This window comes from Coffea eugenioides, chromosome 3 (assembly GCF_003713205.1).
Source record: "Coffea eugenioides isolate CCC68of chromosome 3, Ceug_1.0, whole genome shotgun sequence".
In the NCBI taxonomy this organism is placed as follows: Eukaryota; Viridiplantae; Streptophyta; class Magnoliopsida; order Gentianales; family Rubiaceae; genus Coffea; species Coffea eugenioides.
The window spans coordinates 19,292,949-19,365,037 of record NC_040037.1 but is presented as its reverse complement, the minus strand read 5'-3'; the positions used below and the strand labels follow the sequence as shown (position 1 = coordinate 19,365,037).

Sequence of the window (72,089 nt, the reverse complement as noted above, 5' to 3'; positions counted from 1 at the left end):
TATGGTGGTATTTTTTGTTGCAGGTACAAAGTATATGGAAAATGAAAGGATGTTTAGGCTAAGCATTGTTTAATTCTAGTTTGAAATCTGAAATTATTAGTGCAATTTCTTGTTTCATTTTGATGTCACTATTACATGAACTCCAATCCTATCTCGAAGACAAACCAATTATTAGGTAATAGGTTTGATTTCAATGGATGGCATGAAATTACACAACTTAGTTAATGAAAAAGTTTATCACATTCCAAACCAACTATTTGGCAAACCTAATAGTTAATCTTTAACCAATGAAAATATTTCAAATAAGATCTATGTAACCTACTAATTCCACATTAAATGAAATCCAAATAAAACTTGAGATCCATATTTGTCCAATTGATGATATTTCATTGATCAAAAACCAATTGCTAGATTTGCTAAGCAATTGATATGAACCGTGATAAATTTCTCTCAATCATTAAAGTTCTGTAATATAAATCAACTTGCAAACTTAAAACTGAATGGGAAAAATTTTTCATTAATGAAGTTCTATTTATAGCTTCACCTAATTGTACATTGAAATCCATACGTGCATTTGCAAACCAAGCAATTACAGATGGATGTGCTTATGTCAAACTTGACCAATGTGCCAAAAGCCGCGCCTGAAACATGTCTTTCCTCCAGAATGGAGACCAGGGAAGCATATTCCATACTACAAAGACATGCAAATCAAATAATTACAAATAAATTATACTAAGCAGTGGAAATTTAAATGATTTACCTCCAGTCATTATTGTTGAACAGAGTTTAATCCTTACAACTCCCTTGACTTCTTGCCTTATTCTTGTCTATGTGGACAAAGAAACAATGTAGATGTGTAGAAGAAGAGAAAAGTAGAAAGAGAATTTAGAGTAAGGATCTTCTAATTAATACCTAACCAAAAAGTGTACAACTGATGAAATGCCACAGGTTTTTTGTAGGTTAGGTTAGGGACCCTTATTGGTAAATACAAAAATCCCTAGGATTTCCTTCCATCAAGGAAATCTTGTCAAAATTTATAACTGAAATAATATTTTCTGACTAATTGATTAATTTGATTGATTAATAGATTGAATAAGACATCAATTAACAGTAGATATCAATCAATCATTAACAAATGAAAGATACTAATTAATTATTGACAAAATGTCAATCAATTAATTAGAATATCAATCACCAATCATTATTTAATGAGAGATACTAATTAATTATTAACAAAATATCAATCAATTAATTAAAATATCAACACTTTAAAATCAATCATGTGGGTCATAATTACCAAAGGAGGCAAGTCTTACAAAACATTCCAACCATTGACCTTGAGGAAGTTGCAGGCTTGAACAAGCTGAAGTCATTGAGCAGTTATGAAAGCAAGCCAAGAATTTGGATTCTTTCAGGTTCATAGTACTAGTTATGTTTGAACTGAAAAACTAAACATAATCCTTGATGATGATTGTCTAAGACCATTATTTGGAACGCATTATCAATCTTGCTACTCATAAGTAAATGCTGTCAGTTCAGGTCATTAATCATGGAGTTTCTGAAGGCTTAATGGAGGAGACAATGAATGTTATCCAGGAGTTCTTTAGGCTGCTAGGCTTTTACTCCAACGACAGCGACATCAGCCAAATCTGTAGAATCTTCTCAAGCACTTTAAATTATCACAAAGAAGATTTTTACTACTGGAGTGATAACGTCACACACAGTTGCCATCCTGTGGAGGATAGTATTCAATCTTTGCCCGAAAAGCCTACCAGATACCGGTAAAGCCTCTACATATGACCCAACTTATTTAAATAAGAATAAAGTTAGGAATTCCGTTACAATGATTAGCACCACAATTCATACAACCTTTTTTTAGGGATGTCATAAGTACATAATGTGTTGAAGCACGGAAGTTTCTCTTGAGGATTTTGGATCTGATTTGTGGAGGATTGGGAGTTTGGGACTCATAGGCTACTTTGAAGATGAGCTAATCAAAGTTCAGCTGTTCTTAGACTGGGAATGCCAAAACACTATGATCTTAATCTCATAACTATGCTTCATCAGGCACAATACTTGGACTTCAGTTCTTCAGGGAAGAAAACAGTGGGGTTGGTGTTGAACTTTTGCTTGATGCATTAATCATCATTTGTGGTCTCCTATTAAATGTACGTATTATCCTGAAGCTCATTGAACTATAATTCTTGCCAACAATCATGTATACCCCTTGTTAGGTATCCATCTTTTTCGTAAATGATACGAGTAATTAGTAATGATTTGTTCATTAGTCCTAAACATCGAGTGGTAACAAACACAAAAGCTTGAACAACCATCGCAATGTTCTTGGCTCCATCTAATGATGTCGCAATAGAACCTGCAACGGCTTTGACTGACAAAGGAAATCCTCCTATTTATACTTTATGGAGCTTTCACATACAAAGAGTTCCGTAGCTCCTAGCTACCTTGGGCAAGATATTAGGAATGCTCTAAATGCTCTAGGATGCTTAAGAATGCAGTGGAATGATCATGGTGTTTGTATGTCATTTGTCTCGAAATAAAATACAATAGGAGTAACTCTGATGTGAAATATGCATGTTTTTCAATTAAATGTTCTAAAGATCAACCTTGCTCTGTTAATTTTCTCGGTACCAATGTTGAATAAGTCATAAAGTTAACTTGGATCAACATTTTTTTCTAAATACCTTCCTACTCCTTCCCATGCCCTTTCAATCTCAATTGTTGTGTACAAAATTTAAATCTTGAATCTGATAGCGAAGAGAATTCAATGAGCCTTCCCCTAATCACTAGGCAGACGCCAATGATAACTTGGATCAATGCATTACTATGAGAATGGTAAATTTATATCACTATATAAGAACGGTAAATATATGATCTCCTAAAGGTGCAAGGAAATCTGTCTTTCAAAGATGTTATTGACAATGGTGAGTGGAATATAATCTTGTTGGGTCAACTGCTGCCAGTGGAGGTTGTTCAAGAAATTGCGGGTATGGCTGTTCCTTCAAGGGATGTTCCAGATGCCATGACTTGGGTTGTATCTACATCGGGCAGGTTCTCTTTATTCTCTGCTTTCCGGGAGATACGGGATGCTTTGTATTCTTCATTCATGTCTAAACAATGTTGGCATACGCAGGTGCCATTGAAAATTTCATTTTTTATGTTGCGATTGATCAGGGGTGGGTTGCATTTGGATGATGTGCTGACTAAGTTTTAGTTTCATATGCCATCCAAATGTTTTTGCTGCGTGGACTCTGAAGCTGAAACGGTACAACAATTGTTTTTGGAAGGGGAGCTGGTGATGGTCATGTGGAAGTTTTTTGGATCGCCTTGTGGAATTCGTTATGCTGGAGATCATTTGCGTGTGGTCTTGGCTAATTCACTACAAGAAAAAAGGTCATTAGTGACAACATTTCCTAGTGACAACAAAAAGTCGTCACAAAATGAGGTTGTTTAGTCACGACATTGAAGGTTGTCACAATTGACTCAAAGCAGCTAACTTTTCAGTGACAACCATTAATTGTCATCACAAAACGACTTCGCGCCATGGGACTTGGAAGGCGCGAGTTTTGCGATAGTGACAACTTGATAAAAGTTGTCAGTAATTCTACCTATTTCTTTGACAACTTTTCATTGTTGTCACTATTTATATTTATTGATGACCAATTTTTGTCAGTAAAACTATAACGTAATTAGTGACAACATAGTATCATCACTAACTTGAACATCTCCAATGCATTTATTTAATTGTGAGCATCAATATTTATTTAATTTTTTAAAATTTAATGATTTATTAAACTAGTCATAGTTACTCAAATATTAATTTAATTTTTTAAAAATTTGATGATTTATTAAACTAGTCATAGTTACTCAATAGGTTTTTAATTGGAAAAAATTAATGAAAGTTTTTAGTTAGAACAACTATATAAACTGTTACAACTTGAGAAAATGTACATTTACCAGTTCTTTGAATTTAGCAAAAATTTTTCATCCATTATGATTTTTTGATAAATATGTTAAGAAGTGGTGATTAGAAATACATTAGTAAATTTAAATAAAAATTGAAGCTAAAAATTGACTTGGATTGTCTTGAGGCTAAAAAATCCAATGTAATATGAAGGAAAAAAAAGGATTTAAATTTTAAACTAAAATATTTATGAATTACTTGAAATCCTAAGGAAACTAACTTGAGAATTTTCATTGTTAAAGAAAATTTTAACCAAATTAGGAAAGGAAATAGAGAGTATTAGGTGCAATTCCACTTTCACTTCTTCTTCACTCTCGGTCGCTACCCAAGCTACTTTCTCTCAGTCCCAAACTCTTTTCTAGGGTTTTTGGCATTTTTCCAATGCCCTTTTTTTTACCCGCACAATGCAACGTCCATCGTCTGTTTCGTCTTGTGGGCACCGGTGTTACCCGCCGGCGAGTTATGACCTCTGTGGCCAAGTTCCGTTCAACCATCACCAAGTCCGGCAGCCATGGAAGCCTCAATTGTCCCTGAATTACCGCCGCGATCGCCCTCTCGGACCTCCGATAGTGCCTTCCTTCCGCCGGCGCCACAACTTCGTCATCCAACTCAGGTTGAAATCGACCGAAAAATGCCCAGAAAAGCTCGAAACTGAGGGCTTGGTTTCGAAATTGACCTGCAAACCCTAATAAGGAATACCATCACCTTTGAGGTGGAGTTTTCTGACACCATCGATAATGTCAAGGCCAAAATCCAGGACAAGGAGGGCATCGTCCTAGACCAGCAGTGCCTCATCTTCACCGACAAGTAGCTGGAGGATGGCTGCACCCTAGCCGACTAGAGCATCCAGAAGGAGTCCACCCTCCACCTCATCCTCTGCCTCCATGGTGGCGCCAAGAAGAGCAAGAAGAAGACCTACACCAAGCCCAAGAAGATCAAGCACAAGAAGAAGAAGGTCAGGCTTGCCGTCCTCCAGTTCTACAAGGTCAATGCTTAGGTAGGTCCTCTCATGTCTCTACTTGTTTCCCTAATTTTCCCCCAATTAATTTCCCTAATTTTTCCCCAATTAATTTGCACATTTTGCCACCATTAATCTGTTGTTCTGTTTTGGACATAATTTACTCTCTTCATTTATTTTCAGAACTAGTGAAATATGCTATATTTATTGCTTGATTTTTATTCAGAAAATTGTAGGTTTTAAAATCCTTCTGTTGTATGTCTTGATCCCACAAAAAAGTTGCAGGGGAAGGGGTTGGTTGCTGCCAATCCTATTGCTATGTTGTTATGCCAAGATTGGCTAACGGTTAGTTGAGGAATTAAAGAAATAGGGAGCAGAATGTGGGTGGAGTAACAGACTAAAAGTTGGTAGTAGTGTTACTTTGAAGGGTATGATTAATGTATGAATCTTAAACCTGGACCTAGCAAAGAGATAATGCATTAAAGTTTAATCTTTGAAATTCCCAGAAAGGTTCAAACTTTGCTTGAAACCAAGCTAAACTAGAACAACCATTAAAGCTCCTACAAAAACGATTCTTGAAAGGGGTTCTTCGAAATTATTTTGATTTTTATCAAAAATCAAAGCAAGAATTAACTATTGGCTCTCAGTTAACGAGCTTTATTAATTAGTAATAGTACTAATAATAGTATTTACATATATGGTATACATGCTATTACAATTATTTAATAAAATGACTTAGAAAAGATTTGAGAGGTGGGAGGTGTGATTGGATGAATTGTGTGGTCTGTTTGAAGCTTTGGTCTTTGCTAGTAGACCAAATATATAGGCTGAAGATATCTATAATTACAGCCCTAATACACATAGGAAAAGAAATGTAAAATTAACAATGGATGTAAAACAATCCTACTCAATTGTAAAACAAGTACAGATCAGTATCAAAATTAAAAGAAGGAAACACATGTTTTATTTGCAAACATTTTTCTTATAAGAACTACACCTACCATTTTATCCATTGTCTTCAAGCTTATAATGCATAGTATCGTTTTATTGGGACTTCATTGGTTTGTTATTGTCTTGCAGCTTATTATGCTGATGCTATTGGTCCTTGCTATGGAATTTCCAATTATGTGATGGTTTTTGGGTAAATATATGCTCTTTGCCATCTATGTTATACTTGTTTCAAACACCAGGGCCTTGTTAACAAAGTTTTTGTAAAAGTGATGATAGGTTGCAATTTTATCATTTAGTTTATTATTAATTTTCCCTATTACTTAACCCAATGTGAATTAATTATTAGATTCTACTCACTTTTAGTATTTTACATATATTTCAGCGAGTAGAACGAAAATACCATAATAAGTGCCGATTTGACAGTTATCAGGAAAGAGTTCAAGTAGCAGGCATCCAGGGCATTTTTGGAACAAGGAGATACAAGTCCTTTTTGGTAATTCGCAGAGCGCAGCATTAAAAGGAGGAACGAAGGGCTGAAGTAGGGAGTCTTCTTCCCCCCTGGGAGGAACCGCCGCACAGCAGAGGGCTGTCTGGTCCTCTTAGTTTTTCCGTTTCTTTAGTTTTAGCTTAGGATTTTGACTTTTCTTCTCGTAGGAATTTTGGGTAGCCTTTAGCTTAGCAACTTTTGTTGACCCTTTTTTTGGCCTTTTAGCTAGTTTGTTCTTACGCATGGAAGATGGCTGAATAGCTGAGGCTTGTTCTTTGTTTTTCTTTGACTTTTCCTTTTGGTTTGCTTCCTGCGGACGCCCAGACCGAAGGAAAACTATGAAGTCCCTTTTGTAGCTTTCTCTCTTTATTAAATAGACGAATTGAATTCCCTCAACTTGCGAATTGATGGCCGCAGCTTTTGCTTCAATTTCTCGTGGGTTTAGTTCATTAATTATGAACTAATTCTACAATTCTAGTCAAGGGGACAACTGACGATTTGGTTCGACAATTACTGTGAGATCGAATCTTTTTTTTAATTATTTTCTTCATTTATTGGTATTTATATGTTCCTTGATTTTAATTGCTATGGCCTTGTGTATGATTGATTAGTGCGTAATAATTAATTATTCATATAGACTATTTTTGCTAAATAGGGGTAATTGAATCCGTAATTGTTCGTTATCTCTACCTCAGTAGCAACTGGCGTAATTGGGTTTATGTCAGGGGAGCATATGATCTAGCTTAAACAAACCCTCGTAGCGTGTTTGTTGGTTAGGATTGGGCCTTTCTAATTATTAATGCAATCTAGAAATTAAATCTTACGGTCGTACCTAGGGTTGTTTTTGGGTTAGAGAAATAGCTAACGGTCGTACCTTAGCTATCGATAAATTAAGGAAGGGTTGGTTGTTTATCGCGTGCATGACAACTATAACCAATCTATTAATAAATGTTGGGATTATTTTTGCATCAATGATCAGTGCATGAACCATTTCTGAAGTATACCCTTGGCTAGAGTTTCTCTTAGTTATTTCTTTTAATTAATTATTTTCTGCAGTTAATTTATTTAGTTAGCATTTAATCCAAAACCCCCCATACTTTGGACTCTAGAAGAAACGAATTATCCCCAGTCCCTGTGGATTCGACCCTGCTCACCGCTATATACAAAATCTGTATTTTTCTCGAGTAGGTAATTATTATTGCACAGGTTCGGCACCTGTCAATTTTTGGCGCCGTTGCCGGGGACTGGCGCTAGTTATTTGTTTCTTTTTCAATTCATCTTGTTTACATTTTTTATTTAGTTTATGGCTTCTTACACTCCGTATTTTGGTGATATACTGGATTTTATTTCCTGGGAAGGCAATGAGGCTAGTTTTTTTGTGAGGTCTGCATATGCAGAGGCACTAAACTCTGTTAGAGAAAGAATGGCTGCTGCAACCTGTGAAATTTGTTATGCCAGGGATCATTCAACCGGTATGTGCCCCGAATATCAAGACTACCTGAGTGACTATCTCAAAAAAAAATTTGGAGATTCTTCACCTCGATCTCAAACGTGGTATGACCCTTATTCAAACCGGTATGATCAAGGATGGTGGGATAACTCTAACGTTAATTATGAAGAGGGGTCAATGAGTTTTCAGCTGCAAGAGTCTCAACAATCGTCATTCATGTCAGACTTGCCCTCACAGACCATCAATGACTCTAAGAAAGGTGAGAGTGCAATTATCCTGACAAGTGATATGGAACTGCAAGAGTCTCAAGAAGGAGGATCCAAAGATACAGTTGAAAAGGAAGTTGAAGCGGAAGACATGAGACTCCAACATCAAAGTATTCAAGTGAATGAATCCAGTGAACAATTTCCAAATGCGGTGACATCTTCTCCACTCCTTAATCAATATTTTCCTAATTCCTCTTCTTCAATTCCTGTTACTGAAATTGATTTTATTATACCAGAAAATTTGAAATTTCATGACAGGAATAAGTTAAGAGTGGCAATGGAAAAATATCTTGAACCGATGAATGCGTGTGGTGGAGGAGTGAGTGGAGAATGCAGATCATTGTTGACTTGTTTAGCGCCATTTACTAGTCCATGGAAGCCCGTAACTCGTGTGCCCAAGAATTACTCCATCTATGAGGGTTACCAGGATCACGTTGAAGATGAAGCATTGAAGCGAGCCACAAGATTTTATCCTCCATGAGCAAAACATGATAATGTCTAGCCAAAGACATTAAAGAAAGGCGCTCATTGGGAGGCAACCCAATTTCTTTTAGTTGTTTGTTTGATTTTATTTGTTAGTTTAAATCTGTCTTCCTTGAATTTGACTGATTTTGGGTGTTAATTTTCGTTTTTGCTGATTTGTAGGTGACCTTCAGTCATGACGCGCCCGCGTGGTGACGTGCAGGAAGCTCGCGATCAGAAACTTCTGGGAGCTCTCTTACCCTCATGACGTGCCCGCGTCAAGTCACCTGGAGAGTTCCAGATTCCGTGCCTTCATGGCGTGCCCACGTCACGTTCGCGGGAGAGATAAGTATTTTAAAAAATTCAAGAGCGGTTGTTGATTGTTGGTTATCTCTGCTTTTGAATCTCGAAAATGAAATTTGCCAATGAAAAAAAAAATTAAAAAAAAAAAAAAAAATTTTTAAAAAAAAAATTTAATAAAAAAAAAAATATAAAAAAAAAGAATATTTAAATTTTTGTTTCACCGTAGCTTAGATTTTCAAAGTATAATAAAAAAAAAACAGTTTTTTCTTTTCTTTCTTTCCTTTCTTTTTCTTTCTTTCTTCTCCTCTGTTTTGCTCTGCCCGCCGCCACAGCTCTCCCTTCCTCTCTTCCGCACGCACCCAGCCTGCCACGGACGCTGCTCAGCCCGTCGTCCTCTGTGCCTGCCGCCATCTCGAGCGCGGCTCGCCGCATCCCAGCTCTCTGCTGTCGGCCGCAGCTCACAGCAGTCCACGGCTGAAGCTCCCTCGCCCATCGCACAACCGCTCCAGTCCAACTTCACGCCTACCTCTCCTTCCACCTCGCGCCACCTGAAGCCCACCAGGCAGCTCCATCGCCACCTCGCCGAGCTTCCCTCCAGCTCCAGCTCTCCCAAGGTCGCACGCCGCCAGGAGTTCCATCGCGCGACCTTCTCCTTGCGCAAGCTCCACCTGACGGACCACCACCAACTTTCCTGCGCACGCTGGCCGCCGCCGCTGCTTTCCACCATCCCCTTGCCGCGCGCCGCCAGTTCCCTGCCCCCAACTCCACCGGCTCTTCACTCTCCCTCCATCTCCTTCGCAAGCTATCAGCCGCTGTCCACCACTGCTGCTTAGCTCACCTCGCACCACCGCACGCCGCGAGCCACGGCGGCCTGTCCCTCACGCGCGACTTCAGCTTCAACTCCCCCAGCTTCAACTCCCTCTCGCCCACCGCACTTGCCCAACCTCCCTGGTGCCAGGTTTTTCTTACTAATTTTGTGGTCTACGATTCCAATTTCTTGATGATGGGATTTTGATGATTACGATTTCATTGAGTAAATTTGATTGGCTTGCATCTGTGTTACTGGAGCCCGTGGGTTGGGTTATGACCTGCAACTGATTTGCCTAGTCTAATATAATTGTCATTTGTTTGGGCTCTTGAAGTACTGTCTAGTGTTGTTTGTATTTCTTAGTGAATTGAGTTTGCCGTTTGATTTCATTCTTCCCTGTGCGTACACCAGTGGTACTGGTTGTGGTAGTTGCCTAACATTTATTCATTTTCATTGGTGTGGCTGTTGGGATTGAAAGCTCAGAACTTGTGACTAAGTTGTTATTGCCTAAATGCTGACCTGCTATTACTAGACTTGCTGATTTCTTGGGAGCATTTGTTGGGATTTTGGGTGGATATTAGCAAGTGGTATATTGCTTGATTTTCTTTACCTGTGCCTTGCTTGGAGTTTCTAGTGCATGTTTGGGGCTGCCTTGGGAGTTATTTGCCACAATTGATTGCCGTTTTGGTTTCTTCTGTTTCTGGTACTGCTTGTGCTGATGGATTTATCAGTGTTTTGGGCGGCTTATTTGAATTGCTTCTTCCCTGTGTGTTTGGTCAGCTGTTTGCTTGAAAACCCAAACCCTTGTGCTTATATTTGCTCCCAGTTGAGTTATGTGTTGGACTTTCCAATTGGTGACAACTTTTGGGCTTTAGGCACCAGTTCATTTTGTCATTATTTGCTACCTTGTTGGGGTCATTTTTGGTTTCACCTGAGTCTATTGTCCTGCCTTCTGTTTTGAGTCCATTGGAGTGACGTGAGTTGAGTAATTTCTGCTTTTGTTTGTTGATTTGGAAGGCTACTGTGCCACTTTCATTGCTTATTGCTTAGTGATTATGTCTAATTAACAATGTGCATAGCATGGCGCAGAATTTGGCAGCATTCATGTAGCATGCGGGTCTTATACCTCAATTGGGTACCTCTATTTGGTTGGCTGCGTTCTTATTGTCCAATATCTATGCTGTTTTCAATGGAATTGCTGATCTTGGGTTAAGACTTTAGCTGGCCAACTGGAGCCATTTGTTGAGATTTTGGGTGAACTGCAATACTGCACTCGTTTGTTCAATTGGGAGGTTTCTTTTGGTATTCTGGTTGAGTTATTTCTAAAGTTGCCTGATGAATTGAGAGACATAGATGGCTATTGCTCTGCCCTGATATTGCTTGGTTGCCAGTGCGCATTCTCTACGCCAAGTGGCAAGGATGTCTCAGAACTCGGCTTTCCTCCACTGTTCCCTCCTATCCCTTAGCTGTTCAGCAGGGAAGTCTCGTTATCCTCTTCGCTTTAATTATTTTATTACCTCCATTGAGGACAATGTAGGATTTAGGTGTGGGGGGAGCAGTTATGGTGCTAGTGTCTTTCATTTATTTTTTTTGTTTCTTTTTAGTGATTGGCTCGTAAGTGCATGCCAAGCTTTGATGTTGGATTATTGCCTCTATTTCTACTATTGCCAATTTTAATAATAAAAGGGTATCAAGTTAATGTGGTTGAATTCAAGAACATCTCTTTGGTGAATATCGATAATTGTTTTACTCTTATAATTTTTGGTTAACTTTCCTAAGCATAGGGAATGATTATTGGCATTTTCATGTGAATTGGTCCGGTTATTAACCTCAATTCTCCATGTTTGAAAAAGAGGCTAGCTGATGCAAATTTTCTTTTAGTTTTTGAGTTATATTGAGTTTTTGTGTTATTAGCTGTGAATAAAACTTGACTGTACTCCGCTAGTCTTTACTACTGAGTAACCGGGGATCTGCACCTAAAAGTGTTGATTCTCGCGTCAAAAGGTAATAATTGCTATGAGTACGTGGTCACGTGGCGATAGAAGCTGAGTAACCGGGCTCCTTCATCTGGCCAATGTTGGAATTCGCGTCAAAAGGCTCTAATGGCTAGCGACTAAGTCTTTTGTTACTATTGAAAAAAAACGAGAAAGAAGAAGAAAAAAAAAAAGAAAAAAAAAGAGAAAAGTAGAAAAATGTGAAAGAAAAAGTGAATGCTGTGTTAGTGTATAATAAAAGTCAGCTTGCCGATTTATGGATTTAATGTTGAGATTTTGGTTAATAGTTGGACCATTTGCTGATAACTGTTATGCGTCATTCCTTTTTCTTAGATTGGTTAACATGAAATTAGAGGAATTTATGGTTTAGAAGCTAACCGGAGTGATGTTTCTTGGACTAGACCATTGATGCTTGATTATTATATTTTCTTGGTATCTTGGCAATATGGTAGATGGAGTAATAGCCATTGGCAAGTGTTGGTGTTTATTTGCTGTTCTCATGCTTGAGGACAAGCATGGTTTAGGTGTGGGGGGAATTGATAGGTTGCAATTTTATCATTTAGTTTATTATTAATTTTCCCTATTACTTAACCCAATGTGAATTAATTATTAGATTCTACTCACTTTTAGTATTTTACATATATTTCAGCGAGTAGAACGAAAATACCATAATAAGTGCCGATTTGACAGTTATCAGGAAAGAGTTCAAGTAGCAGGCATCCAGGGCATTTTTGGAACAAGGAGATACAAGTCCTTTTTGGTAATTCGCAGAGCGCAGCATTAAAAGGAGGAACGAAGGGCTGAAGTAGGGAGTCTTCTTCCCCCCTGGGAGGAACCGCCGCACAGCAGAGGGCTGTCTGGTCCTCTTAGTTTTTCCGTTTCTTTAGTTTTAGCTTAGGATTTTGACTTTTCTTCTCGTAGGAATTTTGGGTAGCCTTTAGCTTAGCAACTTTTGTTGACCCTTTTTTTGGCCTTTTAGCTAGTTTGTTCTTACGCATGGAAGATGGCTGAATAGCTGAGGCTTGTTCTTTGTTTTTCTTTGACTTTTCCTTTTGGTTTGCTTCCTGCGGACGCCCAGACCGAAGGAAAACTATGAAGTCCCTTTTGTAGCTTTCTCTCTTTATTAAATAGACGAATTGAATTCCCTCAACTTGCGAATTGATGGCCGCAGCTTTTGCTTCAATTTCTCGTGGGTTTAGTTCATTAATTATGAACTAATTCTACAATTCTAGTCAAGGGGACAACTGACGATTTGGTTCGACAATTACTGTGAGATCGAATCTTTTTTTTAATTATTTTCTTCATTTATTGGTATTTATATGTTCCTTGATTTTAATTGCTATGGCCTTGTGTATGATTGATTAGTGCGTAATAATTAATTATTCATATAGACTATTTTTGCTAAATAGGGGTAATTGAATCCGTAATTGTTCGTTATCTCTACCTCAGTAGCAACTGGCGTAATTGGGTTTATGTCAGGGGAGCATATGATCTAGCTTAAACAAACCCTCGTAGCGTGTTTGTTGGTTAGGATTGGGCCTTTCTAATTATTAATGCAATCTAGAAATTAAATCTTACGGTCGTACCTAGGGTTGTTTTTGGGTTAGAGAAATAGCTAACGGTCGTACCTTAACTATCGATAAATTAAGGAAGGGTTGGTTGTTTATCGCGTGCATGACAACTATAACCAATCTATTAATAAATGTTGGGATTATTTTTGCATCAATGATCAGTGCATGAACCATTTCTGAAGTATACCCTTGGCTAGAGTTTCTCTTAGTTATTTCTTTTAATTAATTATTTTCTGCAGTTAATTTATTTAGTTAGCATTTAATCCAAAACCCCCCATACTTTGGACTCTAGAAGAAACGAATTATCCCCAGTCCCTGTGGATTCGACCCTACTCACCGCTATATACAAAATCTGTATTTTTCTCGAGTAGGTAATTATTATTGCACAGGTTCGGCACCTGTCAATTTTCACTTTTATCTAGGAGACATTGCATATAAACAAGTTGTAGGCGGTCTCTAAGCTAACTAATTCCTGTGATTTTTGGGTCAAATTATCGTATCTGTTCTTACCTTAATTATCTTTTATTTCTCCATGCAATTCAGTTTTGGTTACTTAAGTATGGTGAAGTAGTTTATACTTAGGAGTAGTTTGTGATTTGAAGTGTAATTTGCAATGGTTTTCAGAGTATTCTACCTTAGGGCATAAAATAGGATATGGTGAAGAGGACAGGGTGCTTGTTTTTCTTTCTTGAAAAATAAATGTACCTGATTGATGACGAGTAAAATGGTGGACAGGGTGCTCATCTTATTATTTACTTGAATTGATGATGAGTATTTACTTTGTTAGATTTTAAGCAATACTGAATTCTTGAAGCTAGGAGGGAGTGTTAAAGATAGAGTGGAAACGAAGATTATCGAAGAGGTGACTTAATTGTTTTTCTTTAATTTGCTGCTTTTAAAGTTCTCTTATTTGACTTTGAAAGTTTTGAACTTTGGATCTTTCATTACAGAAATTTGTGCTCTCTAAGCTTAGCATATGTTGTTTTGAAATATTGAAGTGATTTGAGTTTTTGTATGATATGATGGTGTTTATTGAGGTAATGTGTTTGAGCACAAGCTAGGATAGTGATGAGTTCTGACCTTGGATGGTAGCTATTAAGTCTTGCAATTTACAGTATTTACTGCTTTAACAAGCATTTACACGGCAATGCCAATGCTTTTCAGTAGCTTTTAGTCGTTATTGTGATTGGAGTAATTTGGGCATATGGATTTTGATAATGTTAATATTGTTTATGCAGTACCAGTCCATGTATTCATCCTCTAGTGGTTTGGAGAAATGCGTTGTAAAAATTGAGCAACCCATAGACATCTTTCTCACGATACGCATTGCATCAGTTTCTCTTATATAAATGAGGTACACATTGCCTCAGTTTCTCCGATATGAATGGGTAGCTTGACACCTTGTATCGTGATTGACATTATTTCAGTTCAGTTTAGTTTATTTGAATGTTTAGCTAAGCAAGCGAATCAAAGTTGCTTTTCTTTTAGTGTTGTGCTTGTAGTCTTATCAACTGGTTATATTGTTCATAGCAGTACTTATAGCAGTGCTTGTTGCCTTATCAACTTGTTATATTTCCTTTGAAGCTGAAGTTTAATAGCAGTACTTATTTCTTGAGCTGATTTTGTGCAATAGTTCGGGGCTGATTTTGATTTTCTGGAACTGATTTTGGTTTTTTTTTTTGGGCTGATTTTTAATGTACAGCTTTAATTATTGAGGTTCTTATTGGATTGCATATTTTAGCCAAGCAACCTAAGTATTGTTACTTCTCCTTCAGTGTTTTAATCCTCCTCTTATCTACTTGTTTTACTACTTTATTACAGATAAATGCTATTTAAACAAAATTTTGGGAGCTGTCTATAGCAAAGACTGAAGGACGTTAAAGACAAAGTCGCAATTTGCTCATGCAAGGGTTCGCTTGGATATTCTTTGGTTTCTTGAACTTAATTCCTTTTGTAAACGTACCTTATGAATATGTGATATTTGGGCACAGTGTTACTTTTGTAGACCTTTGTTGGGTAATGTGCACCTCAATATGACATTTGAGTACTTAATATGCTATATTGGCATGTAGCCTAATGCAACAACTACTTTTGATTATCAATTGTTTAAGTTACTTCTTTCTATTTATTTTAGATAAATAATTTACCATGCTAAATTGTGAGTTTATTGAAATGGAGCTGACAATGTTGAAGATCACTAATGACAAAAAAAAGCTGTTGCAGAACAAGAATCAAAAACTCTTTGTGACAACAAACCATGTCACTAACTCCAAACTTCAATTGTGACAACAAATGTTGTCAATAAGTATATCATATAAGTGACACCTTGTGACACTTTTCAGTGACAACCCTAATCAATACATCTCTGACAACACGCTAAGTCGTCAATAAAACTCTTTCACATTGTTGTCACTAATGACAACCATTCACTGACGACTTTTTGTGTTGTCACTATATACTTTTACCGACGGAGGTATAGTGACGACTCTGTGACGATTCAAAAGTCGTCAATAAAAGTCATTAGTGACGACATTTCTAGGTCTTGTGATGACATGTTGTTGTCACTGATGACCAAATTTCTTGTAGTGATTGGTGGTATAAACCAGCCAAGTCCAAAAGATTAAAATTTATCTTTCGTCTTTTGCCTATTTTTGTCTGCTGGAATTTATGGAAGGCAAGGAATATAGCTTTCTACCAAGGAATTCTTGTGGATTTTCATTCGGTGTGTCGAGCGATTTTTAGTGATTTGAGGTCTGCGTATTGGATTAAGTTCAGGGAATTTCACAATATTATGTCTTGGCATTGTTTTTTGGAACTAGTTGAGCAATGATTGGATCATTTAACATCAGGATTTTTTTTGGCAATCCCGCAGTGGGGGGTGTTGAAACTCAATATTGATGGATGGTCGAAAGGAAATATTGAGTATGCAAGGTAGGGAGAAAACAAATGGCAAAAGACTAGGGTTTCAAATTTTGATCTAGAGTTTGAGTTAATTAACCAGTTAATTTCTTAATATGGCAAGAATGTATCACATGCAAGTACCTTAAATTATGTATCAATACATCTAAGTTTTGCCTATTAAATCTCACATCTCTCTCGATATCATGTGTATTTAATTAAACTCTTTAAGATCTTAGGTGATATAGTTACATCATACAAACTCTAATCTAGTGTCATGATTAGGTTAAGTAAGTTTATTTATGTAGTGCATGGTTGTACATCGCTTTTCAATTCAATACACTCCAAAAAAGATGTCCATGGTGGCCAATCACAAATATATAATTAAATCAAAATAAATAAATCAAGGCAAAAGTTAAGAAATTAACTAAGATAAATAATCAAAACTCCATCATAAAACCCTAATGCTAAATATAAATTAGTTCATCATACCTATAAGAGTAAACAATACTTCAATATTGAAAAATAAAAGACTTAGAATAAAAAGCATATAGAACTTCCTAGTTGAAGATATCCTTATTTAACTCGAACTAGAAAATCTCCGTGCGTGATAAATTTCTGAGTCTTCTGGACTTGAAAGTAATTTTTGAAAAATCACCTCTTTTATCACTTTTTGCTCCACTTTCCTACAATTAGCACCAAATACAAAACATAACTAGAATCAATCAATTAATACAATATTTAGCTAAATCAAGGGGACAATAATTATAAATTGAATAACAGTTTTGCACCTTATCAATTCCCCTCACACCTAGATCATGCTTGTCCTCAAATTTGAAAAACAACAAATCAAACAAACAAGTTCAAATAATGGTTATCACTCAAATTACCCATTGCCAAGATACAATTAAAACACATGTCAAGCACTAGTGGTTAGTCTCCAAGATATCTCTTTGGTTAGCTTTTATAACCAAAAGACTCTCCCAATTTCTGACTAACCAATCTAAGGATATAAAATATTCAACTAGAATTTGTTAGCAAATGGTTCGACTATTAAACAAAATACACTTTCACATTTTTCACTATTAGCACATTTTTTTCTTTTCTAAAATATCTCCACACTTGAGTTTTTTTTTTTAATTCGAGAGAAAAAACTTAGTCCTTAGCCATTCAAACCTTTTGACGCAAACTCCGACATCTACTAAATGAAGGAGCCTGGTTACTCAACTCTCATCGCTTAATGACCACATACTCATAACTATCACCACTTTTTGACGCGAAAGTCGACACTTTTGGTGAAAACCACCAATTAATAGGCAACGATAACCAGCGGAGTATGACCAAATATGATTCACAGATTAGCGACAAAATAAAATTAAAGATCACAAGTCCGCTTCATCTCCCAAACATGGAGAACTAAGATTAATAGTTGAACCAATTTACATGAAAAATGACAGACAAATATTTACAATACCTAGAAAAGTTAATCAAAAATGGTAAAAGTCACAAATCTCAAATATTCACCAGAGAGACATGCTTAGACTTAACCATGCCATACTTGATACATTACCACATAAAACCTTAGTAATAGAAAATTTTGAAATATCTAGCCATTGTTAATCAGGAATAACCACAAAAATATGCAAGAAATGGCAAAAATTGGATAAAATTCGACAAAGTTGAACAAAAATTCCAACAAAAATGCCTACACTTATACTTTTCTAATATACTATCATATACTACCCCCCACACATACATCTTACATTGTTCCTAATGTAAGAAATAAAAAAATAAAAGTAGAGGAAAGGAGCAATGAAACTTTCCTGATCATTAGGGGGTGTTGTAGCATAGCTATAGGTGAGAGCCAAAAGACATGTGAAGCTCGACATTGGCCAACCGACCATCCATTTGATGGACTTGTACATGCAAGTGAGAAATCTCCTTTAGTGGTGCACCAATTCGGCCGACAAATTTTAGGGGCTACAATTGCTGACGGTGAAGCAAATTGGAGGGGGATGAAATTGCTCCAATAGCAACGGTGACCTTTCTTGGGACATAATAGTCGATGGTGAAGAAAGATGGACAGCTATGGCAAAGAAAATGGAAAGGGAAGAAAGATAGAAAGAAAGAAGAGAGGAAAAAAAAGAAGAGAGAAAGAAAGGAAAGAGAAAAGGAAAAAGAAAAGGAAAGAAAGAAAGAAAAAAAAATGTTTTTGTCTCTCTGTTTTTTTTTACTTCCCCCTTGTTGGAACAAGACGTGGGCATGTTTTATTGGTTGAAACTCTTCTGATGATAAAGTTGACTAATTACAAGTTACAACGTGCCCTCTAGGCGCGTGCGTGTCATGTTGCCTTGTCGGCCTTCAAACTCGAAACGTGAGCTCTCCAGGCGAGTAGCCGTGGGCACGACATAATGGTGTAAACGTTTTTGATGGTGGAGCGGATTATTATCGCATTACCATGAGCCCTCTACGCACGGGCACGTCCTGTCGGGAGGAAGTCTTCTAACCATTGAAACATCAAAAATGAAAATTAAACACACCAAATATGAAAAACATAAGATAAATATAATGAAACTAATAATAAAAATAAACTAAAAATTGAATTGGGTTGCCTCCCAATAAGCGCCTTTCTTTAATGTCTTTGGCTAGATATTGCTATGCTTGTTCACGAAGGATAAAATCTTATAGCTCGTTTCAATGTTTCATCCTCTATGTAATCCTGATAACCCTCGTAAATAGAATGATCTTTAAGCATACTAGTTGCTTTCTTCCATTGACTAGTAGCTAGCACCAAATAGTTAAACAGTGACCTTAACTCTTCACTTGCTTCTCCATCACGAGCACTTATCAGTTCAAGATATTTGACCATATCAACTCCTAACTTATTCCTGCCATGAAACTCAAAAAATTCTGATATAACAAAATTTATCACACTAGCAGAAATTATAGAATAAAAGACAGGGTAATGTTGGCTAGAGAATGGAGAAGATGTCACCATATTTGAGAATTGTTTACTGAATTCATCCACTCGAACAATTAGAGATTGGGGTTTTATTTTTTCATTCTCAACTTCCTTTTCAACTACATCTGTAGATCCTTCTCCTAGGGACTCTTGCAGCTCCTCATCACATGTTAGAATAATTGCACTCTTATCTTTCTCAAGATCGATAATAGTATGTGAGGACAATTCTTCACACATTTGAGAAGCCAATCGCATTATTCTTGATGTCAATAAACACACTCGATCCACCAGGTTGTGAATGTTCATTTGTGTCTTTTGATGAAATCGACATGTGTTAGTAGCTAGTGATTCAATCATTTCTTCAAGAGACATACCTGGCGTAGATGATGGTTCTTGAGACTCTTGCTGTTGAAAATCCATTGGCCTTGTCGCATAATTAAAATTGGAATTATCTTGCCATCCTTGATCATATTCATTTGAATAAGGGTCATACAACGTTTGAAATCGGGGTGAAAAATCTCCAAAAGTATCAATTAGGGCATTTAGGCCATCTTGAAATATGGGGCACCTATCAATTGAATGATTTGAGGCATAACAGAATCCACAAGTTGCAACAGCCAATCTTTCTCCAAAAAAGGTCAGTGTATCTAAATATTGATTATTAGAAAATACTGGAGTCTCATTACTCCTTCTAAGAATAAAATCCAATCTATCACAAAAATATTAAATGTTAGCAGTCATAAACTAGTAAAAAAAAATAATAATAAGAGAAAAACAAAAATAAAAATAAGATGAACTCCAAAAGAAACAAATTAATTACGTACCAGATCCCGGCAACAGCGCCAAAAATTGACGGGTATCGATCTTATGCAATAATAATTACCTACACAAGATAAATACAAATTTTTATATATAACAGTGAGTAGGCTCGAATCCACAGGGATTGGGGATAATTTGTTTCTTCTAAAGTCCCGAATAGGGGGAATTTTAGAAAATATAAAAATAACTTAATTAACCGCCTAATATAACAACTAACGGAAATAAATAGGAGTTAATCAACAGTAGATACGATTCTAGTTAAAGGTGCAACTTTTCAGACATAATCCATTCAACTGATCATCGATGGAAAGATAATTCAATTACTCATTAATAGATTGGTTATAGCTATCAACAAACTCTGACAACCAACTTTTCCTTACTTTGTTGATAGGCAAGGTACAACCATTGACTCTTTCTCTAACTAAGAAACAATTCTAGGTACGACCGTAGGATTTAATTCCTTGATTGCATTAAGAATTAGAAAACCCAACCCTGACCAACAAACACGCTACTTAAGTTAGATCATATGTTTTCCTAACATAGGACCAATCATGCAAATCGCCACTGGAATAATTACGGATTCCACCCGTTAATCTAATAGTAGATTATTAGGTTAATTCGAATGTCGGACCCTTAACATTCAAATAACACAACAATCATAAGAAGTTAAATCAGAAAAAGTACGAATACCAATGAATAAAAGAAATAAGTAAAATAATTCGATCTCACAGATGTTTGGAACCGAGTCTCCAAGTTGACTTTCGACTAGAAAAAGAAATTTAGCTACTCTCTATTGAGAACAACCCAAGCGGCCGTTCTTCTCCTCTCTAGCAAAAGAGTCATGACCCTTTTTTTTATTGTTTCTACCCTACGAAGTACCAATCAAACGGGAATTGGGCTTCCCTTATTCTTTGTTTCCTACTTCACGTCTACTACTCATAATAAAGGCCTATTGCCTAATTAGAAAAAAAGAAATAAAAACAATAATAACTCATGTTTCCTAATTCAACTCTACAACTAAAAAAGATAATTAAAGTCTTCCAAATTCCACCAAAGATGTCCATATTTAACTCAAACTAGGAAATCTCCGTGCGCGATAAATTCCCGAGTCTTCTAGACTCGAAAGTAATTTTTCAAAAATCACATCTTTTATCACTTTTTGTTCCACCTCCCTACAATTAGCACCAAATACCAAATATAAGTAGAATCAATCAATTAATACAATATTTAGCTAAAATCAAGGGAAAAATAATTATAAATTGAATAACAATTTTGCACCCTATCAACATTCCAACCATTGACCTTGAGGAAGCTGCAGGCTTAAACAAGCTGAAGTCATTGAGCCGATTATGAAAGCAAGCCAAGAATTTGGATTCTTTCAGGTTCATAGTACTGATTATGTTTGAACTGAAAAATTAAACATAATCCTTGATGATGATTGTCTAAGACCATCATTTGGAACGCATTATCAATCTTGCTACTCATAAGTAAATGCTATTAGTTCAGGTCATTAATCATGGAGTTTCTGAAGGCTTAATGGAGGAGACAATGAATGTTATCCAGGAATTCTTTAGGCTGCCAGGCTTTTACTCCATCGACAGCGACATCAGCCAAATCTGCAGAATCTTCTCAAGCACTCTAAATTATCACAAAGAAGATTTTCACTACTGGAGTGATAACGTCACACACAGTTGCCATCCTATGGAGGATCATATTCAATCTTTGTCCGAAATGCCTACCAGATATCGGTAAAGCCTCTACGCATGACCTAACTTAGTTAAATAAGAATGAAGTCAGGAATTCCCTTACAATGATTAGCACCACAATTCATACAACCTTTTTTGAAGCACGGAAGTTTCTCTTGAGGGTTTTGGATCTGATTTGTGAAGGATTGGGACTCATAGGCTACTTTGAAGGTGAGCTAACCAAAGTTCAGCTGTTCTTAGACTGGGAATGCCAGAACAATATGATCTTAATCTCATAACTATGCACAAGACCTGGACTTCAGTTCTTCAAGGAAGAAAATAGTGGGTTGGTGTTGAACCTTTGCCTGATGCATTAATCGTCATTTGTGGTCTCCTATTAAATGTACGTATTATCCTGAAGCTCATTGAACTGTAATTCTTGCCAATAATCATGTATATCCCCCAGCTAGGTGTCCATCTTTTTCGTAAATGGTATGGGTAATCAGTAATGATTTGTTCATAAGTCCTAAACATCGAGTGGTAACAAACACAAAGCTTGAACAACCATCGCAACGTTCTTGGCTCCATCTAATGATGTTGCAATAGAACCAGCAGCGGCTTTAACTTGGATTAACATTTTTTTTAACTTGGATTAACATTTTTTTTTTAAAATACCTTCTTACTCCTTCCCATGCCCTTTCAATCTCAATTGTTACGCACAAAATTTAAGTCTTAAATCTGATAGCGAAGAGAATTCAAAGAGCCATCCCGTAATCACTAGGCCGACGCCAATGGTAACTTAGATCAATGCATTACTATAAGAATGGTAAATTTATATCACTATATAATAACGATAAATATATGGCTGAACCCATGATAATCACACCAAAAAGAGGGACTAAGCCACTGCGAAATTCCAACATTGTCAGTAAATTGTATATAACTTAACTAGCATTATTAACTATAGTTACATCTTGCAAACAAGATAACGCCACCCCTTATTCCGTATCCTCAGGGCATAGTGTACAATAACCCATCACTATAGTTACATCATAAACAAAGACATTAGGAAGAATATGGTGTGGCAATGGCATGCAGAGGAAATTTTCTGTGGACTGTGATACCAAATGATTCGGTCATGTCCAACTCGTTTGGATTGATTCCATCAGGTGATGTAAAGTTAAATGTGTTGACCAGTTTTGCCAATGCAAGTTCAGTTACTGACATGGCGAAGTTGACACCCGGGCAAACTCTTCGTCCAGCACCAAACGGAATTAACTCAAAGTTCAAACCATGAAAATCTACACTCGAACCCAAAAACCTCTCAGGTCGAAATTCCTCCGGGTTCTCCCATAACAACGGATCTCTTGCAATTGCCCAAGCATTCACAAGTACCTGCGTGTTCTTTGGTACATCATACCCCATTACTTTGACGTCTTGATTCGATTCTTTAGGACCCAGTAATGGAACTGGAGTATGAAGTCGCAGAGTTTCTTTAATCACTGCTTTTAAGTACTGCATTTTCTCCATATCAGCTCGAGTTATTTCTGGCTTTCCTTGAGTCACATCTCTTACCTCAGCCTGCAATTTGTGCAAGACTTTGGGGTTCTTTAGAAGTTCTGACATTCCCCAATCCATAACTGAATGTGTTGTATCAGATCCAGCACCAAAGACATCCTAAATAATGGAATCAACGAAAGTGTTGCATTAGAACATGTTTCGATTATACAATGACAATAAGCCTTTATTTCTATTATGTACCAATCCAACTTTATTCAAAACCATGTAGTAATCAAACATTATCACTGAAATGATTTTAAAAATCAATAAATATCAGCTAGCTTGGGCTGGCTCATAGTCCAATAAAGAGCCTAAGGTTTGTGAGCTTTTATGGTTCTAATGTATATATAAATATTTAAATGGATTGAGTTTAGGTTTGCCAAATCTCAACTGACAAAAGCCAATATTGCTCCATTCACAACCTTCAGAACTCTTGAAGGTTATGAGTCTTATGACTAGGGGTATCAATTGGCCTTTATTAATCCAGGCTTCATAAGGCTTAACTCAACACACTTAAATATTTATATGTTTGAGTGGTTAAAACAGGTAAAAGATTTAGAATTTGACACAAGTTCGATTGTGATTTATATGTTGTACAACTATTGATTTCTTAGGTAATTTGATTTATACTAATATAACTTATATAAATATCACTTGCGTACGCCAATTTAGTGAGATATAAGTGTATACCAAATTTAAAAAGTAAGAATAAAACGACCGTATGCAACTACACCAAAATCAACCATTGCCTCAATCCCAAAGATTTACTACCAATACAAAGAGATGGAGAGAGAAATTTACCAGGATGATAGCTTTCATAGCATCTCGTTCAAGAGCAAAGCCCATAGTCTTTTCCTCATTAATCTCAATCAAGATATCTACAAAGTCTTGGCATCTTGCCTCAGCAGTAGAGTCACTTTCAGCCTTTCCTTTCCTCTTATTCATGTGCTCTTCTATCACACCCTCAAGAAATCCGTCAATCTGTTTAACTGTTTTCTTCACTTTAGAATCTAAACCATTGAAGCGATTAACCCATGCAAGCGAAGGAATATAGTTTCCTACATCAAAAATACCCAGTAACTCACCAAACACCTTCAAATTCTCCATACTTTTCCTCCCATTTTCTTCCTCGCTATACTTCCTCCCCAAGGCAACCCTACAGATTATATCATTTGTGAGAATTAAAAACATGTCACTTAAGTTTACAGCTGAGGAAGAACACATTCGGCTGATCTTCTCGATCATGAGTGACGTCTCTTCTTCTCTGACATGTTGAAAAGACTGAATCCTTTTGTTACTCAAAAGATGAAGCATAGAAATGCTTTTTAGTTGTCTCCAATACTCACCATATGGTGCAAAAGCTATGTCTTTGCTTCCGTAAAAGAGTTTATCTGGGATGCCCGATTTAGGCCTGCTTGCAAAGGATAAATCATGGGTTTTCAAGATCTGGCAAGCTGCATTAGAGGAAGAGACAACCAGCATTGGCTTGCTTCCCAGTTCAAGCAGCATGAGTGGACCATATTTTCTTGACAGTGATTGGAGGGAGCGATGTGGAAACTGGCCAAGCTGGTGAAGATTGCCAATAATTGGGAGCTTTGGTGGAGATGGTGGTAACTTTTTCTGGGGTTTAGAAGCAGCATGGAACCATTTGAGAAGGGATAGAAGTAATATGAGCGAGGAAAAAATTGAGAAAAATGAAAGATCAAGATTGATCAAAGCCATGTGGTATGTGAGCATGCATTTGGCTGTGATGGTGTTCTGCTTTTATACTAGTTTTTCAAGCTCTTTTACCGTAGAAAATCCAATAAATCAGGACCAGAGGGGACGATCAAGTCAATACATCATTTAGGGCACCGTTGTACGAGTACGACCATTGACGGTCCTCGGGTGGTTCATTTTTTGAGCAGTGATATTTGAATCTTCTATATATTTATATCTGTACAAATAAATTTTTACAAAGTAATATGTTTATGCGAATAGTTTTATTTTCACAAGTAGATCAACGCAATTAAAAATCAAACTTATCTACGAACATTTTGTTATTAAATTTGAACAAAATATTTGGACAGCACAAAATAGGTCAAAATAACGATAAAAGTTTTAAAGTTTGATCTAATGGTAAAATTTAATCAATTTAATTTTTATTTTTGCATATACATTAAAATCCTTTTCAGTTAATGGAGAGGAGCTTAATTCTTTGTATATGAGAAAGGTTTCTTTGATCATGTGGTTTATTTAAGAGTTTGATAGTCTTTTTCATACCATTTTATCTTGCTCCTCGTGACTTAAATTGATTTGGCTTAAATTGCTGCATAACTTTTTGGCTATTATTATTTGAGTTATGGGTGAAATCACAATCTGGGAATTCAATTGAAACTTATTACAACGTTTTTTTTTTTTTTTGGTGTTCGGCAAAGAAACATGGATCACGAGAAAGAAAGAAGAAAAGTAAGCAACTCCAGACAGTTGAACATCGAATTAAAAATTCCAAGTCCAAGTCATCTAGATGGCCAGGACTATCAGAATTTTTTTTTGTTATAATTTGGATGTACCGTATATGGACTGGAGGCTGTCAGAATCTTCTCGTTACCGAGTCAGGTTTTACAAAAACAGATTGAAAGTGAGTTTAAGATTAAAAATGTTTTCTAACTAAAAAGAATGAGTGCTCGCATTCATGAGGATGTTTTTTGTTGTATGAGAATGAGTGCTCAGTTCTAATTGTGATATAAAAGATAGAATGCTATTTTTCTGTCTAGCTCTTTCTTTGGTCATAGTTGTTCGACAACTCTGTCCTCTGGCAGTCAAATACAATTATACTAAAAGCTATGCCATAATTGATAACCCTGTACGTAGAGCAGAATGAAGAGGAAAGATTTTTCTTCAATTGAGGCTTGTGGGCAAATTGTTTCCTTTATTTTACTCTTACCTATATTACATCACGTTCGTTTGATTCGTGTAACATATGGGCGTCTTATTAATCTTTATTAATATTTTTTCCGCTTTCGTTTGCTTGATTTCTTTGACTTGTAAGGTTCTGTCACATCGGACCGGGACTTGTAAGATTCTTAGGTACTTCAAACATTTTGAAAGTTCTTGTGGAAAAAGCAGCCTTTACTTCTCATAAACTGATAGCATCCTACACCCAAGTGGATAGTATTATATTTCAACAGGAAATTAAGGACATATGTAGACAAATTGTCTTAAAGGCAAATTAGATAAATCAAAAAAGTAAAAAAAAAAAAAAAAAAAAAAAAAAAAAAAAAAAAAAAAAAAAAAACTTGGCATTCCTACCAGGATATTGTCCACCTTCCAATCGAGCTGCAGTTTTCACTTTTGGATACATTAATTGCTCTCTATTTGCTTCTCCCTTCACATTTTTTTTGTTTCGTGCTTCAACTTCTAATTTCAGATAGTGATGGATATCTGTTTCGGTCAAGATGCACTACAACAAAAATGGTCTTTCCTGACATATCTATAAGGACACTTGCTGGTTTGTGCCATTATAAAACTTCTATCATGACACTAGTTATCAACTCAATAATATATACTCTAATTTTTTTTATTTTATTTGATATAAAAATAATAATGTACCTTTAGACTCCCTATTATGACACTTACGAAAATGTGAGATACACCAAAAAAAATTAAAACACAAAACGACGTCGTTGGATTTTGGCGGAAGATTCCTTTGCCAAAACAAGTGAAGTCTCGAAACTTCATTTTGCCTCCCAGTGAAATTTTGCTTCTTCTTTATCTCTCGCACAAAGTCTTTCTCTCGGCAAACTGTCTCTCAAAACTCTTGGCCAAAATTTTGCTTTCCCACAAAGTTTTTCCTGTTGAATCTCTCCGCAATCAAACTATCCTTGCTTTCCCATTGAAGGGATGTAATTCCATGATAAATTTTTGCCCTAAATTGATTTCTCTCGGTTGCCTAAATTTTTGCCCTCTGCCTCTCTCGGCCACTTTCCTCTCCTCTGCTCCCTACCTCTGCCGTCCCGTCGCCCCTACTCTTTCCCTCTCATCATCAGGTTTAGGTTCGTCAAAACCAGAAAATGGAACAACATGACATTGAAAAGGACGAGTTTGAATTCTCCAAAAACAACGAAGCCCTAATTTTTGGTCCCGCTTCTCAAATCTCGCGGTTTCGCAATGTCGTCGACATCGGCTGCTGCAGCTTCTTCTTCATCCTCAACGGCGTCGTCTCAATTCACCTACACTACCGGCACGTACTTTCCGACTCCGTTTCACCTACAACAGCCGCAAACCTATGTGGCTGCTGCCGCTGCCGCTTCAATTCTGCAATTTCCTGCTCCTCCTCCTGCGGTTCCCCACGTTTATCCTGCTCCCGCTACAATCCCTACCGTGTACTCCCTCCCTCAGTATCAACAGGTACGAACTTTTCTATATCCAATCATTAAGCCACGTTGTTTTTTTTATATGAATTTTGGATGGAATATTTTTGGAGAGATTTAGGGCAATGATTTCGGCTCTTTTTCCTCTTCCCCTGACATTTGAATTCCCTTGTCAGCAGCTATGATGAGAAACTATTGATCTTTTTAATTATTGGTAGGAGTCGAGATATGTATACCATTGTTGTCTATGTGAGTGGAGGAACCAGGAAGTCCAATTTTTCGGTAAAATACCCGGTCTGTTCATTTATATATATGGCTTAATTCATTTAGGAAGAACTTCCTAAATTGATTTAGGAAGTTGAATTTAGGCATTAGAAGAACTTTAGGTTAATGTTTTTCTTCTAAAATTATTGACCTTCTTTATTGTTGAGGTGTGATTATTTACTTAAGTTGATATGATAGTGGTGGAGATTTTAGTTTTTAGAAAAGAGGGAGGGGGGCAATGTAGAAGGTGAAGGGGATTTCACAAATTTTAGGGTGCAAAGGTGGGCCAAATAAAATATTGGGGAAACTTGTCGCGTGCACCCAGGGGTTTTGTATGTGTGGGCAGAATTGCAGACTTGCTGAGTATTCATTTTGCTAGCTTCTGATGGGCTTCGTTTCTTTATGAACTAGTAGAGTGGGAACTGAAGTGTGGAAGTAGTATACTCTCACAGCTTCACAGTAGAATGTCTTGTCCTTCAATTTCTATACACCATCGCCTAAGAGAAACGGAAGCAAATGATTTTGAAACTTTCAATGTGTATAAGAGCTAATTATGAGCAGCAGACTTGAGAGTTACTGCAGAAATGAAATGAAATGAAATGAAGGAGTTCTCCTTCATGTTTGTTCTTGGATTACTGGCCAACACATTACTTGAGTAGCTATTGCATGACTACATTTCTGTATCCTAACTGCAGTTTCTTTTTTTCTTTTTTTTTTTTATTCAGACTTTGCATGGGGAGAAGCTGTACCTTAGATTATGCTGCTTTAGGAGGCCCTGAAATCTAAACCAGATATATAGAAAAATTATTGGGACTTTGGGAAGTGTTATATTATCTTGTTCTAACCTTATAACAAGAAGCTGATGCTGCTGCTTGCACGCAAGGAAATTTGCCCGGTGACAACACTGAGGTAGACGTGCTCATTTCAATCCAAAAGGTGGAGTCTAATCATTCGACAGATTTTAGTTGCTACAGCCACTATTCTTTTCCCAAGTTACTAAGTTGATTGCTTCAATTAATTAATTTGTTAGGCATACTAGACTCGTCAGTGAATGTGTCTTCATACTTGAAACATGTTGTCAAAATTTGCTGCTCTAAAACAGTTTACTGCAGTACTTGATCAGCAAAACATCCCATCAAACCAGAAATGAAAGTAAATTTTGGTCCCAGGATCTTGAACTGATTCTTTGTAATGAAGAAGACAAACCATACCGGCCCATTGTTGGGATATCAATCTGCCAATTATCTTCAATTTCAGCATTGAAACAAGAACAAAAAACTAGAAATTCATAAAGGTACGACATGAATTGGAAAAAGGTAATCGAAAAATTGGTCTTTCAATGTCGGATTTCCATTATCTGAGAATACAGAACTATAGTACATTACATTCTACTAAAAGTTACTGAAATTTTGCAGCCAATTTTACAGGGCACATGCTTATTACTTGCAATGATTTTATAAATACAGAGTTTTCATATTCAAACCTACTTTAAGTTAAGCGATATCTAATACTGAAAAAAATGTTAATGTTGATCAAATAGATAATCTTGGATAGCTTATCCAGACGCAGTGGTGTATTAGTATTTTTTTTGGGGCTGACTGTCGCAGTGGTGATATTATTGTGGAAGTTTGGTGACCCAGGGGTTTTGTATGTGTGGGCAAGAGTTCTTTTTTTTTGGGAGGGGGGGTTTATATTTGCATCTTAATTTAGGTATAAGTATAGTTTGAGGAAGAGGAATGATGGCAATATTTAAAGTTAAACCAGTCAGTTCTTAATATCTGAAGTTTTGGTGGACAGGCCCAGCAATTATTTCAGAGGGATGCACAAACAATAACACTTGAAGCGCTAGAGAGTGTGAAAGCTGCGCTTGCAAGTAGTGAGATTGAGCACAAGGCCGAGACTAAGAAGAAAGCAGTACCTCGTAAGGCAGCAGGGCAGGCATGGGAGGATCCTACACTTGCAGATTGGCCAGAGAGTGAGTTTCATGTACTCTACTCCTTGTGTGGTTGCATTCATCATTTTTTATGACAATTTTCGCCTGTCTTAATTCCTTCACTGATCTTGTTTTTGCTAGTATTAATGCCTTCAGTATTACTGTTTGTGTTGTGCAGATGATTCTCGTTTGTTCTGTGGTGATCTTGGTAATGAGGTGAATGATGATGTTCTATCCAAAGCATTTTCAAGATTTCCATCTTTTAACATGGCCAGGGTGAGTTATTTGAACTCGTCCACTTTTTATATGTCTCAACCTTCTCTTGTTCGAATTATCGAAACTTTAATTTGTCTCCTTGTCGTGGTTGCCTTTGGTGAGGTTCTGACCTGATTTTGCATGATCCCTTAATCTGATTTCGAAGAAGTGCTTTGATCTGATGTACGAGTTTAAAACTTTGAACTTGGACAACATCTATGGTTATGTTTGTGTGAAATAAGATTAAATTTTGCTAGCATATGATTCTTTAGCTTAAGGGATGCTTGGTATCGAACACTGTTCTGGCTGATCATACTGGTGCTTCTACCATCATTTTTATAAAAGAGAGAAATTTAAGAATCTCTCATGCCTCTGAGCTCTTGAATCTGTGCACTTTTGTGTCTGCATCCACACTCGTCCCTTTTGTCGTGACAAATGCCCCTTGTAGTTAGTCAAACATAATATATATTATCTGATGTTTAAAGGAGAATGATTAATCTGCTTAGTCATACTGTCTTTTGTTCAGTGCATTACTTGACAGTGTTGGTACTGTGATCACTACTGTATGTAATGTTGCCTGGACGACGAGCTTTAGTTTCAGCTTGTTGACAATGTTGGCTGTTCAGGCACCAGTTAGTGATTGGGAGTACAATGCTACGCTCCCCAAAACTGCTTCAATGATTGATTTGGCTTCAAAAATAATGATGACTTGTTTAGCACTGACTTAAGTGAGGACCAGCTGAGGCAGAGACTTGGACACATGTCCCACACACCTTGTCAAGTAGGAAATTGCAGTACATAGTTATGTCCAATATCTATAATTTTTTCCATCGCATTTGATAGACCAAAGGCTATATTTCTAGCATGACATGATTTCTAGTAGGTTGAATTGCTTGAACGCAAACTATTTCCTGGGGTGTTATTATATTATTATTGTTGCAATTTTTTTCCTATCATTTTCCAATCTCAAATGCTCAAGAATTGGAAAAAAAATTTCTGTTTCCCCAGATCACTGTATACACTTTTCTTCATCCCTTCAATTTCTCGGCTGTTTTCTCTTCTTCTGAAGGATTGGCACTAACCTCTACTAAAGCATAGCCGGACTGCTCCACCTAGAGATGGCTGAAGGAAGTGGAAATGAGGAGACAACTCTTGAGCATACATCAACATGGGCAGTGGTAGTTGTTTGTTTCATCTTGATGAGCCCAAACAATGTACTATATATATACTATACCTCTCGCGGATCGTTGCTAATATTGTACAATTACGTTACCTGACTTTTAGCATTTCTTTCAACTTGTTAGGGATGAGAGTCTTTTTGTTTGTGCACAAGAAAGTCTTTCAAGTTATTGTAAATGAGAATCTTTCGGTACTTTATTGGGATTTTAGTACTTGCTTTGAGCACTTGTTTGCGATTTTAGTACTTGCTATGTTTGTACTTGTTATCGACTTTTAATTCAATGAATTATATTTGAGTATCGACTTCTTCTTTTAAATTGCTATATGCATTCTGCTCTTTGAGATAATTTTACAAGTCCCTTGGGATTCTGGTTGATGGAATGTACAGCAGGGAGGACTAATTGCAGGTTGCTTCCATATAAAAAAAAAACAGGGAAAAAACTCTTGGCAATTAAAAGTGTCAGCATAGCTTAACTTCGAAAAACACTAATGACAAATGGGCATGTCGTCCAAAGCAGTGTAAATTCACATGGCTACGTGTCCTTAAAGTCATATATTAAGACAACTAAAGATGCCTTCATAAATTGGATATACTACTGATCCGCTACTGATGTTCTAATGCTATACGGACACTTTCGATTATCACAAAAAAAAGTTTTTGTTGGCAGAGGGAATGCTATAGCAGCATGGTTTTCCTGACACGTTTGAATGTTGCTAAAGATTTGAGGCTATCCCCACATTGGAAGGGACAACACTCGCCCTAGGTGTGAGGATAGATAAAATGTCAGGTTAAATTGTCTATACTGACACTTTTAAATGCCGCTAAAGGCCATTTTTGTTGTAGTGATGTACAATTTAGGGTCATTGCATGCATAGTTATTAAATCCGATCCGATCTAGCAATCGAACTAGTCAATCTGGTGAACCGATCATTGGATCAGACTGGGTTTCTAATTAGATTATTTAAACATAGAGATCATTGATTGGTCAATGATCCCGTATTAAACCGGAAATCTGATTGATTTTGTCCATGAACTAGGTTTTGTGGAAAAAAATTTAGTTAGCTTTGTTAAGATTCAAACTTCAGAACTTTGGTATATGCTATAGTATACTTACCACTAGGTCACTTTGCCATATGTTAATAGAATAGCTTTCTTATAGTATATAAACATTTTGTCAATTCTATCTTTTTTTAAATATCTCTAAAATAAATTTATTTGGAATCTTTTAATAAAAATTTATGATCACCCAAACTCTATAAGTTATCAAATGGATTTAAAAAATAACATGTTACATAATTCATTTTAAAGATAAATATTATTTTTAATATTTTTTACACTTAAAATTCCTAAATAAGCTAGATAATTACACCATTTTTTTTTTGTTGATACGATAAACTATTCTACACTAGAGGGAGGGGGACCTGAAAGGACCCAAGGGTAACCTAGAGGGGATTGAACCACCACCGGACCAGATAGGTACACTATGCATCCGTATGAATTTTTTAAATAAACTCACATAATGTGGCAATTGGTGGGAGGTAAGGTTTGTACCCTTGACCTCCTATCCCACCAATCCTTAATGCTTTGGTGGTGGTCACCAATCAAAAGACTCGTGGTTAGATAATTATACTAAACATAGATAAAATTTTACACTTGAAATTTGGTGAATTACTAAATAAATTTATTTTTTATTGATTCTTATATGAATTAATTGTTCTATAGCAAATTAAATTAACTGAGTATTTGCTACGGCATTGTTTATTACAATTTATATCATATATCTTACATCAAAAAAATATGAAACATAATATTTAAATATATTTAACAATCCACTGGTTTAATTAGTGGCCTGTTGATCCATCTCCTTCGCCGTTCCTTCCCAGTCCGGTTTTAATAACCGTGATTGCATGACTCGCTTAAAAACTTAAAGAAGTCATCCTGCATGGGTCATGACTTCCAACTCATCCTGCATAACAGAGGTGGCACAATGGAGTCCATACAAAGCAAGTTTAAATGGATTTGTATGAAGGGTAATGACTTTAGATTGATAACGATTTCAACCCAATTGAATTGATGGATTTGCATGAATTATTCACATGATCCATATAAATCCATTTAGGAAAATAGATTGCTATGGGAACGAGGACCAACACTCGTCTCACGCCCACCACCAACTCTACAAACAGTTTGCATGCAAGCCTAGTCAGCATCTGCAACTTCTTCTTTCCAGATTGGTGTTCTTGAAGTCCACAATACTAGAGAACGTCATAGTTGAACGTTTGAATAATTGACAAAAAACAAGTGGAGCTAGAAACAAATACTCAAAATATTGATAGCTAACCTCTCCAAGATATTTAAATTTGACAAGAATCTTTTTTGTTATTGTCTTCTACTTCCTTTGTATATTTCCCAATTTTTGTAGATTTTTTTCCCTTAGTTGCTTAATGACCAAATGTTCTTTGTAGATTTTTTTTGTAGATTTTGTTAGATTTTTCCCCTTAAAAAAGCACCAAATTTTGATATTTTGCTAAAAGTACTTTTAACACCAAAAGCCCTACTTCTATTTTTATGAGATAATGTTTACAAAATACCTTAATAGTACTTTTAGCACATAAAAATGTATTTTTTAACCAAAAGTACTGCAACCTCAAATAGGGTCTAAATCTATGCCAAGTACTAAATTCATCATTATCAAATGTTTAAACTCAAGTTGCCTTTTTTTAAAAAAAAAAATTCAGTAGAAAAAGGGTGAAATTGGCTCGACTATTTTGCCTCATTTCTCAAGGAGGCTTGGTTAATGAATAATCCGCCAATTTTGGTCGTGGTAGATCATTAAAAGGTGGCTTAATAGCCAAAGCCACATATTCTAATGATAAGAGAGATGGAAGTAGTTTACCTATCTCAAGTGATTCATAGATATTACCTTGAATGTGTATCACTTGAGAACTCACCAAAGGAACGTCTGCTTGACTTTCTTGGGTAATAATACCTTTAAAACCTATACTATCAATACATTCCTCAAGAGTGGTGAAAAATGAGTTGCTAAGACTCATCTCTTGAGGTTCAAGATTAGCTCCAAAGGTACTATCATGTGAAATGGACATTTTGTTATTGAATCACAATTGAGATTTATCATTGTCATCAAAATGCAATCCACGTTCACATGCAACATCTCACCATTCATGCTAGGGTCAATTTGCATATCATTAGAGGAAATAACTTCACACAAAACATGTAATTGTTCTTGTATTCTACCAAAGTGAGAAGTTAATTTATCTAACTTTTCCTCAACCCTATCAAAACGGTCGGAGGTTGCATTTGCTAGCTTTTCTAAAGCTGACTCCCAAGATGGCTTAGAATCATTAGCTAATGGTTCACTTTCTAATTCCGACGGTGAAGGTGCATTAACTAACCTTCCTATTGCTAATTCCCAAGATGATTTTGATTCATATTGGACACATTCGGGTGGATAATCAAAAAAACATGAAGAATCACTATTAGTATATTGATTATCCCAACCGTAAATAGAAGAATTATCCCAATTAGCACCATATTGATCTAAACAAGGATTGTAATGCCCAAATTCACCATAATAATCCACATTTTGTACTTGTCTACATGTATGAATAGCATGAAATCCTCCACACAAGTCACAAATCACATGATTAGAATTAAAAGTATTAACATTACTCTTTTGCTCGAGCATATTCATAATGGTGTCCATTTGAACTTTTAACATTATAATATCAAGTTTAGCCTATAAACACTTTAAACCATCTTTAAATGACATACCTTTGGTAATTTCTTGGTCACCTCTATTCATGGAGCTTTGCACGTAGTAACCATCGATTGCCGATCTTTCACTTTTCATGTATTGTCCGCCCATATTTTCTACTCTTCTTGAGTCCCTAAACATGTTCTTAAAGTAACTTATGTTTAGTCAAGAAGAATAGATGACTCTAAAAAAATAAAAATATACAATAAAGACTCAACAAGACACTAAATATAACAATTAATACACTAGACACAACAAAAACAAGAAAAACAAGTAAAAATGTCTAAATTAATAAAGTTGTTCTTAGCACCGATATTGCCCAATCTTTCCCGGCAATAGTCCCAAGAACTTGTTGTGCGCGGGGTATACGTACATAATTAACTCATCCACAATCAAGTTTTACATTTATAATTCCTAAATACCCCACACGTGATTTATCGCAAGTATACGAATCGTGAGCGAGTATAAGGTATTAAGGGTTGATCTCACAGAGAAGATTTTCAATTACCGATGGTTTTTCGAACTCCTTTATTATCTAGACTACCATAAATATAAAAGTAATGAAAATAACACTAGAAAACTCCTAGAGGTATGGAATTCCTTACTACTCTTGCAAATGAGATTACCGGTTAAATGAATGCTATTATCTTGGCTAATTATGGCGTAATTTCCAATGTATGTGAAACCTACTCTCGTAGTGAATCAACTATGCTTGTAACTAAATCATACCTACTCTCGTGGTTATGAATTAACTACAAGTTCATTTCTTCTATGAAATTACATGAAACAAGTCACTAAAACCACATAGGTGCACCTCTAATCTCGTGAGTGTATGATAAGAGTTTATTTTACGTATTTTTAAGTGCATTTTATTAGTTAATTTTGAGTTGATTATTTAGTTTTATAAATAAAATAAAGAGGTTTTTGGTAAAATTATATATTTTTGGTAAAAGTGGATAATATTGCATTTCTATTGATTTTAATGGTAAAAACTTCATTTTTATGCAGGAATGATGATTCAATCACCAAAGGATGTCAAATGAGGTAAAAAATAGAGATTTGGTGATGAATTCAAGTGGCAACAAGAAGAATGAAGTGAAAAACGTTCAAGTGAGGAAATGCAATACAAGTCAGTTTTGACACTCTTCAGTATTTTGACCATATCTGGAGCTACACTTATCGGATTGAGGTGATCTTTATACCATTTTAAAGCTAAGAAAGAGACCTACAATTCGTATGAAGACATCGAAATCCATTTCTGCCATCTTCATGGGCAAAACGTTGGAATACAGAAGCTGCATTCTGTGGTCGGAAGTTAAAACAGAGGTTTGAACAGGTGACAGTATTTTGATCATATCTCAGGCTACAAAGCTCCTATTTGGATGATTCTTGAAGCATTGGAAAGCTAACTCAAAGGGCTACAACTTTTGTGTTTTGCACAAAAGCTAGTTCGGCCTTCATCATGGAGAAAATTGCAGTTGAAATAAGGCCAGAGTGAAAACGCGAGTAGACAAAACGTGAGTTATGCCGCGTTTTGTGTAGGCGCGTTTTATAGCCGAAATTCTGCAATTTGACTCAGTCAATTCTCTTGTGTTCATACCACTTTCCAGCTATAAGATGCAAGGGAATTCGGTGCACATGCTTCTGCAATAAAAGAGAAGACCAAATGAGTGTGGACAAAAAGGAAACATCATATCTTTGACTTCTTTTTACAAAATCTGAGTGGAGGAAATTATGAAGTGAGAGGAATGGAATTTCTACCACCTTTTATGCAGAAACACAGGGGAAAAGCCTGGCATCACCATACGTAGCTAGTTTTCCTTCTTGCAACAAGTTTTCTCTCTAGTTAAGAGTTCTTAGAGAAGCATTTGGTTTTTCACTTGTAATCATATTGTGCAAGAACATAGCAGGAATTGGAGAGCTTCACCTTCAATTGGCTAAGCTTTCTTTTATCTTTCTTATACTTGTACTTTATGATGTTTTGCATTAATAAACTTGTGAGTTTGATTGTTAAATCATTCATGAGTAGCTAAACTCCTTCATCTAGGGAGTAGATGAAACTTATGGCTAAATAATACTAATTGAATGTGATTTACACTTGTTATATCTTGTATTAACTTGTCTACTTGTGTAGCTGTTCTTACTTGTTATTGATTGATCACCAATAGCATGTTTATAGTGTTATTATTCAATGAGAATTGGTAATAACAATTGAAACACATGAGTAGAGCTTGAGTTGTATGTTCATGAAAATAGAGATACACTTAGGTGGATTATTGAGCATTTCATGAAATAAAACGGAGTAGTAGTAGTATTTCACCATGAAAATAGGAAAATCTATATTGCTCTAAGCCATTTCATCATGAAAATGAGACTTGGTAATCTTGGAAATAAATCTCTGGTTAAGCAAGAACAATAGCAAGAAGTAAATCCATTCATTTGTGTAGTTTATGCCATAAGTGGAATCTACATCCCTAGAATCTTCCTTAAGTGAAATTTCTCTATTTGCATTCAGCATTTGTTAAACTAGATTTGTATATCAGAGTTGTAGATTACAGCATTAGACTTTCTCTGCTCAAATTAATTGTAAGTCTAAATAATAGAGAGAACAAGGATCTAATAATTGTTTAAATTGCTCCTCGTGGGATCGACCCGATACACATCTCGTACTACAATTGCGACCTGTATACTTGCAGTCCAACGGGTGTAAAATCGGAATTAAACTTGCACTTAAAGTAAAAACCCGTCAAGTTTTTGGCGCCGTTGCCGGGGAGCGGCAATATTAGAGCCTAATCATCTTTATTAATTTAGACAGCTTTATTTTTTAGATTATATTTAATCTTATATTGTAATCAATTTTTTTTTACCATTGAAGTTGCATAATATCCCTTATTTCTGTTTGTAGTGTATGCACCGGGAGTCTCGAGAAGTCGCACCTTTCGATCCAGAAATTGAGAGGACACTACGTAGACAAAGGAGGCACACACAACAGCAAGAGGAACAAGAGATTTGGCAACCGATAGAGGAAATTTTGATAGAACTACCATTTGAAGAAGAAATGGCTGAAAATGAAGCAAATAGGCGAGTTCTACGAGATTTTGCTCTACCGGGAACACAAGGATCTCAAACGAGCATAGCAAGGCCTACGGTAAATGCTAACAACTTTGAGATTAAACCATCACTTATCCAAATGGTTCAACAATCTCAATTTGGAGGTAATGCTGTAGAAGATCCTAATACACACTTAGCTACATTCTTGGAAATTTGTGATACAATTAAAATGAATGGAGTTAGTGATGATGCTATAAGGTTAAGATTGTTCCCATTTTCATTGAGAGATAAGGCCAAACTTTGGCTACACTCTCATGCTCCTAATACTTTCACCGGATGGGATGATTTATCAAGAGCATTCTTAAATAAGTATTTTCCACCAGGAAAGACTGCTAAGCTTAGAATGGATATCACTAGTTTTAGTCAATTGGAGGGAGAATCATTATATGAGGCATGGGAAAGGTTTAGAGATTTGCTTCGGAAATGTCCACATCATGGACTGCCGGAATGGTTAATCATACAAACCTTTTATAATGGTTTATCTTTCTCCACTAAAACTATTATTGATGCAGCCGCAGGTGGAGCTTTAATGGGTAAATCACCCCAAGAAGCTCAAAATTTGATAGAAGAAATGGCCGCAAATAACTACCAATGGGCCAATGAAAGAGGTAATACGAGACGTCACGCAGGTATGATCGAAATGGACACTCTCAATATGTTGAGTGCCCAAATGAATAACGTGATGAAATTGCTAAGTAGACAAGGTGGAGTTGGTCCAAGTTCATCTAATGCACACGTAGTTTGTTGCTCTTTCTGTGGAGGTGAACATGATATTAATGAGTGTGTTGATTCTGAGCAGGTACAATTTGTCAATAATTACAACCGAAATGCTCCAAATAATCCCTATTCGAATACTTACAATCCGGGGTGGAGAAATCATCCAAACTTTGGATGGAAAGATCAAGGCAATCAACAAAGGCCAACCAATCCGCCGGGATTTCAACCAAGGCAACCACAGGCTGAAACTAAACCAAGTTGGGAGATCGCGGTGGAAAAACTTGCTAAGGTGACTTCGGATAGATTCGAGCGAGTTGAGGGGCGGTTGGACCAATTAGCTGGGATGTACAGAAACTTGGAGGTTCAAATTGGTCAAATTGCCAATGTGATCAACAATAGAAACCCTGGTGAATTACCAAGTAAAACCGAAGTGAATCCGAGAGAGCATGTCAATGCAATCATTCTTAGAAGCGGTAAAACGGTTGAGGGATTCGATTTTGAAAATTCAGGTGGTGAAAAAGACAAGAAGCAAGCAATTGAAGGGGAGCAAGAAAGTCAAAATGATCATGTTATCATTGATATTGATGCACTTCATCCCAAATTAAATTCTAATGTGATACCTTTTCCTCACAGATTGAAGAAAGATGGACATGATCGGGAGTTTGAAAAGTTCTTCAAAATGTTTAAACAATTGCACATTAACATTCCTTTCATTGATGCTATAACACAGATTCCCTCTTATGCACGTTTCTTGAAAGACATCATGTCAAAGAAGAGGAAAATTGTAGATAATGAGATGATAGCATTAACGGAAGAGTGTAGTGCATTGATTAAGAATAAACTCCCTCCTAAATTGAAAGATCCGGGAAGTTTTTCTATTCCTTGCACTATTGGTCAATTGCATTTTTCTAATGCTTTATGTGATTTAGGTGCAAGTGTGTCACTTATGCCGTTATCGGTTGCCCGGAGATTGGGACTTCAAGAGCTAAAAGCTACCAATATTACATTGCAATTAGCGGATCGGTCAATCACACGTCCCATGGGTATTTTGGAAAATGTGCTCATAAAGGTAAGACAATCTATAATACCTGTGTGTGACGGCCCCACCTCCCCCTAGGGCGTACCCCAGGGTTCGGCGGGTCGCCTGCCCAGCTCTCGCCAGGACTCAGTCACTCGTATCACGTGCGTACATCCATAGACAATAAGTAACCCATCCACTTCAACTTAATATATACATAGATGCTCAAGTAAAAGATAAGAAACTTCTACTCACCAGAAGTCTTCAAAGTTTTTACCATTCAAGTACAACCATCGAATATACAAGGGTTCTCATTCCTCATACAACCAGCCCGTGCCAAGCACTAGGGCGAGAACCATTACAAGGCCAAAGAACTAGATCAACTAGACTATACAGAACTCTCGTCCTTGCTCGCCTTCCCCTGCTAAGGAAAACAATTGACGTGGTATGAGCTAAAAAGCCCAGTGAGGTTCTATATACATAAACAAGTAATTAAACAAGGAACATTAGTCATGTAATAACAATTAATCCAGAAAACCTTATGTATAGTTCATGAGTGGTTGGGACTTATTACAGGTATGGAGCATATCACAGGTATAACACATGATTTCATGTTGGCATTTTAGCATGGAACAATTATCGTGATACACGGTAACCATATACTGAAGGATACGGTGTTCCGGTGGAACTTTGTCGGTCCTCTGCACCTTATAACTTCCGAATCCCCACGGTTGACTGGCCATCACCTTATCCCTCCAGTGGTAATACTCGAGTATACCGACGGTTGTCCAGGGTTCCAACCTACCCGACCGAGCCCAGTCCTGGCTCGAGTAGGTCGGTAACCGAGGCGGGGCCCAAGTTCAGCTTAGAACTTACAACATGCACAACTAACCAAGTAAATCGGTAAACGGTAAATGGTAAAATTCATCAATTGAATAGGTCGAATGAGGTAAAGTACACACTCGCCTAACAATGATGGACAACTTCATATAGCATGTGATTCATGATAATTAAGTAATCAAGTGGACACTTAGCACGTAAGCAATACAAATTGATTTCATGGGAGCATGTAATTCACGGATATCACGTAATCACATAAATTGGAAATCGAGTAAACAGATAGTCAAGTAATCAGGTAGTCACAGAAAACAATGGGTATATAGAACACTCACCTATTTACGCACAACAACGTGCAAAATATCCTTCCGGATATTATCTTTAGTCACCGAGAAAACCTAAGATTAAATGAAAAGAATATTACCACTCATTTGTCACAACCAATTAGGTGCAATCAAAGAGACTCGTCGCATGATGAGTAGAACGTATAAAAAGACTTTAAAGTAGAACGTGGACATTTGGACTCGTGGATAAAAATAACTAGGGTTTCATAGACCACACATAAAACCAACTCAAAAGGGTTATAAAATTTTCTAATGGAAACACTTGAACTAAAGACAAATCAAAATCCAACTAGATAGACTAGGAAATACCGTTTTCGGAATCGTTTATGTGGTTGAAACTTATCTTATATTCAAGTAGATATTATAGACTAATTGTCTTAATGAAATTCATGAAAAAGAGAGGACAAAATACTCAAGAAAATCCTAAACTACTCCTCTTTATTTGGTAAGAGTAAGTAAACATTTGGAGTTTCCAATTGAAGAAGGATCATGTTTTTAAGATGGAAAAACGGTCATAGTATTTTACAAGTTCAAATAAACCTTAGCTTTCGGGCGAAAATTTGGGCAGCATGCCCTTTGTTTTTACCTAATTTTCCAGCCATTTTGGCTTCATTATTTTTCCTCAATCACAACCCAACATCACACATAAGCAATTCAAGTCAAGAGCCGTTCCATAGGCTCACAATATCATAAGAATAAGAAATACAGAAATAACAAGTGCAGAAATTCAATTTAGCAAAAGACAGATTTGACGTATGAAAGCGGAAATAACTTATCCGAGGCTACGCTTATCGGATTAAGATGCAACTTATGCCGTTTCGAAGCTAAGACACAGGGCTAAAATGTTCATGAAGGTCACTTAGTCCAGTTTCTAATGTAACTTGGTCAAATTCTCAAATTACTAAACCAGAAATCAATTCGTCGGCTGTTTAAATACATTACACTGTAATGGACATATCTCAGAGTACATAAGTCCGAATCAGGTTTTCTTAGAGGCATTTGAAAGATAATTCAGAATACTACAACTTTCATGTTTTGGCAAAAAGCTAAATCAGAATGAATACTAGTCAAAAAACGTGATAAACTGGACTTAACTGATGAAACGGACTGCTGGGAAATTTTTAAAACAGTGAGGGTATTTTGGACTTTTCACAACCTACGTTGCTCCGATTGAGCTGAAATTTTGTGGGCAACTATAAAATATCATTCTCTACAACTTTCATGTTTTATTCCAAGCCAAAATCGGCCTCTAACTAGGTGATATAGAAACGGGCAGAACTGAATTTTCAAGTCCCTGAAATCTGGAAATTCTTGAAATCAAATGCTAATTTCTTTATTTTTGGCTTGCTTCACCATCTTAACTTCCCATATTAAACTTTAAACATCAAAGCCCCAAATTTTAAGCACTAGAAAAATCATAGGAAAGCTGAAAAATATTCCAATAAAATGGAAAATCATGACCCAAGCCTCTATTTCACCACATACCTCAATAATACAACCATATGTGACATATTTAGCGACTAATCGTGAATTTAATCGGAGAGTCAAGGTTCCAGCATGTATACCTTTCCAAGGAGACTAGAAACAAGTGTTCAAGGCCTTTGTTCCTCAAGAAAATTACACCGGTAGGTAGCCTTTGTGCTAGATAACAACTTAATCGGAGTAGATTTGCGCGAATAGAAGAAACTTTTCAAGATTTGGAGAAGAAATGAAGGAGAATGAGATGAACTCTCTTTGTCTCTCTCTCTCTCTCTCTTATTTCGGCCAAGATGCAGAATTAATGGAGGGAATTAAGCTAAGCTTGTGTTATAAGAAGGTTGGAAAGCTAAGGATTAATTCTAGCCACAAGTTTGGCTAACACTTGGACTAATCTTGACCACAAATTTTTCTCTCTCTTGTTGCATTTCTAATCTCTAATTTTCGGCCAATAGGAGGGCTAAGAGGGGGAAGATATTTTGCTCCATTAATGATAAACTTGTATGGCAAGAAAGTGGTGATCAAGTGGTGGTTCAATCGGTAGTACGCGGTACACGTCGGTGTGACGCGTTTTCTCTTAAATCGCGCGTACCAGGGTTTTTTACTTTCAACTCACTAACTTTTTATCATTGCTCCTAATCACATATTATTTCTCACTTAAAAGTCACTTTTAATCATCAAATTGATCCTCGGCCAGTACCGAAAATTCATCCGGCGGAAAAATCGAAAAACCCTAATTTTGCTCAAGTCATGAAACCGAAGCGGAAAACCCTATTTTCTAGGTTCATCTGCACTTATAGTTGAACAATTAGATAGTAGAGCTTTAATAAATAATAATTTTCAAATAAAAGGCATTTTTGAGGAAAAATGTAGAAAATTTGCGGGTCCTCACACTGTGGATTTTGTTGTCTTAGATATTGAAGAAGATGTGAGAATGCCAATTATTCTAGGACGACCGTTTTTAGCCACTGCACGAACTATAATTGATGTAGAAAAAGGTAAGCTTATATTACGGGTTAATGGTGAGGAATTGGAATTCAATTTGGATAATAAAGAAGGGAGTATAGAGCCTACTGCTCTTGTGTCTAATATGCCATATGATGAAAAGGTTAACCAAGAAAGGACCGAAGAAGTTAAATTTATAAATGTCCTTGGTACTAACTTTCATGGTGTAGGAACAAAGGAGGAGAAGATAAGGATGGAAGTTGGCTTAATAAATTCGCCATTCCATGAAGAAAATGGTGAAAATTTGAGCCAATTCAGAAAAGACAAGCAAAATCCACTCCAAGGTGAAGTTGAGCCTCTCTATGACAAGTCTAATATTCCTCCTTGGCATTTGAGGAAATTGGACTATGAAGATCAATGCATGGTTCACCACATGGTGGATTGGCTCGGGAGTTTCGACCCATGGGGAGAAAATCTCTCTAATGCTCTAAAGTGATTCAACTCTTTCAGTCGAGCCAACGACTATAAACAAAAGCGCTAATTGGGAGGCAACCCAATGTTTATGTTATTTGTGTTAATTTTTTGTGATTTTTAGACTTAAATAAGTGTTTTAGTTAATTTGTTGTTTTTGTGTTATAGGGTTGGCAAATGGAAGCAAGAATGACCATTTGAGGTGAAAAGGGCAAACTTTGATCAAGCAACTCAACCCTCGATTTGCGTTAAAGGTGTTTTTGATTCATTATAAAGGGGTAAAATGCATGTTTTTAATGTTTTACATTTGTTCCAGTCATTAAAATTGGCAAACAAATGATCTATGATGCATTTTGAGTCATTGGGGTACCTTTTGTAATTTTTCAAAAGTTGAAATTCTGCTAAAAATCGAAGCAGAAAACGCGTTTTCCAAGAAAACGCGACTACAAGTCGCGTTTCTCAGAATCGCGTTTTCAATTCTGCGCCTGCAGAACAGAAAACGCGCCTTTAAAACGCGACTTGAAGTCGCGTTTTGGAGGAAGTCGCGTTTTCTCGCCTGAGCAAAACTGGAAAACGCGACACAGATAAACGCGACTTTAAGTCGCGTTTTCATACGTAACCGCGTTTTCAATTCTGCGAGATTTGTGCAGAAAACGCGGCTTTAAAAACGCGCGTTGAAGGCGCGTTTTTAGTCGCGTTTTCGGTTCACTTTTCTGCTTCAAAAACGCGATTTCCAGAACATTTCTTCACTTTTCCATTTTTCCAGCCGCGTTTTTCTTCTTCTCTTCTACCCAACTCACAAATCTTCATTTTTACTCCATAATCGTCTAAGCCGAATTGAAGATCATTTGGGCATTCATCCACCGCCCAATCGTGATGCAGAGGATGACGATGATGCCGAGGGGGATGACTGACTTGGCACACTGCAGAAGCTATCTTTAGTTGATGAACTTGCTTGCCTAATTATCTTAACTTGTGGAACTTAAGATGTTTAACTTCATTTTATTTTTCTGTTTTCTATGTGGTAGGTACTTGTATTTTGACAGTGGTTCGTGATTAGTGGCTGATAAGGATCTCAGCCATTGACTTGGGGAGTACTTCTTTCTTTTCTTTTCTACTTTTGTTTATTTCCTTCCCTACACATTGAGGACAATGTGTAATTTAAGTGTGGGGGGGAGAAATATGTGTGGTACTTGTGGTTTTAGTTGTGTTTGATATAATTCTTGTGCTTAAATTATGTTTCTTGTGGTTGCTGGCAGGGAGTTTTAGTCCACTTTTAAGGGGAGACTCTGTCAAAATTTTTCCAAAACCTTATACATATATATGTTATTAACTATAACAAATAAATAAAATTTTGTCACTTATCCTTTTGAAATAAATATATGCGGTTTTGATACTTCTTTTCTCATGAAATTTGGAAATGATTTTTATGTGATTATAATTTTTACATCTATAGGAAAGTATATCTAGTAAAGTGGAGAAAATTATGCCTACATTTTGTATATTTGATGAAAATTCTTCTTTTTATCTAATTTTATAAGATAAGAAATTAATATGGTTAATAAGTGTCATACTTTTCTCATGATTACTCTTAGAGGGAATTTTATTATATATATATATATTGAAAAATAAAAAAAAATAAAAAATAAAAATAAAAAAAAGGGGTTATTCTACTCCAATGATTCTCATACCGAGTAACCGGGGGTTGGTATCTACAAATGTCGACATTCGCGTAAAAAGGTACTTGAATTAAGAGTATGCAAAGCAACTTGAGTATGTGAAATGTTGAGTAACCGGGGATCTGCATCTAAAAATGTTGATTTTCGCGTCAAAAGGCATTTTTCACAACTTAAGTAATATTTATCCCTTAAAATATAAAAAAAATAATAATAAAATAAATAAATAAAAAGTAAATCAAATCCCTCTTTAAGAAAAATAAGAAGTTGATCATGAGATTAGTTAGCATCTTTATTGACTATAGGAGTTGCTTGCTTGCGAAATTTGATAAAAATAAGAAGTTGAGTTGAATTGGTAAAATTATGGTATACTTGGCTCTTCTTTGCTTGATATTATGAGTACTTGAACTTAATGGAAAGATCACATAAGGGTTATTTACCTTGATTCAAGGAAATGGAGTTGAAATACTACATATGTTTATTTTCAATTTTTTTGGATCGTTGATGGTTAGAATTTTATATTGCTTGAGGACAAGCAGTGTACTCCCTAGGTTTATTACTTCCTTGAATTAGTGTTAAATTCCAATTCTCATTGCAAACTTAACACCTTTAGATAATCACAATTAATGGCCAGTTAATCATGATTAGAAAAACAAAGTGATAAATAACTTGCTCGAAATAATATCATCAAATAGCCAAGTAAACATCACAAACAAGATATAGAAAGTTCATCCATAACTCTAGGCATAAATTTTAACTAAACATGATAAACACACAAATCCAAACTTGTATTATAACTAAACATAAAATCAAATACAAAAGAAAAAGTAGCAGAAGAGATATCACCCTTATCACATGAGATCAACCTCTCCATCTTTGCTCCTCAATCTTCATCCAAATCTAGCTATAAATACAAGAGGATAAACTACACTACTTATAGTATACTACTCTAACTAATGAACTAAGGAAATTCTAGTGAAGTCTACATTTTTGGTGAGTTTCTCTAGCCTTCTAAAGTTATGAAAATGTTCTCCAAAGTTATCTATTTATAGAGGAATTCAAGGTCAAGAAGAGTTGTTAAAGTTGTCATTTTTTTACTCTTGAACTCCTATGAGTTGTCTCTCCAACTTTCCACCCTTTTCTTGGTCAGATACAGCCGAAATTGCTAGCTAGAATTGAGCTGGAAAGTTGTATAAAAGTAAGGTAAGTTGATGAGCAAGTTGCAGAAATCAGGCAAAAATACGCGACTTGAGCCATGTATTCATGAGTCGCGTATTCACTTCTGTGAATTTGGTACCAATTCAGCTGCTGTTTTCATGATGATGGAGGCCGAACTAACTCTTGTGAAAAACAAGAAAGTTGTATTATCTCTGCAATGCCTCAAGAATCATCCAATTTGGAGCTCTGTGGACCGAGATATGATCAGAATACCAAAGACTGGTCAGAGCTCTATTTCAGCTTTCGACAACAGAGTTGAACTTCTGTATTTCGACTTTTTGACAAGGAAAACAACTGAACTGGACTTCAATGTCTACATACGAAATATATATCTAACTCTTAGCATCAAAATGATTTAAGAATCAGCTCAATTCAATGCTTGTAGCTCAAGATATTGTCAAAATACCACAAGGTGTCAAAGCTGTGAAACTTGCTTCCTTTTGTTCTTGATTGCATTTCCTCTTTTGCACTTCATATTCTCTTTTATCACTTTAAACCATCATCAATCATCCAATTATCTTCTCAATTCATACCATTTGATGATTGAATCATTGAACCTATAAAAACATGAAGTTTTCACCATTAAAATCCACAGAAATGCAATTTTCACCAATTAAATCACAAAATGCATATTTTCACAAGATTCCTAGTTAATTAGCTATAAAACTAAGTAAAATACACCAAAACTAACCAATAAAACACGTAAAATATCTACTTGTCAGGTTCATAGGGCGTTCTCTTGTAAGTTGTAGTGGAATTTTAGGAGTGGTTCTTCCTTGTGGGCAAAATTTATGCACGACAAGTACTGTTTTGGAATTCTTCCATGTCAAGCCCCCATTTCTTCAACAAGCTCGCCTACATGGAGAAGGAAGTTGGACATTAGGGGGTATTTATAGTCTAGCAACTTCACAGTAGAAGTTGTAACTTTTGGTACGACAACTGGGTAGGATCAGGAGCTCTGTCTCTTAAAGCTGAGGTGCAAGGAAATCTGTTTTTCAAAGATGTTATTGACAATGGTGAGTGGAATATTATCTTGTTGGGTCAACTGCTGCCAGTGGAGGTTGTTCAAGAAATTGCGGGTATGGTTATTCTTTCTAGGGATGTTCCAAATGCCATGACTTGGGTTGTATCTACATCGGGCAGGTTCTCTTTGTTCTTTGCATTCCAGGAGATACGGGATGCTAGGGATTCTTGATTCATGTCTAAACAATGTTGGCATACACAAGTGCCATTGAAAATTTCATTTTTTAGTTTCATATGTTGTCCAAATGCTTTTGTTGTGTGGATTCTCAAGCTAAAACGGTAAAACATTTGTTCTTGCAAGGGGAGCTGGCGATGGCCGTGTGGAAGTTTTTTGGATCGCCTTGTGGAATTCATTATGCTGGAGATCATTTGCATGCGGTCTTGGCTCATTGGTGGTATAAACCAGCCAAGTCCGAAAGATTAAAGTTTATCTTTCGCCTATGGAAGGCAAGGAATATAGCTTTCTACCAAGGAGTTTTTGTGGATTTTCATTCGGTGTGCGGAGCTATCTTTAGTGATTTGAGGTCTGTGTATTGGATTAAGTTCAGGGAATTTCACAATATTATGTCTTGGCATCCTTTTTTGGAACTAGTTGAGTGACGATTGGATGATTTTAATGTCAGGATTGTTTTTTGGCAACCTCCGTAGAGGGGGGTGTTGAAACTCAATATTGATGGATGCTCGAAAGGAAATCCAGGTGTGTGTGGTGGAGGGGGGATATATACTCTGGAATTGGACGGGGCGCTTACATTTTGCCTTCTCCTCTTTCTTCGATGAGGGTACTAGTATATAAGTGGAAGCTAAGCTTTATTATTAGGGAAGAAATTGTGTGTTCAAAGAGGATTTATGCAGGTTATTGTTGAATCAGATTCAATGGTATTAGTACGGATTCTGAAGGATTATTATCGGTGCCTGTGATCTATTCGTAGTGAGGTGAAGCAGGTTTTTGAGTTGCCTAGAAGTGGTTTCCAACTCCAGCATTGTTATAGGGAGGCTAATAAGATGGCAGATTTGTTGTTGAACGAAAGTTGTTCTATTTTGGAAATCAGGGTTTGTTAGTATGAACGAGTAGCTGACTTACCGATGACGGCGAGGGGAGAGTGTAGAATGGACAATTTAGCTTTCCCGTCTTTTCGTAGATGTAGGATTGCTTATCAATATCCTTAATTGGTCATTTTATCATGTAGTATGTGAGGTTTTATCGTGTATTATATGAGGTAAGGTTGATGTCCCCCTCGTATTTGGTTTGTTTCTAATAAAATTTGGGCTGGCATTAAAAAAAAAACCCCATCATAAGCACACCAAAAAGAGGGACTAAACCACTACGAAATTCCAACATTATCAGTGTGAATTATTAACTATAGTTACATCAGGTATACAATAACCCATCACTATAGTCACTAGAAATGAAACAAAACAAATAAAGCTGAAACATCATAAACAAAGACATTAGCAAGAATATGGTGTGGCAATGGCATGCAGAGGAAATTTTCTGTGGACTGTGATACCAAATGATTCGGTCATGTCCAACTCGTTTGGATTGATTCCATCGGGTGATGTAAAGTTAAATTTGTTGACCAGTTTTGCCAATGCAAGTTCAGTTACTGACATGGCGAAGTTGATACCCGGGCAAACTCTTCGTCCGGCACCAAACGGAATTAACTCAAAGTTCAAACCATGAAAATCTACACTCGAACCCAAAAACCTCTCAGGTCGAAATTCTTCAGGGTTCTCCCACAACAATGGATCTCTTGCAATTGCCCAAGCATTCACAAGTACCTGTGTGCTCTTTGGTACATCATACCCCATTACTTTGACGTCTTGATTCGATTCTTTAGGACCCAGTAATGGAACTGGAGTATGAAGTCTCATAGTTTCTTTAATCACTGCTTTTAAGTAGTGCATTTTCTCCATATCAGCTCTAGTTATTTCTGGCTTTCCTTGAGTCACATCTCTTACCTCAGCCTGCAATTTATGCAAGACTTTGGGGTTCTTTAGAAGTTCTGACATTCCCCAATCCATAACTGAATGTGTTGTATCAGATCCAGCACCAAAGACATCCTAAATAATGGAATCAAAGAAAGTGTTGCATTAGAACATGTTTGGATTATATAATGGCAATAACCTTTATTTCTATTGTGTACCAATCCAACTTTATTCAAAACCATGTCGTAATCAAACTTTATCAATGAAATGATTTTAAAATCAATAAATATAAGCTAGCTTGGGCTGGCTCATAGTCCAATAAACAGCCTAAGGTTTGTGAGCTTTTATAGTTCTAACGTATATATGAATATTTAAATGGGCTGAGTTTAGGTTTGCCAAATCTCGATTGACAAAACCCAATTATTACTCCATTCACACATCAATCCAGGCTTCATAAGGCTTAACTCAACAAACCTGAATATTTATATGTTTGAGTGGTTAAAACAGGTAAAAGATTTAGAATTTGACACAAGTTCGATTGTGATTTATATGTTGTACAACTATTGATTTCTTACCTAATTTGATTTATACTAATATAACTTATATAAATATCACTTGCGTATGCCAATTTAGTGAGATATAAGTGTATACCAAATTTAAAAAGTAAGAATAAAACGACCGTATGCAACTATACCAAAATCTACCATACTTGCCTCAATCCCAAAGATTTACTACCAATACAAAGAGATGGAGAGAGAAATTTACCAGGATGATAGCTTTCATAGCATCTCGTTCAAGAGCAAAGCCCATAGTCTTTTCCTCATTAATCTCAATCAAGATATCTACAAAGTCTTGGCATCTTGCCTCAGCAGTAGAGTGACTTTCAGCCTTTCCTTTTCTCTTATTCATGTGCTCTTCTATCACACCCTCAAGAAATCCGTCAATCTGTTTAACTGTTTTCTTCACTTTAGAATCCAAACCATTGAAGCGATTAACCCATGCAAGCGAAGGAATATAGTTTCCTACATCAAAAATACCCAGTAACTCACCAAACACCTTCAAATTCTCCATACTTTTCCGCCCATTTTCTTCCTCGCTATACTTCCTCCCCAAGGCAACCCTACAGATTATATCATTTGTGAGAATTAAAAACATGTCACTTAAGTTTACAGCTGAGGAAGAACACATTCGGCTGATCTTCTCGATCATGAGTGACGTCTCTTCTTCTCTGACATGTTGAAAAGACTGAATCCTTTTGTTACTCAAAAGATGAAGCATAGAAATGCTTTTTAGTTGTCTCCAATACTCACCATATGGTGCAAAAGCTATGTCCTTGCTTCCGTAAAAGAGTTTATCTGGGATGCCCGATTTAGGCCTGCTTGCAAAGGATAAATCATGGGTTTTCAAGATCTGGCAAGCTGCATTAGAGGAAGAGACAACCAGCATTGGCTTGCTTCCCAGTTCAAGCAGCATGAGTGGACCATATTTTCTTGACAGTGATTGGAGGGAGCGATGTGGAAACTGGCCAAGCTGGTGAAGATTGCCAATAATTGGGAGCTTTGGTGGAGATGGTGGTAACTTTTTCTGGGGTTTAGAAGCAGCATAGAACCATTTGAGAAGGGATAGAAGGAATACGAGCAAGGAAAAAATTGAGAAAAATGAAAGATCAAGATTGATCAAAGCCATGTGGTATATGAGCATGCATTTGGCTGTGATGGTGTTCTGCTTTTATACTAGTTTTTCAAGCTCTTTTACCATAGAAAATCCAATAAATCAGGACCAGAGGGGATGATTAAGTCAATACATCATTTAGGGCACCGTTGTACGAGTACGACCATTGACGGTCCTCGGGTGGTTCATTTTTTGAGCAGTGATATTTGAATCTTCTATATATGTATAGGAAAATTTTTGGGTAGATCATGTGGTTTATTTAAGAGTTTGATAGTCTTTTTCATACCATTTTATCTTGCTCTCGTGACTTAAATTGATTTGGCTTGAATTGCTGCATAACTTTTTGGCTAATTTTTGGTATTATTATTTGAGTTATGGGTGAAATCACAATCTGGGAATTCAATTGAAACTTATTTCAACTTTTTTTTTTTTTTTGGGTGTTCGGCAGAGAAACATGGATCACCAGAAAGAAAGAAGAAAAGTAAGCAACTCCAGACAGTTGAACATTGAATTAAGAATTGCAAGTCCAATTCATCTAGATGGCCAGGACTATCAGAATTTTTTTTGTTATAATTTGGGTGTACCGTACATGGACTGGAGGCTGTCAGAATCTTCTCGTTACCGAGTCAGGTTTTACAAAAACAGATTGAAAGTGAGTTTAAGATTAAAAATGTTTTCTAAAAAAGGAATAATCTCTTGGTAACTAAAAAAATCCTATTTTTCTTGTTAATGAGTATAACTTTGCCATAATTGATAACCTTCTGGGATGATTGTTATGTACTTAGAACAAAAAATGAAGAGGAAAGATTTTTCTTCAATTGAGGTTTGTGGGCAAATTGTTTCCTTTATTTTACTCTTATCTTTATTACATCAGGTTCGTTTGATTCGTATAACATATGGGCGTCTTATTAATATTTTTTCCCCGTTCGTTTGATTTATTTCTTTGACTTGTAAGGTTCTGTCACGTCGGACTGGGGCTTTGATTTATTACTTAGGTACTTCAAACATTTTGAAAGTTCTTGTGAAAAAGCAGCCTTTGCTTCTAATCAAAGTAAGGGTGAGATATCATATATTATCATATAGAGTCAACTCATTAGCTATGCAAAACTTTTTTTTATTACTTTTCTTTGACTAGAATGGAAAAGAAAATTCAAAAGAACTACGGCATGTACACAAAGTTAATCACAAAATATTTTCTTTGACTTTTCTGCTCATTTTTATTAGAGCTTTCTTTTGTATCTTTTGTTCTTCATGTGGCACAGGGACGGAGCCAGAAATTTATTTTTGGGGGGGCTGAAGTGTATTAAAAATTTTTTTTTGTGACGAAATAAATATATTTAATAAGTAAAATTTAGAATCAATAATTATAAAAATAATAAAAACATATAATTATACATACCCAAAAATTTGTTATTGATTAACACTTGAAATATTGGTAGTTGTTGCACTCGAATAACGAAGAGGAGGCAATTGCATTCTGCGAGTCTTCATCCGTTGAAAACGCTGCAATATTTGCTCATTTTCAATTGTTGCAAAAATATCCTTCTCGATGTATACAACCAGACAGTCATTCATCCACTCGTCTCCCATTTTGTTGCGCAAATCAGTCTTGACAATATTCATTGCAGAAAATACTCTTTCAACAGAAGCAGTCGCAACTGGTAGAACTAATGCCAAGTATGGGATAAGGTTCCCAACAATTCTTCTGTCTTCTTCAGTTTCGGAGTTTTATGCATCCTGAAAAAGAAAAAGCGAAGGAAGAAGACCATTGGTCTTGGTCGGACAATTAAATGATTAATTGCAAAATAAATCTACATCTATTTTCTATACATAGACTTCTCCAATAAGTACCAAATGGTTCGAAATAGAAAGCATTGAATTGAAGGATTTGCAGGCCGCATACGTATTTATCCGGCCCGTTATCATTATTAAAAAAGCGATGTGTGTGATTATTCCTCTTAACCTAGCAAGGCATTATTGAAGAATTGAGTAAAGGTTCCCAAATTTAAAATGCTTGAATTGGTAGAAAAGCCCCCGCAGGTCATCATGGGTTTATGAACTCGCAAGTCATCATGGGGGACATGATCTCTTCACACAAATTTGCTAAACCAAACAAATAAAGAAAAGAAAATAAATTAATGTCGTCTACAGCCTCATCAGTTTTTTGAGTTTTACTTGAGAAGATTGCAAGTACTTCTCATGTTATTTCCCTGCATTAATGCCTACAATGTCTTTCAGTTCCGAATTGGGTAAGTTGGACGACTCCCGCGTCTGCCTTATTGGCCTCATCCACACCAAATACTCTTAATTGTCCTTGAATAAGAAAGATTTTTAGGAAGGGGAAAACAAAACTTAGATTGTCATCATCCTCCATAGGTTCCGCTGAAGTACTTGCCAGTATAAAACACTACACAATTTTGTCATGAAAAGAAAATGGATGTGTGTGTGTATCACTCGCTACTGCTATTGCCATTTGCCTCTATTTATTTGTCTCAAAAAAGACCTGGAGGATCAGGCTCAAACAGAAAGTGAGAATAATCCACAAGGTCTTCTTCATCTTGTTGATTATTCACGTTGCCGTCACCGCCCAACTGGCTGGGCTGGCCGCCGGAATCCCCTATATATAGGGGGTTTTCCGGCGGCTTGGGGGGGCTTAAGCCCCCACCAGCCCCCCTTAAATTCGTGGCTGATGTGGCATGCTTTTCGTACGCATATGGACCAAAGTAGCGTGAGTCATTTCTATTACAAAATATCTTATTTTCTTCTTAGAAGGCTGGTTTGTTATTTTATTTGCAACAATTAAGTCGCATCTATTTACAAAATGACTACTACTAGCCTACATAGTTAGAAACATGGCATCCTACTCCCAAGTGGATGGTATTAGTATTTCAACAGGAAATTAAGGGTATATGTAGGCAAATTGTCTTAAAGGCATATTAGATAAATTAAAAAAGTAAAAAAAAAAATCCATCCATAAATCATTCAAAGCACTTTTATATATAGTACAGATTTGCAACAATTGAAGCACCTCGCATAAGCTCGGCATTCCTACTAGGATATTATCCAACATCCAATCAAGCTGCAGTTTTCACTTTTGCATACCTTAATTGCTCTCTAATTGCTTCTCCCTTTACATTTTTTGTTTCGTGCTTCAACTTCTGATTTTAGATTGTGATGGATAACCACCACATTTTTTGTAGGCGAAGTATCCCCACCTCTTGGTGCAAGTCCAAGTATCCCTGCCTCACACACTGTTTCACTCCATAAACCAGAGCCTTCAACTCTACTGGCAAGCTAGACAATGTGCCAAAGAAACATGAATAACCAAAGATAAATCTCCCCTGTGAATCGCTCAAAAGGCCGCCTCCACCACTTAACCCTGGGTTACCCCGAGAGCACCCATCGATGTTCAGCTTGTAACCCCCATTTGGGGCTTGCCATTTGACAGGTAACACAAGAACCTCTTTCGGCCGAGCCTCCAAAAAGGAGTGTAAGCTCTCCCAAGAGCCATATGACCACTGTAATGAAGGAAACTGACCCTGGAGCAATTCCTGTAGGTGTGAGAGTATATGATTAACCAAAATTCTAACGTCCATCCATCCCTCCTGCATAAGCCCACTATTTCTCGCTCGCCACAATTCTCAACAGATTATAGACGGCAAAATGCGAAAAACACAAGCTAGAAGCCTATTCGGCGCTGGCCTTAACCACCAACTCATCACCATGTGCTATACAGAATCAAAGAAGAAAGAGTTACCCCCCCCCCCCCCCTGAATCTCAAATTCCTTCCAAATCTATCGGGTAGTTTCCCTAGAGCAAAATTAACTAGGTTTCTAGTGAAATTTACATTTTTTTTTTATTTTAGTATCAAAAATTGCATTTCTATGGATTAAAGTGGTAAAAACTTTATGTTTCTGTAGGTTTCAATGACTTAATCATCAAATGAAGTGAAGTAAGAAGATGATTGAATGATTGTTGATGATTTGAAATAATTTAAAGAGAATATGAAGAGCAAACTGATCAAAAGATTTGAAATGCAATTAAGTACAAAGGAAAGGGAATTTGACAGACCTTATGTTATTTCGCCTATATGTTGAGTTACAAATATTGGATTGAAGTGATTCTTGAGCCATTTTGAAGCTAACACATATCTATACATTTCTTATGAAGACATTGAAATCCATTTCATGAGTTCCTAGTCAAAATGTCAAAACAGTCGGTCATTTAGGGTCATTGCACAATTTAGGGGTCATTGCAATACTTAAGTGAATACTTAAAAAGTCATTCTGCATTTTCTACATCACAATTGCGGGTCATGACTTCCAACTCATCCTGCATAATAGAGGTGGCAAAATGGAGTCCATACAAAGCAAGTTTAAATGGATTTGTATGAAGGGTAATGACTTTAGATCGATAACGATTTCAACCCAATTGAATTGATGGGTTTGCATGAATTATTCACTTGATCCATATAAATCCATTTAGCAAAATAGATTGCGATGGGAACCAGGACCTTGCACGCAAGCCTAGTCAGGACCTGCAACTTCTTCTTTTTAGATTGGTGTTCTTGAAGTCCACAATACTAGAGAACGTCATAGTTGAACGCTTGAATAATTGACAAAAGACAAGTGGAGCTAGAAGCAAATAGTCAAACTATTGATAGCTAGCCTCTCCAAGATATTTAAATTTGATAAGAATTTTTTTTGTTATTGTCTTCTACTTCCTTTAGTATATTTCCTTTTTTTTTGTAGATTTTTTCCCTTAGTTGATTAATGATCAAATGTTCTTTGTAATTATTTTTGTAGATTTTGTTAGATTTTTCCCCTTAGATTTTTTAAACGCTTTTAAATATATTGTTTGAAATATAGTTCAATAAGTACTTATTGTATTAAATAATGTGTAATTTAAAAATTTTAAATGTATTTATATCTTTATTTAGTTCATAATATAAGATAAAATAATTAAATTTAATATTTTATTTTTCAAATCACAAAAACTACTCTAAAAGCACCAAATTTTGATATTTTCCTATGCTTTTAGCACCAAAAGCCCTACTCCTAATTTATGGGATAATGTTTACAAATGCCTTAATAGTACTTTTATTACATAAAAATGCTTTTTTATAACCAAAAGTATCGCAACCCCAAATGGGGTCTAAATCTATGCGAAGTACTAAATTCATCATTATCAAATGTTTAAACTCAAGTTGCTTTTTTTAAAAAAAAAAATCAGTAGAAAAAGGGTGAAACTTGAGAAGCAGGAAGGAAGGAAGAGATTTGAACTCAAAACTAATTTTTCATATTTGGCCTTAATCAAGGATTCCTCACCCAAGTTGCTTCCCTTTTCCTTTTTTTTCTCAATCTTTTTCATTTTCACTCAAATTTTCTAGTAAAATAGTTTGCTCCAATTTCTATCCTGATTATAGAATGAAATTTTTATTGCCTAATCTTTTACACAACATGGAAATGGGAAAAAAAATCACTCTTTTTTCTTTGATTGGTAGCGGCTTGAGATAATCTTTAAGCATTATGAATCAGAACTTTCTTATCGCATTATCTTTGTATTAGATTTATTGGATTACATTCTAACCAATCATTATAATCAGTTTTGATGAATTCCTAATTAAATTAATAAGAATAGGATAAGGCATTAAAGAGGCGTGGAAATGAACTTTAAATTGTGAAACATCATCCAGGAACCAAAAAGACTTGCAAGATCAAAATTTGGACAGCAGGAATCCGTATGCACACAAAAACAAAACAAAAAAAAGAATCCGTTTGGAATTGCAGGAATTTTGAAGTTGTTTGACTTTAATCCGACCCCAGCTCCGGCTTGGAGAGCCTCTGATCTAGCGTTGGTGACAAGAATATATATTACGTGTTTTTAGTGTGTTTTATGATTTAGTTTTGGTGTGTTTTAATTAGTTTTATAGCTAATTAACTAGGAATATAATGAAAATATGCATTTTATGGTTTAAGTGTGAACAATTGCATTTCTATGCATTTTTATGGTGAAAACTTCATGTTTTTATAGGTTTAAGGATTCAATCATCAAATGGCATGAGTTGAGAAGATAATTGGATGATTGATGATGGTTTAGAATGATAAAAAGAAGATATGAAGTGCAAAAGAGGAATTGCAATCAATAACAAAAGGAAGCAAGTTTCACAGCTTTTACACCTTGTGGTATTTCGGCAATATCATGAGCTACATGTATCGGATTGAGATGATTCTTAAACCATTTTGAAGCTAAGAGATAGATCTACATTCGGTATGAAGACATCAAAGTCCAGTTCAGTTGTTTTCATTGTCAAAAAGTTGGAATACAGAAGCACAAATTCTATGGTCGTAAGCTGGAACAGAGCTCTGACCAGTCTTTGATATTTCAGTCAATCTCGGTGCACAGAACTCTAAATTAGATGATTCTTGAGACATTGGAAAGCTAATGCAAAGGGCCACAACTTTCATGTTCTGTACAAGAGTTGGTTCGGCCTCCATCATCACCAAAATAGCAGTTGAAGTAGTGCATAAGTGAAAACGCAACTTGAGAAAACGTGGGTTGTAGTAGCGTATTCTCATGTCGCATATTCTCACCTGTTTTCTGCAACTTGTACATCAACTTGCTTTTCTTTCACACAACTTGTAGGCTCAATTCCAGCTAGCAATTCTAGCTGTATCTGACCAAGAAAAGGCTGGAAAGTTGGAGAAACAACTCAAGAGTGTTTCAAGAGTCAATTTTGCCAACTAGAAACAACTCATCTTGAGTTTGAATCCTCTATAAATAGAAGCCTTTGGAAACCATTTTCACAACTTTGAAAGGCTAGAGAAACTCCACTAAAATGTAATCTTCACTAGTTTTTCTTAATTCATTAGTATAGTATAGTATAGTTAGAGTTAGTGTAGTTTATTTTTCTTGTATTTGTAGCTAAACTTAGATGAAGTTGAGGATGGAGATGGAGAGCATGGAGCTCAAGTGACATGGATGACATTTTTCCTATCGTTTTATTTCTTGTATTACATCTTATGTTTAGTTATAATACAAGTATGTATCTTTCTTTGATTTTCTTCATGTTTAGTTAAAGTTTATGCCTAGAGTTATGGATGAACTTTCTATATCTTGTTAATGATGTTTACTTGGTTATTTGATGATATTATTTTGAGCAAATTATTTATCACTTTTGTTTATCTAATCATGATTAACCGGCCATCAGTTGTGATTATCTAAAAGTGTTAAGTTTACAATGAGAATTGGAATTTAACACTAGTTCAAGGAAGTGATAAACCTAGGGAGTACACTCATGAGAGTAGAGGTGCACCTATGTGGCTTTTAGTGACTTGTTCATGTAATTTCATAGAAGAAATGAGCTTGTAGTTAATTTCATAACCACAAGAGTAAGTATGATTTAGCTACAAGTATAGTTGATTCACTACGAGAGTAGGTTTCACATACATTAGGAAATTACGCCATAACTAGCCAAGATAATAGCATTCACTTAATTGGTAATCTCATTTGCAAGAGTAGTAAGGAATTCCATATCTCTATGAGCTTTCTAGTGCTAATTTTCATTACTTTTAAGTTTATGGTAGTCTAGATAATAAAGGAGTTCAAAAAACACCGGTAATTGTCACTCTTACCTGTGGGATCGACCCTTAATACCCTATACTCGCTCACAATTCGTACACTTGCGATAAATTGCGTGTGGGGTATTTAGGATTTATAAATGTAAAACTTGATTGTGAATGAACTTATTGTATATGTATACCCTGCGCTCGTCAAGTTTTTTGCACCGTTGCCGGGGAAAATTTGTCAGTATCGGTGCTAAGAATAACTTTATTAGTTTAGACATTTTTACTTTTTTTTTTGTTTTTGTTGTGTCTAGTATCTTGTTAGTTGTGTTTAGCATCTTGTGAGTCTTTATTTGTTTGTTTTGTATGTGTCAAGTCATCTATTCTCCTTGACTAAACTTGTTTTTTAAGTTACTTTGAAGACATGTTTAGGGATTCAAGGAGAGTAGAAAACATGAGGGGACAATGCTTCAGAAATGGAGGATCAGCAATGGATGGTTACTACGTGCAAAGCTCCTTGAATAGAGGTAACCAAGAAATTACCAAAGGTATGTCATTTGCAAATGGTTTAAAGTGCTTAAAGGCTAAACTTGATGTTATAATGTTAAAAATTCAAATGGACACCATTATGCATGAAATTGAGCAAAAGAGGAATGTTAACACTTTTAATTCTTATCATGTGAATTGTGACTTGTGTGGAGATTATCATGCTACTAATACATGTATACAAGGCAAAATGTGGATTATTATGATGAATTAGGGCATTACAATCCTTATTTTGATCAATATGGTACTAATAGGGGCAATTCTTATGCTTATGGTTGGGATAATCAATGTACCTATAGTGATTCTCCATGTTTTTATGATTACCAACTCGAATGTGTTCAATTTGAATCTAAACCATCTTGGAAATTGGCAATAGAAAGGTTAGTTAATGCGTCTTCACCTTCGAAATTAGAAAGTGAACCATTAGCTAACAATTCTAAGCTATCTTGGGAATTAGCTATAGAAAAGCTAGCAAATGCAACTTCCGACCGTTTTGATAGGGTTGAGGAAAGATTAGATGAATTAACTTCTTACTTTTGTAAATTACAAGACCAATTTCATGAGTTATGTGAAGTTATTTCTTCTAATGATATGTACTATGACTCTAGCATGAATGGTGGGAGTGTTGTACGTGCAAATGGATTGCAATTTTTGATCAAAATGATAAATCTAATTCAAGTTTCAATGAGCAAATATCCATTTCACATGATAGTACCTTTGGAACTAACGTTGAATCTCAAGAGGTGAGCTTTAATGACTCATTTTTCACCCCTCTTGAGGAATATGTTGAAAGTATAGGTTTTAAAGGTATTATCGCCCAAGAGGGTCAAGCGGACATTCCTTTGGTAAGTTGTCAAGTGACACACATTCAAGGTAATATCTACGACTCATTTGAGATTGGTAAGTCACTTCCATATCTCTTATCATTTGATTACGTGACTTTTGCTATTAAGCCACCTTTTAATTATCCATCACGACCTAAAATGGTGGATTATTCATTAACAAAGCCTCCTTGAGAAATGAGGCCAAATAGTCGAGTAAACAAAAGTGCTTGTTGAGAGGCAACCCAATGTTTTAGTACTTTATGTTAATCTTGTGTGATTTTATGTTTAAATTATGAGTTTGAGTTATTTTGTTGTTTGTCATTTGTAGGTATTGGAAATAGAAGCAAAAGTGACCAAATGAGGTGAAAACAGTGAAGTTTGATCAAGAAACTCCACCCCTCGATTTGAATAAATGTTATTTTTAATTTGTTAAAGAGGGTTAAAATGCACGTTTTGATCTTTTTACATGTGCGTGCATTGAATATTTTGGCAAAAGAATGATCTAAGATACATTTTGAGTAATTGGGATAAAAGAATAATTTTTGAAAAATTAAGAAATTTCTGCAGAAAAATTGCAGAAGAAAACACGAGCTCAGAAAAATGCAACTTCAAGTCGCGTTTTCATGAGTCGTGTATTCATTGCTGCGAACATAAAGAAGAAAAACACGGGTATCAAAATGCGCTTTCTACAGTCGCGTTTTAGGGTTCTTTTTAAAGATAAATGTAGGTTTCTTGGTTCCTTGTTCATTCTCCTCTTTTCCTCATGTATTTACTTGTACCTTGGGTAGTTTCTTGTATATTTTCTATAGGTATGTCACCACGACAAAGGCTAGAAGTTACGGATCGCCGTTTTATGTTTGATAATGCCTTTGTTATTACCTTTGTTTCTCATTTTCCATTCTTAGGTTTATATCACTAATGGATACAAATGGAACTAATGAAGTTGTGGAGATAAACGGACAATGGCTAGTGAACTTCATGCTTTGACGCATCTCAATCGCTACATAGGGGAGTATTACTTTATCTTGAGTTTCTCTTTTTACACATTGAGGACAATGTGTATGTTAAGTGTGGGGGGAGAATTGAGATTATATACATTGTATGTGATTGACTTGTTGGTTGTAAAATTGCAAAAATGCCTCAAAAGTTTTAAATTTTTTCAATTTTATTCAAGGGGTAACAAGTTCCATACCATTAGTAATTCAAATTCCTTCTACCTTATGAAGTAAATATATGTGGTTTGAAAATTTTTTTTCTCATTTAACTTGGAAATGACTATTATGTTATTATAATTTGTGCATTTATAAAAAAGTATATCTTGTAAAGTGGAGAAAATTATGCCTATATTTTACAAATTTGATGAAATTCCTTCTCTTTATTTGATTTTATAAGTTAAGTAATAAATATGCTCCATAAGTGCAATACTCTTCTCATGATTATGCTTTTGAGGGAATATTTATTATCTTTACTCTAAAAAAAAGTAGAACAAAAAGAACAAAAAGGAAAAAAATGAAAAAAATGAAAAAAGAAAAAAAGGAAAAAAGAGAATAAGAGTCGTTCTACTCCAATGGTTCTTGTACTTAGTAATCGGGAGTGCTCATCTACAAATATCGACTTTTGCGTAAACCGGTACTCTAATTAAGAGTATGCAAGATGACTTGAGTATGTGAGGTGTTTAGTAACCGGTAATTTTCATCTAAAAATATCGATTCTCACGTCAAAAAGTACTTTCACAACTTCAGTATATATTTAGCTATATTATATGAATAAATCCCTCTTTAAATTTAAATAAGAAGATGATCATGAGTTTAGGAAGCATTTTATTGATCATATGACTTATTTGCTTGTGAAATTAGGTAAGGATGAGTAATTGCCTTGAACTAGTTAAAATTATGGTATAATTGACTATCCTTTACTTGATATTATGAGTACTTGAGGTTAATGGAGTGATTGCATAATAGTTATTTACCTTGTTTTTAAGGATATGAAGTTGATGGTGCACATATGTTTATTTTCAAAAATTTTGGATCATTATTGGTTTGTATTTCTTATTGCTTGAGGACAAGCAATGGTTCAAGTGTGGGAGTAAGTGACAAGAATATATTTTACGTGTTTTTAGTGTGTTTTATTATTTAGTTTTGGTGTGTTTTAATTAGTTTTATGGCTAATTAACTAGGAATCTAATGAAAATATGCATTTTGTGGTTTAAGTGTGAACAATTGCATTTCTATGCATTTTTATGGTGAAAACTTCATGTTTTTATAGGTTTAAGGATTCAATCATCAAATGGCATGAGTTCAGAAGATAATTGGATGATTAATGATGGTTTAAAGTGATAAAAAGGAGATATGAAGTGCAAAAGAGGAATTGCAATCACGAACAAAAGGAAGCAAGTTTCATAGCTTTAACACCTTGTGGTATTTCAGCAATATCATGAGTTACATGCATCGGATTGAGATGATTCTTAAACCATTTTGAAGCTAAGAGATAGATCTACATTTAGTATAGGACATTGAAGTCCAGTTCAATTGTTTTCATTGTCAAAAAGTCGGAATACCGAAGCGCAAATTCTGTGGTCGTAAGCTGGAACAGAGCTCTGACTAGTCTTTGGTTTTTCAGTCATATCTCTGTCCACAGTACTCTAAATTAGATGATTCTTGAGGCATTAGAAAGCTAACTCAAAGGGCTACAACTTTAATGTTTTGCACAAGAGTTGGTTTGGCCTCCATCATCACCAAAATAGCAGTTGAAGTGGTGCAGAAGTGAAAACGTGATTTGAGAAAACGTGGGTTATAGTCGAGTATTATCAAGTCACGTATTCGTACCTGTTTTCTGCAACTTGCACATCAACTTGCCTTACTTTCACACAAATTGTAGGCTCAATTCCAACTAGCAATTTTGGCTGTATCTGACCAAGAAAAGGCTGGAAAGTTGGAGAAACAACTCAAGAGAGTTTCAAGAGTCAATTTTGCCAACTAGAAACAACTCATCTTGAGCTTGAATCCTCTATAAATAGAAGCCTTTGGAGACCATTTTCACAACTTTGAAAGGCTAGAGAAACTCCACTAAAATGTAATCTTCACTAGTTTTTCTTAATTCATTAGTATAGTATAGTATAGTTAGAGTTAGTGTAGTTTATTTTTCTTGTATTTGTAGCTAAATTGAGATGAAGTTGAGGATGGAGATGGAGAGCATGGAGCTCAAGTGACATAGGTGACATTTCTCCTATTACTTTATTTCTTGTGTTGCATCTTATATTTAGTTATAATACAAGTATGGATCTTTCTTTCATTTTCTTCATGTTTAGTTAAAGTTTATGCCTAGAGTTATGGATAAACTTTCTATATCTTGTTAGTGATGTTTACTTGGTTATTTGATTTGGAATTTAACACTAGTTCAAGGAAGTGATAAATCTAGGGAGTACACTCACGAGAGTAGATGTGCACCTATGTGGCTTTTAGTGACTTGTTCATGTAATTTCATAGAAGAAATGAGCTTATAGTTAATTTCATAACCACGAGAGTAGGTATGGTTTAGTTACAAGTATAGTTGATTCACTACGAGTGTAAGTTTCACATACATTAGGAAATTACGCCATAACTAGCCAAGATAATAGCATTCACTTAACTGTTAATCTCATTTGCAAGAGTAGTAAGGAATTCCATATCTCTAGGAGTTTTCTAGTGCTAATTTTCATTACTTTTAAGTTTATGGTAGTCTAGATAATAAAGGAGTTCAAAAAACACCGGTAATTGTCATTCTTCCCTGTGGGATCGACCCTTAATACCCTATACTCGCTCACGATTCGTATACTTGCGATAAATCGCGTGTGGGGTATTTAGGATTTACAAATGTAAAACTTGATTGTGGATGAGTTTATTTTATATGTATACCCTGCGCTCGTCAGTTGGATCCAGCATTGGCCAACAACTTGATTTTTTGCTGTCTTCTCATTTTCTTGATATTTTTTTCCTTTTCGGTTTCAGATGTTTTTCGTGTGTAATTAGGACTTTTGTTAGTAGACTTTTATTTAATCATTATTCAACTATTGTTGGTTTATTATAATTTTCTTGAATGTTTTCAAAGGTTTATCTTGATTCTTTTGAATCGTTCTTGAAAGTTGATCTATTGTAGTTTTCATTTTGAATCTATCATGCATCATATATATAGCATGAATTTTTTAATTATAGATAGTATGTGAAAAAGATTAATGACTTCAATCTTTTAAGCATGCAATATTGATGATGGAGTAAATAAAAAGAACTTATTACTATTAATCTAATTTATCCACCTTGGCTTCCTTCACTGCCTCTCACAATTTACTCAATCTAATTTATTGTTATTAAAAAGAATTTGATGATGAAGTAAATAGTCCACTTTGGCTTCTTTGGATGCCTCGCACAAGTAACTTAATCTAATTTATTACTATTGAAAAAAGTTAAATAGTAACTAAACTATTCAAGTAGTATAGTTTTGGCCACTAAATTATTTGTTGGTTTTAAATCGCACATTCAAACTCACAAAAGTGATATATTAGTAGTCATTCCTTTGAATTTCACCATTAAAATAATTATTTTCCGTTAGTTTTAGATTATTTATGCCAATTCACTAAAAGCTTCCCTATATTTTTTTACGCAAAATGGAGACGAGAAAGAGAAAGAGGAAAAAAAAAATTGAGGAGCCAACTTCTGTAAATGAAAAGGAAAAGAAAAAATGTGAAAGAAAAGCATATTAGTAAATAATATAATTAGGTTTCATTGGTTTGACTCAATTTTTAATCCTAAAACTACGGATAAAGCATAATCTAAAGGTAAAGCTAACTGAATGAACCCTTGTCACTTTTGCGAAATCAAACACTTATGGGATAATATCATAAACCTCCCTTGAGATTTCTCTTAATATCATTTAACGCTCCAAAAGTTTTAAAAATATCAATCACCTCCCTTACTTTTGTTATTTAATTATGTAACGAAATTTTTAAAAATTCTAAACTACTCTTTCACTTGCTAAATAAAAATATTCGTAAACCACTTTGTTGATTTTAAGAAAACCATCACCTTAAAAGCAATCTCTTGTAATACAACCAAATCACAATGTTATATCCCACAAAAATATAAATTTGAAAAATAGAAAAGATATTTAAAAAGAAATACACTTGCATCAATTTAATTTTATATGCTCAAAACCAATTTCTTATGAATTTATATTTTTTTCTAACATCTTCTCAACCCTTGTTCAAAGCATTAAATTGCACCAATCATTATAAAAATCAACTCAAAATAAGCAAATAAATCATACCCCACTTTATTACGATCACAAAAAGTAAAAGATAAACAAAATTTAATTTATTGTTGTTTACATATAAAATATTGCATAGTCATCCAAAAAATATGAATGAGAGAGAATGATGAAGAAAAGGGAAAAAGAAGAAAGTGACTTTCATTTTTTTTTAATTTCTGAGCTTCATCTATTTGATATATTGTAAATTATGTGTCAAGTGAGGGTTAATATAATCTTTCTACTCCTAATATTGGTTTTTATTTAGAAGAATCATAAACTACCGAAGTTTAAAGAGACTATGCTTTTAGATTCTAAGCCCAATGATTTGGGCATATAGTAATGGGTAAATCTTTTATGATTGGCACTGTATACATTAACGAATTGGTATGCATGCTACATATACAAAATTAATTTGCAGATCTAAATTCAGATGATGTGAGATTTATCTAACTTCATTTATACACTGACAGTATAGAAAAGTTAATCCATATTAATAGGATAAATCTTTTCTGTATCGACACTGTATACATTAGTGGATTTAGATGCATGCCACACACATAAAATCTCAGGGGTACCAAGTTATATTTCTAAAACCACAGGGGGCCAAGTGATGTTAAGAGAAACTTCAAAGGAGGTTTCTAATATTATTCCAACACATATTCAGTAGGCAAAAGATACTATTTCAATTATTTAGGTGGCAACGAGTTTTTTTTTGGCCTTATCACTGCATGTGATACTCGTGTACAAGGACAAAACTAGGGGATTAGGGCTGAAGTTTTATAGAATTCAATTTTCCTCCCTTACAAAATTACATATTGTCAAATCAAATAATCTTGCTCCCGAAAAAACCTAAAGATATTTAGATTATACATTTAAATTTATGCATATTAAAATTCACCTTCTCGAGATATATTTTCTGGTATATGACACACGATTCATGCATCATATATGAATGCATATGAATGGAAGAGCACGTCAAAAACACATTACCACATAAAGATTCTCAATGCCCCTGCGAGTTTCTTTTAGATTAGAGCTATTTTAGTAGTCATCAATTACATTACGTACCATAAATATAAAAAATTAATCTCATCATAATAACATAAGAATAAAACACAAGGTTGAGTGCCTTTTACTTTTTGGTACTAGTATTGTAATATATCTTTCTACTATAGAAATGGTACGTCAGAAATGCATGTGAAAAATCTACTAGAGTGGATGATAATAAATGTATTAAAGAATGAACTAGAGCTAGAAACAAAGGTATAATTTCATAAACCTCTCCTGAGGTTTCTGATAATTGCAGCCATCTTCCTTGAAATTTGAAAAAATATACTTATCTCCCTTGATATTTTGAAAAGGCTATAATAATCTTGACAACTCTACAAATTCTAAATGAAAAGTGGTTGTAAAGAAAAAATAAATCGCATTTTGTCAATGTTTCTTTATTCAAAAGCTCCAACCTCAACCTAATACATTATATTCAATTTTGAGGTCATTTAAATGAATTTCTTGCTTAGTTTTATAAATAGCTGACCAGTAGGGATGCATTTGTTAAAAACAGTTTCTTCACAACTTACTTAGCAAAGGGCAAAAAAAAAAAAAAAAGAAGTCCGAGCATTAAAAATTGATGCCTTGAAACCTGGCCTAAAATTTTTTTCGCAAAGATCTACGTTAAAATTTTTTTACTTAGCAAGTAACAATAATATTTGATTTGTTTTGTAAAATAAATAGAGGCAATATAGAATATTCATAAGCCTTTCTGTCCTTATATCACTAGTTGTTAACAAAAATACTTTCTAGGGGATGTTTATGTAATTTTTCAAACCTCAAGAGATGTAATTGCAATCATTACAAACCTCAGGGGAGGTTTTTGAAATTATCCCCAAAAACTATTTACATTAGTTCCTAAAATTGTAAAACTAGAATTCCAAAGTTAATAAATTCAGTTAAACTTTAATTAACTTCAAAAACCTGAATTGATTCATCAAAGCATGCTTGAACATCATAAAATAAGGCCAAGAATTCAAAAGAAAAATTTGTCAGTTTTCATAAAATTTGGGGCCTTAACGTGATTATGCCAAAATTAGGGGACCAAACAGCAAATATATTTTTTTTGGGCTTGGATGAAAGAAATCGGCAAGCAATTATCATGAATAAACGTAAAAGATATCCAAGGCTCCATGTTGAACCAAAAACGGAGGAAAGAAAGGAAGAAAGAAAAAAACAAATAAGAGACTAAGATTTTCATTTTTCAACTCAACTCCGAAGATCAACAAAGCTGGACATTTGAATTGAGTCTTCTAATCCAAACGAAACTATAATGCATATACGCAGGAGTCAAATGAACAAGTAAGTCCAACCCAAGATTAGAGCAACCCAAATAAATTAATATTCTACAACCCACACTTCAACCCATGAGTAAGCTACCAAACAAGACCATATAAGTCCAACTCAAGATTAGAGAAACCCAAATAAACTTATCTTCTACAACCCAAACTTCAACCTATGAGTAAGCTCCCAAACAAGACCATATAAAGATACAAACGTGATCATGCAAAACCACAAGAAAGCCCAATTCAAAGCAACTAATTCAGCCATATCATAATCTAAAAGCCCAACTCAACTAATACAACAGCTTCAAATTCAATTATATCACATATGACAAGAAAAAAAAAAAAAGAAACAAGAAGTTAAAAAAAAGGAAACAGGAAAAGAAGAATGCAACAAGGTTGGCAAAAGGGCAAAGAAAAGACAAAGGCATTAGTTTAGGAGAACAAAGAAGAAAAAGTCAACCCAGGTAAATTATTTAAAAAACTCATAGCAAGGCCACCAAGGCACCAGCTATGCACTTGGTCCAACTCTAACCAAGATGAACAAACTCTGGGGCAAAAAAAGAAAGAAAGGAAAAGGAAACAAAGGGAAAACCACAGAAAGCATCAAAACTTTTCAACTGATAATCCAAAGGATGGAAGAACTCGGATGATTCATCTCTTCATGAAAATAAATTAAAACACAGGAACACAAAGGAAACTTCTAACTCATGCATCGTTGTCAGAAACCAACGAAAAGCAAAGATAGTTAGATTAGCAAGTTCATAGGGTAATGAAAAGAGATTCACGCTGAGATTCCTAAGCTTCACATAACTCAACGAAAAAAATTGCAGAAAACTCATGTCCTAACATCTTTACAGGTCTAAAATGGCAAGACCCATCTAAAATTTTAGGATAAAACATCCCAAAAAAGAAATCACTATTGTCAATCAAGAATGGGAGAAAATTCTAAGAAATTAGTCAAATACGATATAAAATGAAAAGAGTTGATCAAGTAAGGTTATCTACAATTCCTCTAAGGGTTTTAAGTTGGACTAGAAAGCGGTGGATGGCCGAAATTCAAGATTCGTGGAATTCCTCTCTATTGGGGTGAAGAATTCGGATTTCAAGAGTTGAGAAATGGGTGATTTGAACAAGAATTTTTGCAGCTTTAGAGTGATTTTCCTCAGAAGACGTGAATTCAAGAAAACAACCCAAACACTTATTTATCAGGGTCCAAGCTTCATCCAAATACGATAAGTATCAACTGAAAAGAAAACCACATGATGCATGCCATTCATATTAGAAATTGAAAAGAGACAACTAAGAATTTTACAATCCTTCCTTAATGAGTTGGATGAGCTCGATGGCAGCAATAGCTCCTTCAGCAACAACTTTCTTCCTCTACTCCCTTGTGTCTTCTTCTTTTTTGTTTGTTTCTTGTGTGAGCCAAGAGAGAAGGAGAGAATGGAGTGATGTGTGTGTTTTTGATGGTATGCAAGTGTGTGTATCCTTGGGAGAGAGAGAGAGAGAGGTGAGAGAGTTGTAGTTGTTGTGTGTGATGATGAATTTTGTACGAAAAGGAAAAAGAGAAAGATGGGAGGTGGAAGGTTAATAATTTAGTAGTCTAAAAAAAAGTATGAGGTGTGTTGATATCATTTTTTTTTTTAAAAAAAAGGAAAAGTAAATGCCAAGGTTTTTTCTTTTCATTTTTACTATTTTTTATTTTTCTCTATTTTTCTTTTTTAGATAAACCTACAAAAATAATAGAAATATACATTAGAAAGCATAAAAATAAATATAGATAAAAATTTCAAAAAAAAATTTAAAATATAGTAAAAGGTTGGTGTTTATAAATGCATTAACGGCTATCAACTTAATTATGTCAATTTTGCTACTGTCTTGGACTATATTCAAGGAGAATCTGAAATGACTTGACTATATCACTTTCAAACAACAAAAAATAGTAACAATAATATGTTTTTGCCAAAATCATGAGTGGCTATCAACTTTATGTCACTTTTGCTTCTGTCTTGGATTTATATTCATGAAGAATCCGGTTATAACTCAGGGGAATCATTTTTCTTTTCATTTTTTGTAGCACAGGAGGAGTGAGAAGGGGATTCGGACCCAAGATATTTATGTTATTGGGTTTCAATTTTATCTATTAAACTATGGCACCCTCAACACAGGAATCATGCTTATGCCGACTAAAATTATTAATCACACCAAACAAAATTTAGTTTCAAATTTTGTAAGGACAACCAATTTATGTGATTTTGTTAGTGTCATGGGCCACATTCACGGGAATGACACTTTATGTTGAAGATGATTTTTCACACTAGCCTAGCTTCTTTCTTCCAGCTAGCAGCTTTTGCCAGAGAGCAACAAACCATGGGATGTATTTCTTGTTTGGCTATATTTGTCAGTGCTGAAGTACTGCATATCTTGCTCAATTTTTTGGATAAATGAGCATGTCCTTACGATTAGAGAAGCAATTAACTATCACACTTCTATTATAAAGTTAGACAAGCAATTAATAATGAATTACTCCCACTCGAAATAATTGGGAAAAAGCCCGCTCGATGCGCGGGTAAGGGGTGCCTGTGTGTGAAATTGTATTTGTAGTTTTTCTAGTAGCAAGAAATGTAGCAAGTCTAAGTTCTAACATTAATAATCATGGGAAAAGGTATTTTCTACCAACAATTCAAATTTTGTAAAGGAAAGCTAGGTTTGAACTGTACAATTACTGCATGAGGCATTTGAAACACTATATGAAGAGAAAACAACTACTTGGGCAATCAAACAGCCAACTGTAGTGCCTGAAGAGTAAAATTAGGCCCCATTCTCTGTCACACATTTATGAAAGTAACAATAGCTACCAGGGGAAGACGAACACTAATTTGCATGGCTCTAAAAATCAATCCTCTTTCTCTCAAATTCTTTTCCTCTTTCATTTTTCTTTTTTCTTTTTTTTTCTGTCATTTAGCAACTATCATTGCAGGTGGAGGAGACTCTGGCTGCAAGAACTAACTGCTTGCGGCTTCCAAAACTAACTTTGCTGCCCATATTTTTTACTCTTCAGCTAGAATTACAGTCACTTTATTCTTTGGATTCTCATTGTTTATCTGTTCACTGAAAGCCGTGGAGAAGAAGCATCTTTGAGAGAAAGAAGCAAGAGATTTGTTAAAAGCACTTTTAAGCAAAGTTAGCATCATTAGCAAATGTTATGCTCCAATCATCCCAATGTAGAGGAACCTTAGCCTTTTGATCATGTCACAATGTCTCCAATCTAAATGCAATAAAACATTTCAATTAAGTCAAATTGGTAGGTGAGAAAGTAAAGATTACTCATGAAAACTTGATAATGCTTACTTGAACAAAAGTAACACCACAATTCTTGAAGCTTTCAACAAGTTTTCCCTCAAAGAGGATCGGAAACTTGATCAGCTTTAACTCTTGCCTCAACTATAAACTTGTCAATGTATCTTGTTTCGACAATGATGAAAATCTTGCTTTGTTCTGCCGTTCTTGAAAATTTTAAGATACCAAAAATAAAAGGGGCATGAAGAGTCTTGCCATTCTTTCCAATGTTGATTTGAGCCTGTTATCTGAATGAAGGAATCTGCAAAAGAAACCTCAGCAGACATATTAACTCGAAACACAACATCTTTTTGAAAATTTTGAGATACCAAAAATAGAAGAGGCATGAAGAGTCTTGCCATTCTTTCCAATGTTGATTTGAGCCTGTTATCTGAATCATGATCTCGTCACCTAGATGAAGGAATCTGCAAAAGAAACCTCAGCAAACATATTAACTCGAAACACAACATCTTTTGTGAACATTTAAAAGCATCCATGGCATCATAACGACAAGAGAACTTTGAAAAAGCAAAGCCTCGATTCGTACCATTACTATTACTGTCATCAACAAACGTAGGATCCTCAAATGTTCGTAACACCATACTGCTTTACCTTATCTACTTTTTTTTCGTGTAAGTGGGAGGGTTCAAACTTGGGTCTTTCACTTACATTCCCTCCCTGAACTGCCTAACCCATCCCTTTTTCCCTCATTGTCCTTACACTACAACAAAAATGGTTTTTCCTGACATATCTATAAGGACACTTGCTGGTTTGTGCCATTATAAAACTTCTATCATGACACTAGTTATCAACTCAATAATATATACTCTAATTTTTTTTATTTTATTTGA

At 35.4% G+C, this 72,089-nt stretch overlaps 3 protein-coding genes and 1 non-coding gene across 4 annotated transcripts; 1 reads left to right on the top strand and 3 right to left on the bottom strand.

Annotated features, from left to right (window-relative positions):
* Positions 1–22,608: 22,608 nt before the first annotated feature.
* LOC113766258 (cytochrome P450 71A2-like) lies at positions 22,609–24,878 on the bottom strand. Its single transcript, XM_027310468.1, has 2 exons — positions 23,958–24,878; positions 22,609–23,273 (listed from the first exon to the last, which is right to left on the bottom strand). Exons 1-2 carry the CDS (start codon positions 24,876–24,878, stop codon positions 22,662–22,664), a joined length of 1,533 nt encoding a protein of 510 aa, XP_027166269.1. The 3' UTR covers positions 22,609–22,661.
* A 2,427-nt stretch (positions 24,879–27,305) lies between these two features.
* Positions 27,306–31,339, top strand: LOC113766257 (RNA-binding protein 42-like). Its single transcript, XM_027310467.1, has 4 exons — positions 27,306–27,545; positions 29,570–29,747; positions 29,884–29,981; positions 30,969–31,339. Exons 1-4 carry the CDS (start codon positions 27,306–27,308, stop codon positions 31,056–31,058), a joined length of 606 nt encoding a protein of 201 aa, XP_027166268.1. The 3' UTR covers positions 31,059–31,339.
* A 7,021-nt stretch (positions 31,340–38,360) lies between these two features.
* LOC113767262 lies at positions 38,361–38,467 on the bottom strand. Its single transcript, XR_003467977.1, has one exon. It is a non-coding gene; the product is annotated as a small nucleolar RNA R71 (small nucleolar RNA).
* A 10,664-nt stretch (positions 38,468–49,131) lies between these two features.
* Positions 49,132–51,363, bottom strand: LOC113766256 (cytochrome P450 71A2-like). The gene is made up of 2 exons (XM_027310466.1): positions 50,443–51,363; positions 49,132–49,812 (listed from the first exon to the last, which is right to left on the bottom strand). Exons 1-2 carry the CDS (start codon positions 51,361–51,363, stop codon positions 49,201–49,203), a joined length of 1,533 nt encoding a protein of 510 aa, XP_027166267.1. The 3' UTR covers positions 49,132–49,200.
* Between the last annotated feature and the right edge of the window lie 20,726 nt (positions 51,364–72,089).

Bases quoted from the DNA above. Each gene is read 5' to 3' on its own strand.
- LOC113766258 (XM_027310468.1), bottom strand. From the start codon at position 24,878: ATGGCTTTGATCAATCTTGATCTTTCATTTTTCTCAATTTTTTCCTCG. The intron at 23,274-23,957 runs GTAAATTTCTCT...TCCATTATTTAG, and splicing joins CTATGAAAGCTATCATCCTG to GATGTCTTTGGTGCTGGATC.
- LOC113766257 (XM_027310467.1), top strand. From the start codon at position 27,306: ATGTCGTCGACATCGGCTGCTGCAGCTTCTTCTTCATCCTCAACGGCG. The intron at 27,546-29,569 runs GTACGAACTTTT...TTTGGTGGACAG, and splicing joins CCCTCCCTCAGTATCAACAG to GCCCAGCAATTATTTCAGAG. The intron at 29,982-30,968 runs GTGAGTTATTTG...CTGTTTCCCCAG, and splicing joins CATCTTTTAACATGGCCAGG to ATCACTGTATACACTTTTCT.
- LOC113766256 (XM_027310466.1), bottom strand. From the start codon at position 51,363: ATGGCTTTGATCAATCTTGATCTTTCATTTTTCTCAATTTTTTCCTTG. The intron at 49,813-50,442 runs GTAAATTTCTCT...TCCATTATTTAG, and splicing joins CTATGAAAGCTATCATCCTG to GATGTCTTTGGTGCTGGATC.